We start from the raw sequence: 72,089 nt of genomic DNA on the forward strand, positions 1-72,089 counted from the left end.
TGAAGTAGATCCAAATCGCAAGTGGACGATAACACTGGAAACAATGGTGATTGGCATTAAAAACATCTCATGGACTACATATATTTTGAATCAAGCTGATATTTGTGTTGTCTATTCATTGCCGTCGTTTTGACCTTATCAATAGGTTGGATGGAAAATAAATATTCTGATACTGCCCCGCCAAAATTTTAATAATGGGGATTTAATGGGGACTGTTTCCTACGGTATGGCCCACCTAAGATTTGGATCTATTTCAATTTTTAGATCATACCTTAAAATATGCTGTCAAAATTGATGGGCACTGGGGATGTAAGGGATATATGTTATAGTGGGCCCCATAGTTAGGGATCCACCCAAACCGTGCACATAAAACACATACGTCCTTGGTGACATTCTTCAAGTAATCCACGTCGAATTCTTGAGTCTTTCACACGTGTGCTATGTTGTGTTCGCACGTTTATATGAGTGTGGTTGAGGAGGCAGGGGCATGGGCTTGAAAAATAAGAATTTTGAATAGGAGGGCGTACACAGCAAACGACTGTAGCTCCTGTCGAAGATATTTCCCCTACCATGATTGCAGAATAAACTGCTACCACATGCTGTGTGGGGGCCACAGTGATGGAGGGCCAACATCCACCGTCCATTTGGTGTGCCCTGCAAGTTCACCAGTCATCATAAAATCAGATAATTGAAAACAAAGGTGGGTCACACCGCAGGAATAGTTGGGACGCCAATGGCTAAAACCTTCCTAATTGCTTGTGGGGCTCGACCTTATTAATTTATTTATATGTTCGATCCAACCCCATTCAGGGATACCGAATGGACACCGAAAACTAGAGGTGTACGTGAACCGAGGTAGCTCGGTTGGCTCACCAGACTCATCTTGAGAAAGCTCAATTCAACTTGGTTCGAAGCTGAGTACGAGCCGAGCTAAGCTGATGTTTTGAGCTTGAAAATGAGTTCGAGCCCAAATTGAGCTGGCCCAGCTCGAATCTACGCAGATCAAACCTAACTTGAATCGAACTTAGATCAAACAAGTTTAGTGACATGGTTACTTTGATATTGATGTTGCTGATCGAGTATTTGATAAAATGAGTTAAAGAAGTGTGGCCAGTGGCAAGGAAGGTATGTCTGCGAGATCAATATCCTTTTTCTTAATTTTTATGTTGTTTAAATGATGTTTGATAAGATACTTATAAAACAATTGTTGTTGTATCAAATACAGTAAGATTTTGAAAGTATAGCTCAATTATTTGTGAAAATGTTGCAATGGCAGACACAGTTCAATCTTAGCTTAAACTCGGCCCAAACTAACCCGATCTACTGAATACATTGAGCTGAGCTGGCCAATTAGACTCGAAGACCAAGCCGAATTGGGGTCAGCTGGTGGCCGAGCTGAGTTGAGCGACTTGGTTCGACTCGATGTACACCTCTACCCAAAACTAGAAACTTAGCCTGGCCACGTCACCTGATTTTATTTGTGGCCCACTTGAGTTTTGGATTGTCTTATAATTGGGATCCACGGAGAACATAAAAGGACAGCACATGATGGACGTACTAGATTTAATGCACATGTCAAGGTGGGTCCTACACACCAGGTGAATTCAGGTTGGCTCACCTGATTTTTGAATCTTCCATATTTTTAGATTCAACGAGGACATGATTGGACACATGATGGATGGATGGGATGACATTCATACAACAAGGTGGGCCCCACACATCACGCTGTACTATCACATTATTCTACGGAACGCTGCAAGGGAAGCAAAAGTAGGGTTATAGATCCTCTGCAATAGGGCGCACATCTTCAAACTGATGACAACGCGGCTTCTTATCAGGCGGCCATGGTACGACGACATCGATTTGGTGGGGCCCACTTTTAATGGACCATTCCCAAAGAATGTTCTACAGTGGAAGATCTTTTCTACCAACTGGGCCACCTGTTTTTTTACTTGAACGGGAACCGTTGATGCATTTCTATTTTTAACCAACTATTTAGAAGCCACGCATGAAAAGATAACGAATGCCATCTAGATAAATATTTTTATAGGAATAGCCCATCGACAGTGGGATCCAAATGATGAACGGTCTGGATCACTCAAGGATGGACCCCAGTAGTCCAAACTGAAAACCAGAGTAAACTATTGATATAATCGGGCCGAGGATGGTACGCTTGATTTCATCCTCCCGCCCTAAAGCCCTGGGACCCTTTTTCTCCTCTCTCCCCGCATATAAAACGAGAGCGAAGCTCTTCTCTCAAGCCCTCTTCCCTTCAACCCTAAAACGGTGTTCTTAGGGTTTTTGCTGTAGAAAGCTCCGTCTCCTCTCGAGGCAAGCATCTCTCTCTCTCTCTCTCTCCCCTTCGCTTTCTCTATCCATGCTTAGCTTTTCTGTAGCTTTTGATTGATTGCAGAAAACGGATTCATGTATATTTCTAAAAGTCGTCGTATTTTCTCGATTTTAGTGGTGAAAATGGGGGAAAATTATCTCATTTTAGTTCTTCGAATTAGGTGTGTGTGTGTGTCTTTTATTTATTTATTTATTTTATTTTAAATTTTTTGTTTTTTTGAGAAATGATCAGGTATTGCCCTTTGAACTGTTGAACTGCAAGCTTACCATGCTGCAACTCATTTCCTGCCAACATGCTAGATGTGTAAGACATCCAAGCCGTTGGAAAGGTTGGCCATATCACCACGATAAAGTGATGAGAAAATCAGGCCACTCCACTCATTGGGTGAGCCACGCCATTGAAGTCAATGGATGGCTGTGGTTCTGACCCCACATAAAGTTGGGGCCTGCATGTTACGTGGGTTGGCGTGGTTTTCTCGCCAGGTGATCTTATTGATTTGGCTGGCCTATTTGACGGCTTGGATGTGCTGAACATGTGATACTAAACCCTGTTCAAATTCCAAGGTGGGCTGGACCAAGGCCTGTCCACTATCAAAATACTGAGCTCAATCCTGTGGGCTTGGCCGTTTGTGATCTGGACCGTTCGTCTGTGGGCCCTGCAAGACTGTTGATAAGTGCTGCTGAGAAGAGGGCCCTACTGGTCAGTCCTGGCTATCCCATTTCCAACAAGGAGATGGATGGTTGGGCATATAGCTAACAGTTGATTTCCAATGAAAAGAACTTCAACTGATCTATAGCTGGTATAATTCAGGTGATAGGTTCTTTTCTGCCCTTGTGCCATCCAATGTTGCATGATTTTCATCCACCAGATGAAAGATTATGATCATTGAAATGTGGGGACCACCTGAACTGTGATACTGGGCCGAGTTAGATGCATTTGGCTATGGCCTAGCATTGTATGATGCACCTCATTATAGTTTGCAACGGTACTACTTTTTGTGTGAGACTGGTCAGCTACAGCTGGCTGTATACTAAATTAGCATGCAGCCTTGCTTTTATTAGCTGCTTGTTTGTGTGTAGGACATCTGACCTTTAGAATATTTTGCCCCACAATGAAGACCATGCCGCAAAATCAGGCTAATTCATTCATTTGGCGGGCCATACCTCTGCTGAGGCAGACCGTCATTTGTCTATTTATTTGGTTTGTGGCCCTCCAGTTGAGTGAACTAGCCTGTCTTTTGTGCTTGGTGATCATCATGGTCTGGCCCACCATTTTGCATGTTTTGGTTGTCCTGCAAAAGGTAACACACTGGAAAGAAAGATGGGATTGCATGATAAGTTAAGGCTACCGATGATTAGTTCTCTTTTTGTGAATGATAAGTTTCAATTGAGTTGTAGAAGCTTTTGCCACAAATTCTTTACTTTGTAATTTTCAGTAGTCTTGTTCTGTAGTGGAAAATTGTAATTGTAACTAATAACCGCTGAATCTGACATGTTTTATTATACACATTGTATATAGGTTTTTCTGCAGGCATTTGTTTTTAAAGTTCTATATTTATCATATATCAATTTGGCATTCACTTAAATCGACATGGGCAAATCCAGCAAGAAGTCCAACACTCCGGTATTTTTTTCCTTTCATTTCTCTTTTTTTATTTCCATTTCTAAAATTTTGTCTTCAGCAATTTTGTTATTATATGCTTTCTTATTGCAATACAGGTTGCTGCAACTCCCATGGCAATTTCACCAGTGAAATCTGTGAAGAAGGGTTCGTACTTTTTGTGCTCATTTTAAATATTTTCTGTTGATTTTTATTTTTGAGAATTAGTTAGAACATTAGATCTGGTGATTTTCAGGAAAGAGGCATCCAGAGCTTATTGAGAAACAATCTGCTGCCAAAAAGCTGAAGAGAGAAGTAGAGGAAGCAGTCGAGAAGCAGAAGAATGACAAGAAGTCAAAAGCTTCTTTCGAGGTGGCACCAAAGAAGCCTGAAACCAGTAGTTCCAAGGATGTATCTTTGTCCAAGTCGGAAGAAGAGGTTTGCTTGATTGAAGCAGATTGTGTTTTATTTATGCCAATGTAGATGTTCTATGCTTGGGGGCTGTTTGGTGAGGGAAAGAAAATGTTCAGTAGTATTTTTCTCGTACTGTTGGGTTTGCCCTGCAAATACAACAACATAGCAACAGCTTGAGATATTGTGGTCTGTGGCGCAAAATCAGAGTTGGAAAAGGATAAGCTGATTGCTGATTCTTATTAGTTCTCAGCTGGGTTTCAACTTGCTGAGCTGGAAATGTGGATGTAGCATACCTCAGTTTGCATGATCCTAACAGCCAATGCACTGTTTAAAAGCAAATGGTTGGTGGTCCAATTTCAATGGTCAAATTAGATGGCTATGATCTTTCTATCAGTGATTTGCAGACTATGCTCCTTCTGTAATCAGACCCAAGAGCAGCATATGTTTGCCTTGTATACTGTGGTTGGGTTGCCACAGAGTAATACTGTGTGGCAAACGGACATTGTGGTCTATGTCAATGGTTGACCAATGAATGAATGGACATCTAACGTGTGTGCATGCTAATGGGTCCCTTGTTGCTTCCTATAGGACATGACATCTAAGAGGGCGAGCAGAGGGGCTCCCACATCCGAGACGAGTGCGGCCCCAACTGTATTAGTGAGTGCGGATCAGCTTCTGCAGATGTTGCAGGCGCTGACTGCTATTCTACAGGGGCAGGATAGACGACCCACTGATACGCCAGCCCAGACCGAGCAGGAGCGCGCGACCTCCCTTTTACTTGACTTTATGTGGTTCGATCCCCCTCGTTTCCACGGAGAACCTGATCCTATAGCGGCGGAGCGATGGAGATCGGAGGTGGAGAAGATCTTCGACACGATGAGGTGCACGACGCAGCAACGAGTCCGCTTGGCAGTATTTCTTCTGCAGGGTGACGCCGAGCATTGGTGGGCGTCGGTCACCCGAGTGGCAAGAGCCGAGTTTGAGTGGACATGGGAGGACTTCGTAGAACGGTTCGACCGGAAGTTCTTCCCCGAGCACGTTCGACATCAGCTCGAGTTAGAGTTCCAGACTCTGGTCCAGGGAAACATGACTGTGTCTCAGTACGAGGCTCGATTCATTGCGCTATCGAGGTTCGCGACATATTTTGTAGATGACGAGGGGCGGAAGGCCCATCGTTTCCAGAACGGCTTACGCCCTGGCCTCCGGAGTCGAGTCGTTGGGCACATGCTTTCGACGTTTGAGGAGGTTGTAGAGCGGGCCCAGATCTATGAGGCAGAGTGGAACGATGCTCAGCGGATCCGCGATCAGAGAGGAGAATGGAAGAGGAAGGCCCCCTCCGGTAGCTCCCAGCAGCAGCAACTTCGGCCACTGCAGAGGCGCACCACCCATCCCTTCTTTTGAGAAAAGCTATTTTATTTTAGGACACCTTTCAAAAAAAAAAAGGCTCTTGTGATTTGTTTCGCCAATGTGTATAGATGTATGCTAAGTGCAGTTGCGTGCTTTGTAGAAGCCAGCCCAAGAAATGTGCTGATTGGCCCCATGTGTACTGCTGTGTTGAATGGGAAAACGCCATTTCTTTCAATATTGCCACTTCTGACATACCTACTTATCTTCTTTTAATCTTCTTCTTCTTCTTCTTCTTCTTCTGGTCGGTCCTGGCCACTGGAAATTTGGCAATCTGCTGTTTTCTTAAGCAACCATTTGCAGGCTACAAGTTGTATTCGTCCACTTGGAAACTTGAGTTGCGTGGCCCATTGCCTTTGAGATCGACGGTTTTGTCATGTAACCTGTTGGCTTCATTTCTATTATTTCCATGCCTGATGACAATGTAGATCCTTGGGGTGGGGATCACATTGTTGCTATCAAGAACACAGTTCTTTAGGATCATCCGTCTCAGAACTTTGTGTGTGGCCCTGACTTGGGTGAGTCGAATTGTTCGTCCATGATCCTACTGAGCACATTCCGAGTCCTATAAGAACTTGTGATGTGGCAAACTGAAGGAAGCTACTTGCTTGAGGGCCAGTGTGCAAAACTGAATTGAACTGTGAAAACTAGTTCCTTCAAATTGCAGTAGTGTTCCTCTATTGTCCGAAATGTGGAAATGCAGTTCTAATTTGGATTCCACCCTCAAATTTAAGTTATTTTGGAAGCTATCTGCAATTTCATTCACTCATTTCCTTTTCACTGTACAAATACATTGCAGTTCTATTCAATTGTACGTCCAAACATGCCTTGATAATCCCTTATTTCTTTCTAAAAAAAGGAACCATTGTCCGTTCTAGAGTCCCTCTTATTATCAGTTAAGAACTCTTTTAGTTCTAGTTGTTTTTGTCTGCATCGTATTTGCATGATTCTTGCTTTTCAATCATGCCTTGGACAACCGACATTTGGAATTGTACAGTCCCTTCCACTGCTTCACTTCATGCTTCATGCTACTATAGTTTGCATTAAGGGCAGTTCAGTCAGTTCAGTACCTTTGTTCTGGTGTTGCCTAGTTACCTAGTTGTTGTGATTGATGAAATTCCTTTCGTAGCCATTGGATTTGTTATTGTTGGTCATCGGGGCTTTTATTCGGGTAGTCTTTGGTCTTTTCCATTATGGACGGCCCACGTGAAAATCTCACCAGGCCAATTGTTTTTGTTGACGATCATATGGGGTAGTGTGGGCCATTCATGATGGGGCTCAATGGTTTAGATCTTTGCCTTTGTCATGGCTGTGGAAATTGGTTAATATTGTAGGCTGTTTCATATTTCATATTGAAATTTGAAGTTGTGAATTTTTATTTATTTATTTATTTTTTGCAGGAAGGAAGACTACCTTGGATGATTGAGTAAGAGGAAGTCCAAGTCTCCTATTTTTGGCAAAGAAAATATAATTTTGTAGTATTTTGACAATTTTTTATTTGGCTTTTATTGGATATTGTCAGTTTTGACTTCTTTTTTTGGTTCTGCCTCTTGATTTTGCCTTATATTATATTATCTTTCATTAGCGAAATTGGGTTTGATGTGATTTTCACAAAGAGAAGCAACTGCCGATTTGGAAATATTTAAAATGCAGGGTAATGCGCATCTGACCTTTTTCTTTTTAATTTTATTTGACCAGTCTTTAGAAGTGGGTCCTACCCCTGCTGGCCCCACTTTCATATTATGTGTTCCCACGTGGTTGGTTGGGACAACTCAAAGCCCTCCAAACTCTGGAGATCTATCGCTGGCCAAAGTTGAGGTCTCTACCAGTGGAGTTGCAACACCTCACCATGCTTCAACAACTGAATATTTGTGAATGTCCTGTCTTAAAAGAACGCTGCCGAGGAGGAGAAGATCGCTACAAGATTGCCCACATCCCCAATATCACATTCTCTCTCTTCTAAGAGGAGTTGGAGAGAGAAATCAACGATGGCTTTTCATTTGCTTCTCTTTCCCCAAACTGTGTTGTTGCTGTGTGTGTAACTGCTCTATTTTTTTTTTATTTTTTATTTTTATTTTATAGGATTTAATTTTAATATATGTCATTTAATCTCAATCTGTAAAGCCTAGTTTGCTGGATTGTTGTCTTGCTCTGCCAGTAAACAAAAGCTGTTTATCAAATGTTTATTGATTTTCTTATTTGTTTCTTGTTTTGGAGGTCAGGTTCTTCGTCCCTCTCTCCTTATGTAATTTATTATTATTATTATTATTATTATTATTATTATTGTTATTATTATTAAAGCTTATGGTGCTACTGTCCACCTTCACACGCACGCACACACACACACAACAATAAATAAATGACGATGATGTGACCATGACTGTTTATTTGCCTTTTCTCAAAGATGAAAACACAAATGGGCATAGGCTCAGCCCAGCATAACAATCATCAAATATCCTCGACAAAGTCATGATGGATTGCTGGGCCTTTCTCGAAGCTTTTAAGTCTGGAAAAGACAGTAGGATCCACTGTTGATGGAGGACACCCCAAAAAATCTTTTGGCTTCAGGGATCATAGCCGTTGATTTTAATGCCTTTCTCCCCAGTAACATAAGTGCGTTGCAAGTATGAGGCATTTATGTTGTAAGTGGGTCCCACCTGATGTGTGGACCTGCCTATTAATTCTTTCTATGGAGTTATCCCAAAATATTTTTTCAATAATACTGTACATCCAAACTTATCCGTTAATGAATTAAGGGTTATCTTTCAATGATCTGAGCCGTTTGTTTGATGGGCCTCTCCTTAAATGGGATATAGGTAAAATATCTTAGATTACGCTCTTTCAATCTTTTGCCTCTATTCCTTTATAATGATTGGAAATAAAGTCTGGTTCATTCACTCATCAGACTGAGCGATCGGACATGATTTAGATTGGTGGTCCCCATAACACATTTAGGTATTGTCCAAAAAAGTAGGTTCCACTGTTGATGAAGGGATAAAACACATACATAATGGTGGACTCTACAGAGCCCATGTCATGATGTATTTACTAATCCTCAAAGGAGATCAAAGTTACATGGCCCCACAATGATGTATTTACTATATCTACACTGTTCATCCATTTTTCGAGATCATTTTAGAGCATTAGCCAAAAAATGAATTATATCCAAAAGCTCATATGTACCACACCAAAATAGAAACGAGGATAATGGTTTTTACCGTTAAAAAAATTGTAGGGCCCATCATAACGTTTATTTTCCATCCAATTTGTTCATAAGATCACAAATACGTGAATGAAGAGGAAAAACAAATTTCATATTGATCCTAAACTTCTGTGACCCCAAAAAAGGGTTTCAACGGTAGAATTTCAATCCCCCACTGCTTTTTGCAGTGTGGTCCACTTGATCTTTAGATCTACCTTATTGCTAGGCTCACGCCTTAATACAATCTCAAAAAATGAATGGACAGTTTGGATTTAACACATACCTCATGATGTGACCCACAGAACTTGCCTCAGGATGTGACCCACAGAACTTGCTGACGTCAATACACAGCTATATAGCTGGTGTGTGGTACACCGGCCAATCCGCTCCCAGTACGCGCACGTGTTACACAGGCCCGACCGAAACGGACGCGGATTGCGTCTTACCCCCGCCCGGACAGTAATCCGTCTGGGCAGGGCTCTGTGGGCCCAAGGTGATGTAAGTTTTTTTAAAAATGAGGTAGGTAAAGGTCTTAAGTGGACCACAAAGTGGGGATTGACCGTAGACCATTAAAATTTTTTTGGGAGCTGGAGAAGTTTCAGATCAATATGATATTTGTGTTTTCACTTCATCCATGTTGACATGACCTTATTAATAGGTTAGATGGTAAAAAAACATCACGGTGGCAGAAAGGTTTCAACCGTGGGTGTCATTATCACTGCAGCTTCCTTGGGTGTGGTCCACTGGAGCTGTGGACTTGTTTCTTTTTTAGGCTTATACATTAAAATGATCAGAGAAAAGCAATGAACGGCGTGGATAAAACACTTACATCATGGTGGCCCCACATAACCCTGTCCGAACAGAGTACCGTCCGGCGGGGGTAGGACGTAATCCGCGTCCGACCGAAACCGTTCCCCAGTGAAACGTATCGGCTACTCCCCTGCCACTGGCCAATGGCTGATGGTCGGTGCTCCGTGGGACCCACAATGATGTATGTGTTTCATCTATTCCGTCCATCTATTTACCTTCATCTGGGGTCTGAATGACTAATCAACAGATTAGATGTCAAAATAAACAGTACAGTGGGCCTTAGGAGGATTTTAATGGTGGATATCCAATTACTATTGTTTTCCTTTGGTGTTGTCCACCTGAGATTTATATCCCTCTTATTTTTAGGATCAAGCCCTAAAATCATCTGTAAAAATGGATGAACGGAATGGATAAAACAAATACATCATGGTAGGGCCCACAAGTCACAGATTATATACTGACAAGGTCAGTAGCCAAATAACTACTCAAGTGATGTCACCAAGCTCTGTGGACCCCACCATTATGCATGTATTGTATCCATACCGTCCATCATGTAGGTATTGTATCCATACCATCCATTTGGAGAGATAGTTTTATAGCATGAGAAAAATAATGAGATAGATCTAAACTTCAAGTGGACCCCATCATAGAAAACAGTGGGGACAGTGACATCCACTGTTCAAAACTTCTTGAGGGCCACAGAAGTTTCCAATCAAGCTTATATTTTTTTTTCACACCATCTATCTCTATGTTAACTTATGAATAGGTTGGATCTAAAAAAATACATCATGGTGGGCCCTATAAATGTTTCAACGGTGGGTGTGACTGATCCCACGGTTTTCTGTGGTGGGTCCAATTGAACTTTATATCTATCTCATTCTTTTTCTCATGCCATAAGACGATCTCTACAAATGGTTGGACGGTATGGATACAACACATGCATCATGGTGGGGTCCACAGAGCTTGGTGACATCACTTCAGTAGCGATTTGGCTACTGACCTTGTCAGTATCGAATCCGCGCCCACCTTGAAGCAGAGACAGAGAGAGGAAGTGAAATTTCCCCAACATTTGAGGAGAGAGAGGGGGACGGAGAAATTTCACATCCAAAGACCACCTGTGAGTGATTTACAGGTAAGTCAATTGCAACTAATGAATATTACTATAAACAAAGCAAAAACAATGAAGGCTTTGAGGAAAATGATTCTCCTCTGTTTTTCTGTATTTGAGACAACCCTGAAGGGTTGAATTTATAGAGTTCTACAACGACTATACAAGATAAAATGATAAATACAAAATCTTCTATTTATACATTGTCTATCTATAGAATCGGCTATACAAGGTAAGGCATGTGGCCTGTCTAACATCCCCCCTCAAACTAATGCGGATCATCGACAAGTAATAATTTGCTAACTAAAAATGAGTGGCACGCAGAAGTGAGGGACTTTGTGAGAATATCAGCAATCTGATCATGGGAAGCGACATGTGGTAGCGAAATGAGCCGAGACTAAAACTTCTCGCGGATGAAGTGACAGTCAACTTCAATATGCTTTGTCCGTTTATGAAAAACCGGATTAGAGGCAATCTGAATGACACTCAGATTATCTACATAGAGTGGAGTAGGATCTTGTAGATGAACGCCTAAGTCAGAAAAAAGTCCACGTAACCAGATAATCTCACTACAAGCTGCTGACATTGCTCTATACTCGGCCTTCGTGCTTGATTTGGAAATAATGGTCTGCTTCTTACACTTCCAAGAGATGAGAGAAGTGCTAAGAAAAATACAATAACCAGTGGTAGATCTGCGGGTGAGAGTACAACTGGCCTAGTCAGCATCTGAATAAGCACGAAGATCCAGAGAGGCCGTGGAGGAGAAGAACAGAGATCGATCCAGAGTTCCACGTAGGTACCGTAAGATGCGCAATACTGCAGTCATATGAAGAGTTCGAGGAGCAGAAACAAATTGGCTGACAACTTGGACCGCGTAGGCAATATCAGGACGAGTCATTGTTAAGTAAACCAGACTCCCAACCAAACGGCGGTATAATGTGGGATCTGCAAGGAGTTCACCATCGTCACGACCATATTGAACGTTAAGTTCCAAGGGAGTCTGAACTGTCTTCTGATCTGTTAAGGAGGTCAAGGCAAGAAGATACTTAGTATATTTATGCTGGCTGACCAGGATTCCACGTATAAAACGCGAAAATTCAAGTCCAAGAAAGTATGTTAGATGACCCAGGTCCTTCATCTTGAAGGATGACTTCAGAACGTCCTTTAATGCCGAGATGTCGATATCATCGCTACCAGTCAGAAGTAGGTCATCAACATAAACGAGAACAATGACGATTCCATGCTCAGAGGTGCGTAAGAATAAGGATGAATTATGACAACTTTGAGTAAAGCCAGTTCTTATAACAACATCATGAAAATGTTGGAACTATGCTCGAGGGGCCTGTTTGAGACCGTATAGAGTTTTCTTTAGGCGACAGACTTTATCGACAGGGATTAAAGATCCAGGAGGATGTTTCAAATTTACTATTTCTTGAAGGTCTCCATGAAGAAAAGTATTTTTCACGTCCATCTGAGTGAGTGGCTAGGAGTGAACTAATGATACTGCTAGAAGAATGCGAACAGTTTTCATCTTGGCCACAGGAGTGAATGTCTCATCATAATCAATTCTGTATTCCTATTTGTATCCTTGAGCGACAAACCAAGCTTTGTATCGATCTAATGATTCGTCAGACTTGAGTTTCACAGAATAAATCTATTTACTGCCAATCAATTGGTGGTTAGGAGGTCAAGTAACAATGTCCCAAGTATGGTTATCATCCATTGCCGTAAGTTCTTCTGCCATAGCCTTCTTTCAACAATCATGACTGGCTGCCTGATGGTATGAAGTAGGAATAGATATAGTATCCAAGGTAGTATTCATGATAGACATAGAGTATATCAAGCGATCAGACTGTCGATGTTCATGTGTGGAACGACATATCAAGATATGATCTGGATCGATTACAGGTACAGTAGCGACAAGCCGAGCTTTGTATCGATCCAACGATTCGTTAGACTTGAGCTTCACAGAATAAATCCATTTACTGCCAATTAATTGGTGGTCAGGAGGTCGAGTAACAATATCCCACGTATGGTTATCATCCAATGCTGCAAGTTCTTCTACCATAGCCTTCTTCCAACAATCATGACTGGTTGCCTGATGGTATGAAGTAGGAATAGATACAGTATCCAGGGTAGTATTCATGACAGACAGTATATCAAGCGATCAGGCCGTCGATGTTCACAAGTGGAACGACGTACCAAGATAGGATCTGGATCGGTTACAGGTACAGTAGGGAGAGTAGTAGGTGATGAATATGTACGTGGTCATAGTGAATAAACCTGCAATGGACAAGGAGGTGGACTTGACGCAACCGGAATGTCAGGAAAAATAGTAAGACCAGGAGAGGCTGGTGTGGGCGAAAGAGGACCAGATAAATAGAAGACAATATGCTCAAGAAAAACAACATGTCGTGATACCCGTACATGACGAGAGACCGGGTTATAGCAACGAAAATCCTTCTGAGTTTCTCCAAATCCCAAATACATACATTTTACTGATTTTGGAGAAAGTTTGTTACGTTCACGTGATGCCAGATGAACATAACATACACAATAAAAAATACGAAATGTGGAATATGTAGGAAAAGAACCGGTGAGAACAAAGTAGGGAGATTTACTGTTTAGAACTGTGGTTGGCAACCGATTAATCAAGTAGACTGAATGCATCATAGCTTCCGCCCAGAAGGAAAGAGGAACACTTATAGTTGTCATTAAGGTATTGGCAGTTTCAACAATATGACGATTTTTGCATTCAACCACCCCATTCTGTTGTGGAGTATCAGAACAAGTGGTTTGATGAGTAATTCCATGACCCTGAAGATATGTACGAAAATTTATGGAGAGATACTCTCCCCTTGAGTCAGAGCGGAGAGTTTGAATTTTTACTCAAAATTCAGTGTCTACCATAAAATGAAATATTTTGAATTTTTCAAACACCTGTGACTTAGAGTGCAAAAAGTAAACCCAGGTGTAACGAGTGAAATCATCAATGAATATAACATAATATCGTAGTCCAGAGAGAGACATAATTGGGGAAAGACCCCAGACATCCGTATGCACCAGTTCAAACATAGATGATGATTTTGTAGTACTTAGAGGAAAGGGAATACATTTACTTTTTGAAAGGCAATAGGAAGAACAAGAATAATCCAAATCACTTTTATTAAGATAAATATTCCCTAACATGCCAAAAGAAAAGAGCTGAATCAAATGATCAGAATGTGGATGACCCAGGCGAAAGTGCCAAAGTTTTCACATTTTATTTGCTGAACAAATATCCGAGGAAGAAGGAGAGAAGAAACAATGAGCTGGAGTAACGGATGGGTGAAAGTCCAACACGTACAAACATCCATACCGCCTACCCTTCCCAAGTACCTTCCTTATTGCCAGATCCTGCACAAAACAACAATTTGGAAGAAAGATGACCAAACAGTTATTGGATGTAAGTTGACCAACAGAAATTAAATTTGAGGAGAGTTTAGGGACATGAAAAATATCACGAAGAGTAAACTAGCGATGGTCAAAAGGAGAGAAAGTTAAGGAACCAACGGATTGAATTAGTAGTTTAGTTCCATCTGCATTAGAAATAGCCTGATTGCCAGTGTAGGGATGAATATTGCGAAGATGAGATATATCACCAGTCATATGATTTGAAGCACCAGAATCGAAGAACCATGGAGAAGATGAGGTGATACCTGACATACCGGCCGCAGAAAGGGCCTGCACGATCTGCTAGAGCATCGCAGAAGTTGAAGGTGAGGAAAAACCTTCAACAGAAGCAGTGGATACAATATCACTAACATAAGACTTGAAAAAAGTAGTCGCAGAAGTAGCAGAAAGAGCACGACCACGGCCACGACCTCGACTACCACGTCCATGGCCGAATGAGGATGTGTAGGCACATGAACGACAGTCCTGAATACCATGACCAGTCCTTCGACAATATGCGCATTAATCTTTGCACTGAGCGACGACATGTCCTACTTTGTTACAGCTGCGACAAGTTAAAGTAGTGGAACCACGGTTTGGTGCAGAAGTGGATACAGTAAGTGCCAGGTCAGATGGTCCTTGAGATGTCCCCTGAGAGAGGACCTGCAGTTGTTGTTCCTCGGCTAATAAATCATTAATAACCGAATTCATTGAAGGAGTTGGGATACGGTTCAGAAGAGCAACCTTGCAATACTCAAATTCCGGACACAATTTCATAAGAAACTGTCTAACTTATGAACTCTCGCGCATTGTGTGGAAGATTTTAAAGTTATTTGGGAATTCTGGATCCATCATAGTCATCTTTGTCCAAATTGTAACCATTATAGAGTAGAAAGTTTGAATACTTTTGTCACCCTGAGTAAGGTGAACCAGATCTTGTTCTAGACGGTATAACCGAGCCGCATTATTCTGTTGATATATTGTCTGGAGATGATCCTATATAGCCTTCGCAGTGCGATGTGGCGTGAGGCCAACAACTATTGATCGATCGACCGAATCAAGAATCCAGGTAATGATTCGTCAATTTTTCATTTCCCAATCAACTATTTTGTCGGCATCGGTGGAAGCGGGGATAGTAACAGATCCATCAATTAGTACTCACAAACCTCGACCCTTGAGAAAACTTTGAAAGTGGATGGCCCATAAATTATAGTTGGTGCCATCGAAACTACATCGTGGGGCCTCAGTACGGGAGTCTTTGTCCATAGTTAGGGAATGATATAAACCATGCCAAAGAAGAAGGTACCTTGCACCAGGAGGTAGGAAGGGCGTGCGCAGCAGACAGTAGGGTCGGACAGACAACAGGAGCGTGCACAGACAGCAGGGGCGTGCACGTGCGAAGCATACAGCAGGGTCGGACGCAGCAGAGAGCAGGGCTGGACAGGGCTGTTGACGCAGCAGACATTAGTAGGGCGTGCACAACAAGGATGTGCGCAACCTGGGGATGATCGGTAGACCTAAGTCTTAAGTGGGTCACACACGACTTAACCTCATGGGAAAGCCCCATGAGCTCCACCACATAGATCTCATTATAATTCCATTGATGCATGGGCCTGTAACACCCCGTACTTTTAGTACTCGGGTGTCACCACGTAAATCCAAATTAGTTTACATATATGCATTTACCCACATAATTTACCTTACATGTCACTATCCAATAACCCTCAATCTATCCATCTTAACCCTTAGATATTAGACTATGACAACTCACAACATCATAATATGATTTGAGATCAATCTGTCCATTTGATTATCACAAGTTGAACTAAATGAAAATCTTATTTGTATAATCTTGAGCGTGATGACATCTCATTATACACCTATTTAGTACAATCGAACCGTATGAAACCAATGTAGGGATCAAAATCACAAGATCCACCATTCATAGGTTTACAACGCCCCGTAGAAAGATCCATCTTATTCAACTCCCAAATTTCACCTAAAACATTCATTAGGACCCCTAAAGTTATTAATAATGAAATACTAGGCAATCTAATTGTTGGATTGGTTTATAATGGTCCTAACTCCTAATGACCTACATTGTGGCCCACAACATGAATTATATATATAGTGTGCAGACAATAGTAATAATAATACAAAAATGATATAAATACATATATACACATAACAAAATAAATGAAATAAAATAAAATAATTATTATTATATGGGTAGTAACAAGTCTTGAAGATGTGGACAACCCATAGGGCCACTTTAGCCGTTAACGATCGATTTGCGATCAATCTAACTACCAGGATAATTATAATCATCCGTTAAGGGTCAAGATATGGTTGGCATGGCCCACCTGGGTCTCACCATTGACCCGAAATGGGGCCAGGGTCCTTATGAAGGGTTCCTAATGTGAATGGACAGTATTGATTACAATACTGACATCTCAGTGGGCCCTTATAAGGTGCATGTGCACTAAGGATGCTGGTACACGAGCCACACTGGGACCAAGCCTTTTTGCAAACAAGAAATATCTCCCGCCTTTCTCTCCCTATTTGAAACCGACACTGTTCAAGCCCATAAGTGACCCGCCATGATCGTTTTCTAGACCATCCGGTCCATTCAGTTTCTCTGTGGGGCCCGGCTTAACCAAATAGTATAGCCGTTTGACCACTTGTAAACAGACGAAGAAGATTGAATGCCACCGTCCATCCTTGCCAAGAAACGGCCCGACCCGAGCTTGTGGAAGAAGGGAGGGAGAGAACCACCCTTCCTCTTTGGGAAGGACGAATCTTAACTGTCCATTGGGGAAACAATCTCAACTGTTCCCTCTCTCTCACTTCCTCTATAAGATGGGCCCTGTAGCCCTAGGAGTTTGCACAAAGAGAGAAGAGCAAAGAGAGAACGTAAGGGAAAGAAAAACAGAGAGCCGTTCTCTCCTCCACAGGTGACCATTTCTCCTTCCAAGTTTGCACGAAGAGAGAAGAGCAAAGAGAGAACGTAAGAGAAAGAAAAACAGAGAGCCGTTCTCTCCTCCACAGGTGATCATTTCTCCTTCTTCCTTCTTTCAGTTTCAGCTAGAATAAGGCCTCTGGGATATCTGTATCAGGCTGAAAGCTAGCCAACCAATGGCCATGCTTTTAGATGGAGAACAGACCATCAGAAACACTGTTGAAATGAAAGCTACCAAGCCTTTGTTTTGGGCTGGGACCGACCAAACAATGGTCGGGTCTCAGGCGAACATTAGGCCGAATGTTGGCCATAGATAGGCTGGAAACCAGCCAAGGGATGGCTGTGTTCACACCTAAAATGAAGTAGTTACGTGGGTCCCTATTTTGCACTGGAGCCGAGCCAGTCCATGGCTCTATTTCAGTAAGAAGTCCAACCCTGTTACAACACCCGTGTGGGGCCGGGATCGAACCAGCTAATGACCAAGTTCGGCACCGAAGTTTTGGCGGGTCGCTAGATGTATAGCTGACTGGAACCGGCCAAACAAATGGCCCTGTTTTCAAGCTAATGCCAGACCAATGACAGAGGTAATGTGGAGTTGAAATCGAGCCAGTCTATGGCCTGGGTTTGGTGTAAAATCGATGGCTGAGATAGGAGCCAGATTTGACCAACGTCGGGCCTGGACATGGTGGTTGGGATCGGTCCAAACTGGACCAAAGATGCCCCGGAACCCGGCCGCAAATAAGCTTGATGCAGCTAGGAACGTGCGTCGGTGGCCTTGCTGGAGACGCTGCATGGTGCTCCACGTAGGCCCCACTCTCTGTAACTGCATGCTGCTGAACACTTGCTTTAGGCGTTTACAGAGACAAGGAATTTAAACATAAAAATATGAATACAAATCTCCATAAAATCTGCCGCTGCCGATATCCTTCAACGTCTCTCCATTGATTGAGGCCATATTACCTCCACTGATTGAGGCCTTATCGTCAACCTCATCACCTCCACTAATTAAGGCATTATCACTTCCACTGATTGAGGCCTTATCACCTCCACTGATTGAGGCCTTATCACCAATCTCATCACCTCCACTGATTAAGGCCTTATCACCTCCACTGATTGAGGCCTTATCACCAACCTTATCACCTCCACTGATTGAGGCCTTATCACTTCCACTGATTAAGGCCTTATCACCTCCACTGATTGAGGCGACAGTTGCTGAGTTGTGACGTGTGCTAATATCCTCCCGCAAACTATGCCGGGGTTGGAGGCAAAGTTTGGTTCGGAAATAATAAAGGGCGACCTTTGACATTGGCTTAGTAAAGAGGTCTGCAACTTGGTTAGCAGTGGAGATATGTCGAGTGATAAGTAGACCAAGCGCAACGCGTTCACGCACAAAATGATAATCCAACTCGATATGTTTACTTCGTGCATGGAACACAGGATTAATTGTCATATGAAGAGCACTAAGGTTGTCGCAGTAGAGTATGGGAGGAGAAGCCATTGGAATGCGGAGATCTTTGAGAATGAAGGTCATCCATGTGAGTTCAGCTGCTGTGTTAGCCATGGCTCGGTACTCTGCTTCGGTGCTTGATCGAGAAATTGTATGTTGCTTCTTTGCACACCAAGAGATGAGATTTCCTCCAAGGTAGGTACAGTAGCCAGTAGTGGAACGTCTTGTAGTAGGACACCCTGCCCAATCTGCATCTGAAAAAGCAAACAGATTAAGTGTAGTGTTTGAAGAAAAATGTAGTCCTATGTCAATAGTTCCTTTGACATATCATAGGATACGTCGAACCATTTTCAAATGTGCCAAGGTAGGAGCATGCATGAATTGAGATACATAGTTAACACTAAATGAAAGATCAGGGCGTGTTAGTGTGAGGTACTGTAATGCTCCAACAAGTCCACGATAGTAACTAGGGTCTTCCATAAGAGTTTCAGTTGATGAGGTTTTTGTCTTAGCTTCGAGAGGTGTACTCATGGGCTTGCAATCTACCATGTTAGATCGTTCAAGTATGGTAAGAGCATAGTGTGACTGAGACAGATGAAGACCATTAGAAGTTGGGGAGATTTCTATGCCAAGAAAATGATGAATGGCTTTGATACCATAAAGAAAAAATACCCTTTCTTAATCAATTGATTGCAACGTGAACACTTACTTTAGGCGTTTACAGAGACAAGTAATTTAAACATGAAAACATGAATACAAATCTCCATAAAATCTGCTGCTGCCGATATCCTTCAACGTCTCTCCATTGATTGAGGCCATATCACCTCCACTGATTGAGGCCTTATCGCCAACCTCATCACCTCCACTGATTAAGGCCTTATCACCTCCACTGATTGAGGCCTTATCACCTCCACTGATTGAGACCTTATCACCAATCTCATCACCTCCACTGATTAAGGCCTTATCACCTCCACTGATTGAGGCCTTATCACCAACCTTATCACCTCCACTGATTAAGGCCTTATCACTTCCACTGATTAAGGCCCTATCACCTCCACTGATTGAGGCGATAGTTGCTGAGTTGTGACGTGTGCTAATATCCTCCCGCAAACTATGCCAAGGTTGGAGGCAAAGTTTGGTTCAGAAATAATGAAGGGCGACCTTTGACATTGGCTTAGTAAAGAGGTCTGGAACTTGGTTAACAATGGAGATATGTCGAGTGATAAGTATACTAAGCGTAACACGTTCACGCACAAAACGATAATCTAACTCGATGTGTTTACTTCGTGCATGGAACACAGGATTAATTGTCATATGAAGAGTACTAAAGTTGTCACAGTAAAGTATGGGAGGAGAAGCCATTGGAATGCGGAGATCTTTGAGAATGAAGGTCATCCATGTGAGTTCAGCTGCTGTGTTAGCCATGGCTCGGTACTCTGCTTCGGTGCTTGATCGAGAAATTGTATGTTGCTTCTTTGCACACCAAGAGATAAGATTTCCTCCAAGGTAGGTACAATAGCCAGTAGTGGAACGTCTTGTAGTAGGACACCCTGCCCAATCTGCATCTGAAAAAGCAAACAGATTAAGTGTAGTGTTTGAAGAAAAATGTAGTCCTATGTCAATAGTTCCTTTGACATATCGTAGGATACGTCGAACCATTTTCAAATGTGCCAAGGTAGGAGCATGCATGAATTGAGATACATAGTTAACACTAAATGAAAGATCAGGGCATGTTAGTGTGAGGTACTGTAATGCTCTAACAAGTCCGCGATAGTAACTAGGGTCTTCCATAAGAGTTTCAGTTGATGAGGTTTTTGTCTTAGCTTCGAGAGGTATACTCATGGGCTTGCAATCTACCATGTTAGATCGTTCAAGTATGGTAAGAGCATAGTATGACTGAGACAGATGAAGACCATTAGAAGCTGGGGAGATTTCTATGCCAAGAAAATGGCTCTGATACCATAAAGAAAAAATACCTTTTTTTAATTTCAATTTATTACAACGTGAACACTTGCTTTTAGGCGTTTACAGAGACAAGGAATTTAAACATGAAAACATGAATACAAATCTCCATAAAATCTGTTACTACCGATATCTTTCAACGTCTCTCCATTGATTGAGGCCATATCACCTCCACTGATTGAGGCCTTATCGCCAACCTCATCACCTCCACTGATTAAGGCCTTATCACCTCCACTGATTGAGGCCTTATCACCTCCACTGATTGAGGCCTTATCACCTCCACTGATTAAGGCCTAATCACTTCCACTAATTAAGGCCCTATCACCTCCACTGATTGAGGCGACAGTTGTTGAGTTGTGACGTGTGCTAATATCCTCCCGCAAACTATGCCGGGGTTTGAGGCAAAGTTTGATTCAGAAATAATGAAGGGCGACCTTTGACATTGGCTTAGTAAAGAGGTCTATAACTTGGTTAGCAGTGGAGATATGTCGAGTGATAAGTAGACCAAGCGCAATGCATTCACGCATAAAATGATAGTCCAACTCGATATGTTTACTTCGTGCATGGAACACAGGATTAATTGTCATATGAAGAGCACTAAGGTTGTCGCAGTAGAGTATGGGAGGAGAAGCCATTGGAATACGGAAATCTTTGAGAATGAAGGTCATCCATGTGAGTTCAGCTGCTGTGTTAGCCATGGCTCGATACTCTGCTTCGGTGCTTGATCGAGAAATTGTATATTGCTTCTTTGCACACCAAGAGATGAGATTTCCTCCAAGGTAGGTACAGTAGCCAGTAGTGGAACGTCTTGTAGTAGGCAACACTAAATGAAAGATCAGGGCGTGTTAGTGTGAGGTACTGTAATGCTCCAACAAGTCCGCAATAGTAACTAGGGTCTTCCATAAGAGTTTCAGTTGATGAGGTTTTTGTCTTAGCTTCGAGAGGTGTTCTCATGGGCTTGCAATCTACCATGTTAGATCGTTCAAGTATGGTAAGAGCATAGTGTGACTGAGACAAATGAAGACCATTAGAAGTTGGGGAGATTTATATGCCAAGAAAATGATGAATTGGTCTCTGATACCATAAAGAAAAAATACCTTTTTTAAATTTCAATTGATTGCAACGTGAACACTTGCTTTAGGCGTTTAAAGAGACAAGGATTTAAACATGAAAACATGAATACAAATCTCCATAAAATCTGCTGCTGCCGATATCCTTCAACGTCTCTCCATTAATTGAGGCCTACAAATCTTCATAACATTTATTGTCGTATCACTAACCTTATCACCTCCACTGATTGATACCTTATCATCAACCTTATCACCTCCATTAATTAAGGCTTTATCACCTCCATTGATTGAGGCCTTATTAGGAATTTAAACATGAAAACATGAATACAAATCTCCATAAAATCTGTTGCTGCCGTATCCTTCAACGTCTCTCCATTAATTGAGGCCATATCACCTCCATTGATTAAGGCATTATCGACAACCTCATCACTTCCACTGATTAAGGCCTTATCACCTCACTGATTGAGACCTTATCACCAATCTTATCACCTCCACTGATTGAGGCCTTATCACCAATCTCATCACCTCTACTGATTAAGGCTTTATCACCTCCACTGTGGGTCCCACCTGGGATTCAGATCTCGGTGGGGTACATCACATACATCAGTAGGCCCCAACTGTCATGCAGCTTTCTGAATACAGCTTCCACGACATGCAGGAGAAGACCCTGTTTCTCGTGGAGCGCTGATGGGCTGTCTACCAACCTGGGCCTTGCGCAAATTGCAGGTGGGCCCTACTAAACCGCAAATGGGCTTCACTATGCCAGGCCACCATGGGCCATTTAAGTTGGACCGTCCATCAAGGAGGTTGTATCCCGAAAAAGGCCCTGGGCCGGACATCCAGATCTGGGCAGCTCCTTTTGTCTCCTTCCTTCTTTATTTTATATAATTATATGGGTATATATATATATATATATACACACATACGTATAGGAATATATACCTGATAGAATATATAGATATGTGGTGGCCCCACATGGGACCCACCTGTGAAGTGCATAAGTGGTGTGTGTGCACCAAAACGTGGAAATAGAGGGTCCTGTATATGTACAGTTGAACGCTCCTCTGCCAATCAGTTCACGTAAACTAATTGTAAAATTTTGAGATCTCTCCATGGCTGATGAATCTGGAAAATCTGAATGGTCCACTTGGAGCAGAACCTCATAAAACCCCCTGGTTCCCATTTTTACCTTGAACCAAAACTTGGGTGGGCCATGATTAATGCAAACAGTTTCATCCCTTAAACTGCATTTATCTTTGCTATGGCCCACCTGAATGTTAGATCAGGATGAAAATTTACCCCCTAAGGTTTCTTGGGATTCCACATCTTATGGACTGTTCGGATTCGACACCCATGTCACATGTGTGAAGGTGCACACGTGCCTAGGTGCATAGGTGGGCATGCCTCATATATTCATGCATGATGAGTCCTGCACGTGTGGAACCCACATTTGTGCACACTGAATATAGACCGTCCAAGGTCGGGATGCAGTGCGCCTGGACACACATCCACACCATCCGCCCAGAGCTCGTGTGATACATGTATAATATACATATATATGTACATACGTACCGTAGGTTGCAAATATCATATACATGACATATACGGGGATACACTGTGTGATGTACATGAAATAGAAGTAGTGTGCTAGCTCACCCATATGATGGTAGGCCATGTATGTAGGCCCCACCATGATATAGATGCTTATCTGCACGTCTGTGCAATGGACCCCACCAACTAAATAACTGTATATTGTGTCCACTCGTTAGAACAAGTATTGACGGGCCTAAGCTCCTCTCAATGAGGACTAGACCATCACGATTTGGGCCTTTCGACTAACCATGGCGTCCTGGAATCATAAAACTTATCAACTAATGCAAGGGATCTCTCTAGGAATCTATTCAAGTAATGCAGAAACGCTAGCTTCTCGAGAAGGCTCACACCAAAGGACACCCTACAACGTATCTAGTGATGATTCTTTCACCTTAAGCTTTCCACCCTTAACTAGACCAGAAATAGTAACTTTATTAGAGTAAATGGCTAGCTAGACTAATGATAAACTGTGTGGAAATAAACTGTATTCACTTGATTTATCTGTTTAACATGATAATTCTCTTGCTTACTATTGTTTAAGATTCTTGATTTTCTCTGAACTGCTTAAGTGAATAATCTAGTCCTTTATGTCATGAAAATTCAGGTGTTGTATATTGATAGGAATACATGTGTCAATCCATATTTCCCTTTCATACTGCAATATATGTTGCTGTGACACACATACTGCTAAAATCTTTCCATGGGAAGTCCTAGTAAAGGAGAGTCCGTGCTTGGGGTGTAACTAGATTAGTTGTAATATAAGTAGGCCCTTGACATGGAGGTTTTGGTTGTGGTGCTTGACCACGGGGTTTACCATTCATGTGTGGTTTCACCTTAATAGACTTGGGATGGACTCCATAACCCTTCTAAATACCGATGTTTATTCGTTTTTGAATCATTCGTGCATATGTTTAAATCGTCACTTTTGGTAATTTCAACAATTCACCCCTAGTCGGCATTGATGGTATCCCCCTTATGTTGAATTGATTGACCACATGTTAGTAGGTGCTACACACACCCTAAGACGGTAGTCTCATGGGCCAAGGATGGTGGTAATGGGACACTATGCTCGAGCCGTTGGCCTACGCTGGGCCATGTGCTCCCCGTAGTGACAGTGAGCTTACTTAAATTGGCTGGTTGCAAATGGACTAATAATGGGCTGACAAGTCATGTATACATGGCATATTTCGATGACTTGGATCACTTTGCCCTGCGATTACACTGCGTGTTTCGCTTATGACCAGTCATTCGATTATAATATTGACTCGGTTTATCATGCCCTACGATTATGTTGCATGTTGCGCTGATAACCAGTCTTATCCTTGGGTGACGATCCCAATGTCCGTCTGGATGTTTTTCTCGGGACATTGTCCGTCCGGATGTTTTACCTAGGCCGACGATTGCATTCATACATTCATGTATTTAAAAAGACTGCATATACTGTGTTTTGGATTATCTGTATGCTTTTATGCTATTCCTTGTTTAGGGCGGCGGTGTGTAATCTTAGTGGGAATTCATACTGAGTTGGCCACTCATTCATCAAATATAAAACCGTACAGGTAGTACAGGTGGCTTAAGTGATATGCATGTTTAGACTTGATAAGGAGCAAGGTATGATCACCAGGAATGCTTGACTGTATGCTTGAAGGAGCTGTGTGATCTTGCGGCTTATATTTATATGCTTTCTATTATTCCTCATGTATTAGATCAGGTAATTCTTGTATTTGTAAATTTTGAAGACATTGGTTTGTATAAGTCATTATGGGCATATTTGAATGATAATAAAAAAAATTTATGTCAATTTGTCCACACTACGCTCATTTGCTTACTTTGATAAAAGAAAAATATTATATTTGACCATCCTTTAAGGTTAACACTCGGGTTTTTGGGGCACGGGTTATATACTCGGGCTTGGTGCGGACAGAGCTTGGGACGATCAGACGAGCTTTGTGAGGGCCGGATCTGACAGGGGAGTGCCGGATCTGACAGACGGTGGTGCCGGTGATGAAGAAGATGCTGGATTAGGATTGGTATGACTCTGATACCATGTAAACAAAGCAAAAACAATGAAGGCTTTGAGGAAAATGATTCTTCTTTGCTTTTCTGTATTTGAGACAACCCTGAAGGGTTGAATTTATAGAGTTTTACCATGCAAACAAATCAAAAACAATGAAGGCTTTAAGGAGACATTGTCTATTTATAGAATCGGCTATACAAGGCAAGGCATGTGGCCTGTCTAACAGTTACAAGCATCCAAACGAGCCCATTTTTCTTTTTCTAATTTTATGATTTTTTTAATCTTTTAATATTTGTTGGTTTTGGGAACGGTGAAGGGACGAGTCCTATTGGTATCAGCTATACGATTTGATCCAATACTGGGACGAGTCGCACCTAGAAACTGAATTAATGAACTTAGGTTCAATTGGGGTCAGTTCTTTGATGACCATGATCTTTGTTTTTGATTGGTTAGACGATCATGATCCTTGTTTGGCTATTATCTCGTATCTATTCTATTGATTTCATTTCCTAGATAATGCCGGATATACTTGATAAATTTTGAAACTTGGTATTTGTGGATGAGTCCATTTGATTGCATTCCCAAACACCATTGGATTGGAGATACACTATGATTTTAGGTAGACATCCAAAACAAAATTCATTTGGGTGGCTTCCTTTTTTTCCGGAATCTGGATGTAGAATGGGTGCATTTCTGCTCTTCAACAATTTTTCGAGATGGAGCAAAGGTCGAACGCCTCCAACTGTCTCAAAGATTGGAAATTTCCCAAATCATGCCAGTAAAGAACATACCATGTTAATACACATTTACGGGCATTTTTTAATCTATACCAACACAACCATAAATAAATTCATACATATATTGTGATGGATCTTGACAATGCTAGGTGATTACTCTATGGACAAGAAAAAAAGGATGGTCTAATACTCAAATATCTTTATTTATACTCTGAATTTGGAATGCTATAAGTGGCGAACAGAATGCCTAGATAGATATTCTCTATAGGTATGCTATAAGTAGCTAACAGAATGCAATGCCTCCTCCTAGGGACGGTTGGTCGAGCTGGAATGTCGGCTCTGTGAGGGGAAGCACATAGGCTTGTGTCTTTTGGTTCTATTGGCCGGGCATGGAGGGGTCGTTTGCATGCTTGTAAGTTCTGTAAGTGGGAAGTGACTTACTGGCAAGTCACTTATAGGTGGTGTTTGGGGGAGGAAATTCACTTGTGTGTAACTTATAGGAAAAATTGCTAGGAAACTTCATGGGACTGGGAGTGAGAAGTCACATATCTGTAAGTGATTTATAGCTGAAAGTCACAACTTAAAAACTTAAAGGCATCCAAATGACCCCTGAAGTTGGTCATCACTGTCTTCTTTGGTTGTCCTTTGAGAGTTGTTTAACTTATGAGTTTCGACTCTGTCAAACTTTTTGCAGGGTTTCATAATGCAGGATATACTTCCTGAGGAGCTCCAAACTGCTACAAAAACCTTAGAGCTGCCAATTTCCATGCCAGCTACCCAACATGATTCATATGGTATGTGTCTTAGTCACTGTAGTTGCTTTTATTGCTAGATTCTTTAGCTTGACATACTTCTAAAACCAAGTGGTTTGCTACTACGCACTTCATGTGCATGCCATCGTGCACGTGTATTACAAATTTGAGCCATGCATAAGGTAAATCCCACCACAGAGATGATTGATTTAGGGTAATAGTAATGTTGTCAAATCGCATATGCTCTTTTAGAGCCTTCAACTTGTACCAACTCACTCCTAACCTGTGCAATTCTTGATCTTTGTTGCACATGAACAAACCATCTCCTTCTAACCGGCACAGTTCTTGATCTCCATTGCACATAAACAAACCATGTTTACTTTCCCCCATCTTATCCCTAATCCGTTGCGGCACATCTCCATCATCATCATCATATCATCATGATTATTGTCATCATCTTCGGAGTCATCTCCTGCTTCAACATATACTTTATTTTCTTTTGTTTCTTTGTCATTTATTCCCACTAATTATTCATCCACATCCAATGGCTGATCATTTTCTTCTTGTATCTCCTTGATCTCGTCTTCTTCTTTAGCATATACGTTTGACTTAAACTTTCTCCAGGTGTTGATCCAAATGGGGCATCCTCTACTTTGGCTCATGTTAGGTCCTTGCCTGCAAATATGAGGTACTCTTATCTCTACAAGCCATTTACTGTCTGCTTCCAAATCATCTAGGCAAATGGGATCATAGAAATTAGGCATTTCTTGCCCAGCTAGGAATCATTCCTACAAGTTGCAACTTTTAATTGTATTGGATGAAGACCGGGTCATTTAGCTTATTTTGTTCAAGGCGATTCCTTTTTTGGTGTGAATTTGTATAAAGTTTGAATTGATAGTGAATTAGTGATGGGATATTTTAATATTTGATTTAATTACTCTAAATCCAATATTAGAATCTGTTCAAAATCTTACCATCTCGAACATGCCCCAGTTGCACTCGCAACCACTTGCAAAACATATGAGGCCAAGAATTTTCATGGACAAATTCTTCAATGTTGGATCCTGTTTGGGTCCACTCTATATATTCCCCACCAAATAATTGTTTAAATAACAGTTAAAGTAAGTGAGACTTTGTTTTATATATATATATATAAGAAAGCTAAGTTAGAGTAACTCTTTAAGACATTTATAGTTAGCAATTTCATAATTCTATGCTGGATTGAGCTCTATGCCCAGTCGTAGACCCATCAGCAACATCTGTGCGAAGGAGCAGAGTTCTTTTTGCTCCTCGTCATAGACCCATCAACAACATCTATGCATAGGAGCAGAGTTCTCCTTTAGCCTTTAACATGATTACAAGTGTAGACAACCCATAACCACCCCCCCACCGCCTCCCCCCCCCCAATGGTTGGTGTCAGGTGTAGAGGGTCTCATCATCCCATGGTGAGATCTAGAGAGCAATCTCCCATCCTCCTTTGACATGTACTTCCCCATGAGATACGATGGCTCTATTAGTGTACACCAAGGCTATCACGATCCTCTTGGTTTTAAACACTCCCAAGATGAAGAACCAAGAACCTAAACCTGTCCAAGGCCACGTCGTATGACCTCCCACTCTGATTTTACCTTCTAATCAAGGGTTTTCCCCATAGATGTAATTAAGGACCCATGCTAGACCACGGCCTGGAATGTTAACGACACCGAACATTAATGAAAGGTACTCAGCTTGACTTTCTGTGGGTTCATAACATGCCAGCATTTGCATTTGCAAATAGACAAGATTTTGAAATACTCGATAATTCGTTCAAGGACAGCAATGCCTCCTTGATGCAATCAAGGAACTCCAGAACCTTTACCAAAAATCATCCCTTTCTCGCGGCTCGCTAGCTAATCAGGTATCTGACGCCACTGCACTCCCAATGGTTAACGGAGGGAGGGAGTTCTGGCCTTGTAACTTGAAAAAGTGAGAGCCTTCTGCTTGACCTTGTAGTCTTAGATAGAATGAGAGACGAGTAAGAGATGTAAGAGAGAGTGAGAGTATTAGAGAGAGAGAGAGAGAGAGAGAGAGAGAGAGAGAGAGAGAGAGAGAGATTGAATATTAGAGATATATAACTCCTAACAGTTGGAACATTTTGCCATTGCATATTGAGTATGGGATGGCATTATCGCATAATCATGGATTCTGCAGTTGCTTACTTCTCTAAGCAATCGCATAGAGCCCAACGGTCTAAAAACCACATGTGCCACTATAGCACACACAATCCATTCTCCCAAAATGGCACATGCGATTGATCACATATAGCAGCACTGGTTGCTGGAAACTCTATTCCCTTGTAAAGTTTGCTTTATTTAGTATCATTTTTGTTCTGTAAAAGAAAAAACAAAAATCCATCTGGTGGCCAGGATTGTCCGATTGGGGAAGATATTGGAGCATGACCATCCAATAGAGGAGGCCCTCTGGACAACGCCTTAGGTTACCATATGGTGGATAGCACCTGTATTGAACCAGAAAAAAAAAAAATTTTTAAAAAATAAAAATCATTTCTTATGATTGAGCAGCATGCAAGTTTCAAAGCTCATGAATAATATCTCTGTACTATTGAGGTTGGCTATCGAGTGGTAGAACTCCTTGTCGCCCTTCAGTAGAATCAATTTATGATAGTCAAGATTTGGTGCTTTGAGAATCTGGTGAGTATTGTTGGGAACTATCCCTATTCTGATTGGGTGATTTCCCACTTCTTCTTGTTTTTTGTTTTTTTTTTCAAATTCAGTGTCTCCTAAGCTTTGACTCTCTTGAAGAAACTCATGAAGTTTATTCATTTGACTGGTTACAGATAATGGTGATGGAGATGATTTGTGGTGTGAAGATGGTTCCTTTTATATTGTTTCCGATGATGGCTCTGGTAAAACATCTGATCTGGACAGGGAGTGGGAGAGGAGGCACAACCAATTCCACACAGTATCCTAATGAATTACGCTAATCTGCATGTCTGAACCCCTGAGTTATTTGCATTCGTCCAGAAGAGGCTTGCTAATTCTACTGACACTTCTACTAGTTCGCACACATGGCATACATGAAAACCATGCTGTTAATCAGGTGGGCCAAAGCTTATAGATGCTCTAGCCCAAAAAATCATCCTATCCCATTCATCAGGTTGGCCACATGTTTATGGAAAATGGATGGTTTAGAAAATAGCAAAGAATATGATGCGGTAGAGGATTTAGCCAGGAAAGGATTTTCTCTAATCTGTTTCTGGGGTCTCCCTCTTTTGTAGTTCCCTTTCTTTCTTTCTTTTTTAATGACATAGTTTCGTACACTTTGAAAAAAGAATTTAAAAAAGGGAGGAAAAGGTGAGCAATCCGCATTCAATGTGTTTGTTTGGACTGCTTGATCATCCAATATTTCTAATTTATGGGTTAGGACACCTTGAACACGTTGCACGCGTTGCATGTGTGCCTACGGATTCGCGTGTGGTCAGATTAGCTAGCCTCTATCTTCAAAGTAAAATAATAATAATAATAACTTTGATATTTGGATTCTTGATGAGTTTTTGGATTGGTTATTGAGATGGTCTCACGACAGGTAAAGAAGCTTCTACAAAAGAGGGTTTCGTTGGCGGCTTTAAGCAGTCTGTGCTTATTGGGTACAAATGGGGCCATGTTAGAGGTGTCTCCAGGTTTTAAAAAAGAAAAAAAAAAAAAAGAAAGAAAGAAAAAATGGAGAAAATTTACCTCTTCTGTTGCCAATCTCTTGACATGTGACAATTTCAATTCTTCTGCTAATGTTTTTCATACTGGTAACATGAACTAATTTCATTTTGTCTTCAATGCCTGTTTGGTGTCGACAACCTTTATGAAGTGCATTAGCTCTGCTTCCAGATCATTTGAAAGAAAAGATGGAAGGAGAACTAGAAATGAGAGAGAGGCTTCAGAACTTGTATGAGTCCGTGCACTCCATTTCAACGAAAGATGCACTACAGTGGTTTCATGATGACATCTTGGGTAGCGGATCAGAGCAACCTCATAATCACTTGGAGGGAAATGCTGATGTAGCAACCATGCCGGATGATATTTCACGATGCAACCAGCTGGAAAGGTTTTCAAAGGAGCTTGAATCCCTTCTTCGCGAGTGTCCTTCCATTGAAGTGCATCCGGCTGTGGACCGAAAGACAGTTATATGACTTTTTTCTTACAAGTTGGAGATTTTTCTGCTTGTAAATATGGCTTCTTTTTTTTTTTTTTTTTTTCTTTTCTTTTCTTTGTGTGTGTGTGTGTAATGTCAGTTATTGTTAGGATCTATTCGTCCCAACCGCATATACAGAAGTTGTCATTGTATTTATAAGCTATGCTGCTTTCATTGGAATCTATCAAAACAAGCTTCCTTTTGTAGAAACTGAAGCAGTGGTTTCTCATTGACTATATGCAGTTTATGTACCAATCTTAATTTTTATTTGGTTTAGCTGTAATGCTAATCATGATCTGGATTGCATTGGTTCTCAATATTAAAAAATCGCCATTTCTTTAGTGTTTATATGGTCTTTGCCGCTTGATTCTCTGTTTTTGCCTCTATTTATTTATTTTTATTTTTAGTTGTTTCATTTTATAGGGGGAATTTATTGATGATATAAATGATTTCGCACCACATAAGGGGGATTGTTTCGTTTGTTGGCAGCGTATGACGACCATTTGCTTGCATGAAATCCAAATGCCTAAATGGGTGGTGAGCGACTAGCCCCAAAATCAGATTGATTGGGCAATCCTGAAATCTGATCAATGGACTTTCTTGTCGAATTTCAACTGACTACTTGTTTCCATTGTCCATTAGATGTACTCTTCAATTGGACCCAAAAAAATTTTAAAAAAATTCATCGGATGTCTCCCAATTGGCCAGCTACAATTGGTGCATATATGCCACGTGTACAATAATTGTATGCATGTGTATGCATCATCGCACTGCCAGAATATCAAGGTTTCTCTCATATATGACTGGTTTAGAATCAGTGGCTTCAACATAAGTTAACAAATTTTTGCATTTGATGGGGATATGGTAATTCTGTTGATTTAGGCATTTGGACAGGGAGAGTGTACTTGAGTAGGATTTTCTCTGAATGTCTTTGGAGTCCATGAGCCTGCTGAGACATTGGTTTTTGGCTATTCAGGCCTCCCTTTAATTGCACAGAATTCGGATTTGGAGCTGCGCCAAACATTATTATTGATGATCTATGACCTGGGACATTGGTATTATTTTTGAAGATTTACTCATGCAATTGACAGTTTCCTTGAATGATAAATGACAATTTCCGGTCTAGTTTCTGAAATCTGGGCTAATAAACTTGATTGGTCTATTTCTGAAATCTGGGTTAGTAAGCTTATCAAGTTTCATTTAGTCGATGGCAGTCAGATTTTCAACAGTCCACCTTTTCTATCTTCTTGAATCAGTTTCATACTTGCTGCCTTTTCTATCTTCTAGAATCAGTTTTCTACTTGCTGAGCAATATTAGAAAGGGATACGAAAATGGTTACGTAATGGTAATGGTGGTAACTGTTACACGTTATGGGGCTAAAATGGTTATATCAGCTGTTGCAGAGAAAAGCGCCCATAAAGGCCTTGTAATGTCCCTGTGACGGTCTGTAATGTCGCCAAAACAGTTTTTTTTTTTTTTTTAAAGGCCATAACGGCCTTTACGGGCCTTTATCATAATGGTAAGAACGGTGGCTGTTAGGGCCACCCTTACCGTCTTGGAATACCATGAATATCAGTGAAAACAGCCCCATGATATGGTTTTCTAACACAACCATTTATGTCCCATCTGCCTGTTATTGCCTAATTAGGTCCATCAACATTGAAATAAATAAAGATTTGTCACCCAAACAAAAATATTCTTGCTTGTTTATTTCAATTCCTACCAATGGAAAGCCTAAATAGCCATCTGCAGACATCACTTGGGGTAATGGACTCTGAAAAATTTTAAAAATGAAAAAACCAAACAAATATATCATCATAACTTAGCATTGTTTGAAGGTGAAATAGCGGAGCATTCCACCCCCATTGAAGAAATCAAACACCACACTTTTATTTTCATTACACAACCTCTAATAACACACCCTACTTATTTTAAGAGTCAAGCAGTGTTTGGGAAACAATTCATGCAATCACGCCCCAGACTCGGTGACCGGACTCACAAGGAACCTGATAGCCGGTTCTGGCCGCAACAACCTATATAGTACCCCATTCTCGGTTCCTGGTTCAGGTTCTGATCCTGGGATCCCATAAGGAGGATTTCCATAGCATAAATTTAATCCGATAGATCATACCCAAGATCATAATACAGTAATCTCAGAAAGTAACCATATGAACGCATTGCAAAATCTACTAAAAATTTAAACTTTTACAGGTACATAAGGCTCAAAAGGAAATACATAAGGTAAGAAAGGAAGAGAAAAGTCTACAACAGGTCCTCGCATGCTCCAATCCAATGCCCTACCGCTACTGTGCCGACTTAGGATCTCCTGCACGCATCAATCTCCCATGTCGTATGATTCTAGCGATTGATGAAAATTGGACAATACAATTAGAGGCGGGCATCGAGTCGAGTCGGACCAAATTGGGTCCAACATGACTCAATCCATCAAGTCGGAGAGAAAGAAGGAGCCTGGAGAGAAAGCAGGAGAGAAAGGAGGAGAGAAGGAAGGAGATGAGAGACATCAGGAGAGAGAGGGAGAAAAAGGAGGAGAGATAGGTGAGTCCGGTGCCTCCTTCGAGTAAAGAAAAATGGGTTTGGGTTCATTCGGTCCGGATTGACCATGATCTGAACTCAATCTAATGTACAATCAGATCTGAGTGGTCTTTCTCGATCTGCACCGATCCAGGCCTTCGGTTTAGTTCGGATCGGGTCGAATTCTGCCCAGCTCTAAATACAACCAATTATCCATACTAAAAAGGTCGAATCTCGCGGTCATGATCATTTTAATTAGAAGAATATGCTGGTATCATATACCGTGGGGCCACCATTCCAACGGAGTGGCCGAACAGTAGCTCCACCGAGCATAGTATAATTTCCACTGCAATAATGCAACTCAAGATTCAAATTAGTAAGGAGTACATATATAGGGACACAAGGCTCGTTTTACAACTTGAAAAATGGGGCTAAACATAATGTTTAAGTACAATCCAAGCCGTTAATCTTCTTTGCCCCACCGTTTTATAATTATATGACAAAACTCAGTCCTATATAAAATTTAGGGTGGCCCCAACATTGAAAATCATGCCTAAACATCTAAAATCATGTGTTAAGGTCCAAATGAGTTATTTTATGATCATATGTTTGTATTTTTCATTCATCCTTGTGGGGAATATCTTATGAATGGATTGGATGTCATATAAAAAATACAGATGGCCCCACACATAATTTTGGAAGGTTTTAATGGTGGTCGTCCCATCCCAATTGTTTCTAATGACGTGGAAACCTGTATTTTTGGGTCAGTCTGATTTTTACAATTTGGAACAAATATGAAGTGAAGAAACTGATGGACGGATTGGATTCCAATCAAACATCGTGGTAGACCCACACAAGACGTTGTAGCGTAAGCTACTTACCGCAAAAACTCGCAGAGAAAGCGTCCTCAAGTCGCAGAACTATTTTACGGTACTCCCAGAGATATTTTGGCAGTACGTTCGGACTTTCTATGTGGTATGGGTTTGTGCAAGTGGGGCCCACATTCCAGTCATTTAAACCGTCGATATGATGGGTCTCATCACGGATGGCTCATACAATACCAGGTGAAAGAAAACTAAAGGATGAAGTTTAAAACAAAAAAGAATCAACGGTTCACATTCAACCATGAAAAGCCGAAATATCTGGTGTCTAGGACCATTCTTTTCAGGAATTTCTTTTTCTTCAGTCGGCCATCCAAGGCAAGGCCCATCGCACGAAAGGCTTAGATTTTGAAACCATCGATCAACCTACAGAAACTGATAGCCCGAACGTATGTAAAAACATCCGGACCGAGCATTGTATGTAACATTTAAAAAATGAGTGTAAGGCCATAGAGAAGAGAGTCTCGATCTACTGCTGCAGAAAACGACAAGCAACCACTGGCGTCACACCATTTCCGTAAAGCGTGTGGACACATAACCTTTACACGTGTCACTCGAAACGATCATCCACATCGTCCAAATTGCGAAGCCCACTGTGGATGGCGTATATCTCCAAAATCATTCTAGTTAAGCAATCCTAACCATCCAAAATGGATGGTTAAAAGAAAAGAAGTCAATGGTCCAAGTTTAACTTGCGAAATCAGATGGACTCATCTCATCTGATCAATGTTGGATGTGGGCCATGGTGTATCTATAATTGGCTCAGAGATTTGGACGGTCTAGATTCCCTTATAAATGTGACACGTGTATGAATAGTCAGAGACCGTTGAATCATGATAAGTTTCACTACATAATCTCTCTCTCTCTCTCTCTCTCTCTCTCTCTCTCAAAGGGAAAAGAAAGGTTCGGCCATGTCTAGCAGCGGCTCTGATCATCCTATTCCTCACCAACGGTAAAAAATCACTCATTTTTCCTCTTTTCTTTTTTGTTTTATGTACTATATCTAACATGCGCCGGGGTGACATCTCCGCCTAACCGGATGATGGGCCCCTGTTTAGATGGCTGGGCTGTCTTTCCATATCACGGCTCTACACATCCAATGAGCGGTGCTTCACCAACCCCACGACTCAGTTCATGACATCTAGGCACCTACGGCGCATGTTAGAGACATGGATCGTTTTGTGCATCGCGTGTGAAGGAACGAATCTTTGCACACTACATACATGTTTTTAGTTCGGATAAGTGGGGTCCATGGTTCGGTAATCCAGGCCGTTCTTCTGTTGTGTCCCACTCCGGATGGACTGTGCTTCAAAAAGTTCCTTGATTGGGCAATCCAAACCTTTCCATTTTGCGGCTTACGGATGGACGGATAAGAAGAAAAACAAGCAGCAGTGTACACTCAACAGAAGAAGGGTGGGACTCTAAAGATGAATGGTCTGGATTATGGATCCATTGGCCCCAATTGTCATATAATTCATCATATAGGGTCCTGAGGATGTGGATGGGAACGGGATCTTCATGCGCCTAATTGTTGGTTATGTCATCTGGACCGTTGATAGGATGGGTCCACCATGGATTGCGGATGGCACTGAAATCATCCAAATCAGAAGATCTGGCTATCAGATATCTTACCTCTTTTCTGTACCGTTGCTATACTTCCTTTGTTAACCCTCTACTTGTAGAACATTGATTGAAGGTCTGAGATCTCTTGTCTAGGGAGGTTTTGTGGGCATCCCCCCATCCTCTATGTGACCCATCAGATCAACCGTTTAGATCATCAAATTCAAGCTGGTCTAACCCATGTGGGGCCCATTTTATTTAGTTGAATGTGTACCATTGTTGTATTTCTCTTGACACTATTTTCAGGCCACAATTTGAATGGTAAGGAACTGTCCAATCGATGGTGTTAGATCAACGGTCTGGATTGCTGAACCATGCAACCTGTTCAGATAAACTGAAAAAATTGAGTAATCTCAGCAAAAGGTTAATTGAGGATAATATCCTACCAAAATTAGACTTGTGTATGTTTATTGGCTAATTTGAATCCGATCATCGGCTAATTTGGACCTTTCATCAAGTGGGATTGATTTTAAACATGGTTTGAAGATTTTAATTCACTATCTTTTGCAATTTTAAATTCAACAATTTTTTGTCTTTTTCCAATGAATTTTCATTAAAACCACAAATTAACTAATCACTAATTTATAGACAATAGTGTTCCGCAATTTATACCATTTTGTTTCATTTGTATAGGCAAAAAATAAAAAATAAAAAAATACACTTTTTGATTTTGCATTTAACTTATATAAGCGTCATAATTAAAATTGATTTGGAATGAATAATTCACCGTTTTTTCAAACCACACATCATCAATGATTTTACAATTTAGTACAATTGTAAGCGAATGATTTACCAAATAACAAGTTGTGCTAACGACTTCTGTCCGAAAACACTGCTCGAGGTTAGTCAAACTTAGTGTGCTCCTAGTACAATTCATAAGTGTATATTTTGTATGTTTAATGACTTTGTTTTGCCCTAGATTACTAGGGAACATGTAGTGCCTCTCAATGCCTTGTTTGCTGTAAAAATTCTTGAATACTTTCGAGTTTTATTTTGTTTTAATTATTGGTTTTGAAATACTTGTCTTTTAATTTTCAACTGATGCTTTAAATTTCATAAAATAAATAAAAAATCACTATTCTTTTTGGAACATAAACTTATACATTCTTAAATGAATCATCAATAAAAGAAATAAAATACTTCAAACTTTTTAAGGATTTAATAGGAGTCTTTCAAATATCAGAATAAATTACATTTAAAACATCCATATTTTTTGTAGTAGAAGACGAAAAACGAGTTTTATGGGACATTCCAAATAGGAAATCGTCATAAAAATATAAATTAATAGACTTTAAATTAGAAAGAAAATTCTGATTAAGGAGTACATTTAATCATTGCTTGCTTATATGGCCCAATTGCCCATGATAGATTGTAACAGAGTCTACCACAACATTGGCAACAATAACATTGCTAATAACGGTATCTCCGATCAAAAGATATAAACCGCCCATTAACTCTATCTTCATTACCACCATCATCCCTTTAACCATCTTTTATTAACCATTTTCACTAGAAAATTTATGATCATCTCCATCGAACTTTTCCAATGACAAAAGACTCTTATGTATGTCTGATACATGTCGCACACCAGAAATTGTACATGTAATACAATTAAGTATAGTAATTCTAACATATTTAATCCTCACAATTTTACATGTGTTATCAAAACTATATTACCATCACATGGTTGATAGGTAAAAAAATCTCTATGTAGATTTATATGGAATGAAATACTCAAATCTAAGATTCATTAATGGCTCAGATTCCCTCATGGCATCACTGTTGACAACATTTCTCGTCCTCGGATGTATTATCTTTCTCAACTAGGTTTTCTTGGGAACCTTTTAAATTAGTTGATTGATCATGTAAATCAATTGGAATTTTCATGATTTATTTTTCTGAGTTTACCATTTTTATGCAAGTAACATTTCTTTTCGCAATTCCAATACTTTCCTGTTTTGTGCCTTTTCGGCTTGGAACTCGTCTGATGTATCTCATTGGTACATTTTTCAGTAGATATTCCTCTAACCATCATACCATCACCAACAAATTCCATATGTGTTTTTTTGTGGGACTCTTTGATAAACAATGTGGACACGGTTGACTCCATATTGAGATTTAGATCGTTGATGAGATTCATGTTCAAACAATCCTATGAATTTCACATTGAACAAACTGAAGTGTGATATTTTCTTTATCGTCAATTTTTACACTGATTGCTACCAATTTGCTAATTAGGGTATTAAACTCATTCAAGTGTTCTTGCAAAAATGACTTCTTTTATTTTTAAATAGTACAGTGGCCGTTGGAGAACATGTTTGACATAGATTTCCCTTCACGCAAGTTTTGCAATTAATCCCACAAACGTTTTGCGGTGGTTTAATCAAACACGTTGAACAAAATCGTATTATCTAGTGTAGGAAGAAGATTCGCCATAGTTATTATTATTATTATTATTTTTTAAATACCTCACTTTTCATCTTTACATCCTTTTTTTTTTTTTCCCTTTCCTTCTATCAAAGTTGTATATCCTTCTTTCACCAATACCATGTTCATCTTCAGTTTCCACAATGCATAATTGAATCCGTCAAACTTTAGTAGAACTCAATTTAGTCATCTGAAAAATAATTGTGATAAAAATGCCAACATCGATCTTATGCTAAAAGGATTCTCAACCTTTGCCTCTAATACTAATTGATGTGGCGAAACACTCGCATGCGATCGGCGTAAGCCAAGCCAAAACCACAAAAGAAAATGGTCAAAGAAATTAGGCAAGGGGCCAAGCAAAAAATAAGAGACAAGAGACATAAAAAATTATGTTATTTGACAATATGTCTACTCCATGAGGTATTAATATAAAGATTTTTTCCTTCACTAAAATAAGAGAAACAGAAATACAAGATTTACCTTTCTCTCATTACTTCTTATCAAGGAACACACTAGAAGCTGAATGAATGAAACGGAATACCTCTTTCTACCCATGGTTTCCTCTTTATAGACCAAGTACCATAAGAGAGATCATGTGTGAAAGTCTTAGAGGAACTAGGCTTCATCTCACATGTACGTACGCATGCATAAGGGAAGAGAGAGAGAGAGAGAGAGAGAGAGAGAGAGAGAGAGAGAGAGAGAGAGAGAGGGCCGTCTTCCTGTGAGAGACGTTACCTAATGATGATTTAGAAGATCAACAAGTTGATAATATCGTTAAAAATGAAACTGATGAATAGCATGCAGATGAGATAATGAGTGTTTAAAACTCAAAATGATTAAGGTCGATCGTAGAACGTTACAAAACCTTTTGGTTGGCTCAATGATTATGCTACAACTAACGATTACATGACCAAAGAGCATGGGCTTTGTTCATACTGAGAGACATGTGAATCTGTAGATACTAGCCAATGGAGAGTTTCCATAGAGGAGGAGATGGAAGCTTTGTATAAAAATAAGACTTGTGAATTTGTTTAATTATCCAAAGAGTAAAGGGCTATTAGTTGCAGATGACCTTACAAGTTGAAGAAATATACTAATACAAATGTTGAAAGATATAAAGCCCAAATAGTAATTAAAAGGTATGCTTAAAAATCAAGCATTGACTTTAACGAAAATTTCTCTCCAATTGTACGATTGAATGCTATTCTTATTGTGTACTTAACTTGGATGCTAAATAATTGGATGTAAAAAATAAATTTTTTTACATGAGAATCTTGATTAAAAAATTTATATAACTTGACCATTTTATTGAAGAATCTCATTTATCAACTGAACATATCATTTTACGATTTGAAGCAAGTGGTAAGGTGTTGGTATAAGTAGTTTGATTCCTTCATTATGAGTATAGAATTTTAGATATGTGGGGTGGATTATTGTGTATATATTTGTAACTATAATAATAGTGGCTTCATTGTAAGGCCCGTATTCTAGTACCGTACCTTTCCTTAGACTTTCGCGATCCTCCCCGTCGAATTCTGGCGACCCGCAACCTGTAGACAGCATTTGAGCACGACCTTAAGTCGCATTCCTTATATTTGAGTCGACTCGACTCGAAACTTGTATCCTTGCAACCGCACTGTCGCCGCGGTTTTAACACGGTGTCTTGCGCACCGATGCAATACCTAGGCTAGGAGCTGTGGGCCCACGTATATCTCGAGGAAACGCCGCGCATTGCGAATTCCGAGAGATTCCAGAGAATCTCTACCTACCTTTCACATTAACTAGTCAAGTACACAACCCATCACTAGCCATGCTTTTCTTTCTCCCCAAGACAAGCAACCTATCCCGATAGTCAACTCTCATGTCACTCAACCCATCACTCCATCTTATCTCTCTTACAAAAGCAACCCATCCCATCCCATTTCTCTCTCATTTTTCCACTATTTCCAAGCAACCAAGGGAGGAGAGAAACTGTCCAAGTTCTAAGGAGAGAAAATAGCCAAGTGTGTGTCCTACTTCCTACCACAAATCTCTCAATCCAACCTTTCGATCTTCATCTCTCACCTTTGAAGAGGAAACCTAGGAGCTAAGGAAGCCAAAGAACCAAGAAGAAGATCCAACGGTAGATGGATGACGTGGTTATAGGCCACATATAGCAAGGTGGGGTCCACGTCAGTGTAGCCCACCGGCTTTGGAATAAGCTGATATTTGTGTTTCCCTCTCCATTAGCACCTGCTGCTGGACGGTCATGCAGGTCCTATGACGGCAGTAAGGTGGTCCCATTAAGTGGGCGTCATGGATAAAATACATACATCAGAGGGGGCTTCACGTAGGTGGGCCACCTAGCTTGAGGTCAAGCTGATCTTCGTGTTTTCCCTTCAATAGGGCGTGCCTAAAACGAGCAGCCGGTGGCCCTGTTGCTGGACAGTGGGCGTCCCACTATCTGGACGGTCTGGATCATCATACAACATCATTGGTGGGCCATCAAACCAGGAGAGAGAGAGAGAGAGAGAGAGAGAGAGAGAGACGTGTGTGTGAGGTAGGAGCTCCGCCACTATGACCTCCTCTCCAAGCATTACAAGGCATACATCAAATGGGTCCCACCACATGTGGGCCCTCAACTCATAAAAATCAATGATGGAAATCCCTTTCCACCAACAAATGTAAGGTCTAGATGACCTTCTACAATGGAAATCAAAATAAACATCATGATGGGGTCCATGGAGAATGACCTCATCATGGAATTCATATATGCATTATGGTGGGCCATTTGCCACACTTAGGACCCAAAGTGGGATCCCTACCATCAATCGGTAGGCCCTACTCGTCCCATGAATAAAAGCAATATCTAAACCTAAGATCACCCATTGTTGGATCTTCTTCTTGGTTCTTTGGCTTCCTCTTCATGGGTGGGGGATGAAGATTGAAGGGTTAGATTGAGAGATCTGGGGTACGAAGTGGGCTACACACTTGGATATTTTCTCTCCTTAGAGCTTAAACGTTTTCTCTCATCTCATGGTTGCTTGGAAATGGTGGAGAAATGAGAGAGAAAGGAGATGGGATGGGTTGTTTGTTAAGAGAGATGGGATGGAGTGATGGGCGGAGTGACATGAGAGCTAACTATGGGGATGGGTTGCTTGTCTTGGGGAGAAAGAAAAGCATGGCTAGTGATGGGTTGTGTACTTGACTAGTTGATGTGACAGGTAGGTAGAGATTCTTTAGAATCTCTCGAAATTCGCAATGCGCGGCGTTTCCTCGAGATATATATGAGCCCACAACTCCTAGCTTAGGTACCGCATTGGTACGCAAGACGCGACGTTAGAACCGCGACGACGGTGCAGTCGCAAGGATACAAGTTTTGAATCGAGTTGACTCAAATCTATAGGATGCGACTTAAGGTTGTGCGTAAATATTGTCTACAGGTCGCGAGTCACCGGAATTCAACAGAGAGGATCACGGAAATCTAAGGAACGGTACAGTACTAGGATACGGGCCTTACATTTATTATTTTATTATTGTATATGAATGACAAACTAGTTGAAGATATTATTAGAGATACTATTACAACATTAGAAAATCATTTAGCTAGGCAATTTGATACAAAAGATTTAGATGTTATTAATCAGATTATTGGGATGACTGTACTTAAAGACAAGAAGAACATATGAAAGTCTGAATAACTCAAAAGGGTTATAATGAAAGAGTTCCGCGAAATTTTAACATGTAGTATTCTAACCTAATAAGTACTTCATTCCATATTAGTTGTAAGTTGTCTTTAGATCAATGTCATAACACAGAAGTGGAGAAGACAGATATGTCTCGAGTACCATATTTATCGATGGTAGGAAGCGTTATGTTTACTATGGTGTGCACCAGACTAGACATTGTACAAGTAGTGGAAGCAGTTAGTAAATACATGATGAACTCGGGGAGAGATCATTGGACTGTTCTAAAGTGGATCCTTTGTTACTTGAATGGTACTTCTGAGGTGGCTATTTATTGTAGTAGCTAAAATTTAGATTTGGTTGAATTTGTAAATATGGATTATGCAGGAGATTGTGATAAAAAGAAAATTTACTATAATTTATGTTTTCTTTTTAGCCGTCGGAGTGGTTAGATGGATGTTAAGATTGCAGTCAGTAGTGGCCTTATTTACTACGGAAGTAGAGTATATTTTAACTACACAAGCATGCAGAGAAGATATTTGGTTGAAGAGGTTGTTAGAATAATTAAAATTTAAATAGAAAGTTGTGGTGATTCACTTTGATAGTCAAAGCGTGTTATACTTGGCTAAAAATTCAGTATTTCATTATCTGACCAAGCACATTGATATTCAATATCACTTTATTCATGATGTAATGGAAGATGGTCAGATCTTATAATAGAAGATTTACATTGATTACAACATAGCAGACATGCTGACGAAGCCTATTGTAAATGAGAAGTTTGTTTGGTGCATGACTTCTCTTAGACTTGTTGTTGCCTAGTGTTTGATGACGCTAGGGCAATTGTTACTAGGAATTTTTTGCACTATTATAGAGACCAGTCTTTAAGTAGGAGAATGTTACATCATTAGGTGACATTTTTCACTGGAAAACATCAATCCCTCTCTTGTTAAGTTTTTTTTTATAAAGAGACCTCTCTCTCTCTCACTCATGTGTACATATGTATATGTGAATTGAAGCTTAGTTCCTTTAGGACTTTCACACATGCTCTCTTATAGTGCATGGTCCACAAAAAAAGAGATTGCGGGTAAAGAGAAGTATTATATTTCATTTATTCATCATGGATATTTCTTGGTGGTTAGTTATCGTTCAGTGGAAGAGAGGTAAATCTTGTATTATTGTTTTTCTTATTTTAGTGAAGAAGAAAGCTTTGTGTTATTATCTCATGTATTAGGTATATTATCGAATAATGCAAATCCTTATGCATATTGACTCTTATTTTTTAATTTGGCCATTTAGCTTTTTTTTACTGGGCCATTTTCTTTTGTGGTTTTGATTTGGCTTACATCGATCACTTGTGGGTATTTTTCAGTAACAATGAGGCCCATGGTAGATGGCCAAGGTTGAGAAATTGTATGAATTAGATAATTTTAGCCATTGATTAGATATGATAATGTCTTCGGTGATTTTTTTCCAGATTATTGCCAATCCATCGGATGGACAGTCTATTGTTTGGTCTAGATCAATGACTCAACATATTGATCAAATTCCTACCGTATTTCAATTTGTTTTATGGGCTATGGCCCACACATATGGTGGATCACAAAATCAATGCTCATAACCATAATAGAGAAATCCATGTTTGTATTTAAGATTCAAATGAGAATGAAGGGCCCGTTACCTCGGGTGGTGGAGGTGGAAATGCAGCCGCAGTAGGTTGCGAGACAGGTGGGACTGACTCAAGTTCGATAAGTGCATGATAAATAATGTCAAAGCCTAAGACTACAGAGGAAATAAAGTGAAGTACTCCGGATACAAACTACAAAAATCTGTTAGATACCAAGGACCAGCCGAATCAGCGTGAACAAGGGCAATATCTCATGCCAGCACCTAAAACAACAACTTTTTCCTCCGAGCAACGACAACAATCTTTAGTTATGAGTTCTCAAATTCTTCCATAATATTATATATATATATATATATATATATCTCTCTCTCTCTCTCTCTCTCTCTCTCTCTCTCTCATTCTTTTTAAATAATAAATACTCAAAGCTTGATCCCACTCTTATTGGTATAAGCTCATGATACTTAATGACTGAATGACTTAATTCATCATGGGGCTCCGTGCTCTATTCAGTTGGAACCTTTGATGGTATTCCTCTCTACCACGGGCACTCATGTCTGTGTTATATTGACATTTCCCACATGTCCCTCTAATGACTAGCATTCATATATATCAAACATGACTACAGTAACCATCATTCATATATAACAGTCATGGCTAAAGTTAGGGGTATTGTTTAATACTTTGGCAACATTTGATGGCTAGTGTGCAGTAATGCATAGTTGATGGTCAAAAGTCTGGTTGATTCAACTATCCTAAACTAAGAATACGTGAATTTGTATTTTAAACTCATATGTTGAGTTCTTATCATCTTGACCTTCCATTAGATGTCCACCGATCGGCCAGTTAGGAAATCAAATTAATGCAATTTTAGTTCTACAAGCTAACTTGTGACTAAAAATTTGAACAGTTTGTATGTGTAATTTCTTAGTGTTTGCTTATTAATCATCTTGCTCTACTAGAGAACGATGTGGATACTAATTTGTTTATAGCATAAGCACGATGCTAGTAAAACGAATAAAACAATGTGTGCTTCTTATTTTTAGAGTTTTAGATTTTCTTCTTCTTTTTTTTAAAATAGTTCGTAATTATGTAAGATTCTCTTAACAAAAAATTATTTAATTTAATTTTTTTTTAAAAATTAGGCTTTAGAAGAGTTTTGCTAGAATTAGGACTTTATTAGAATTAGAATTTTGTTATTTTTAGTAATTACGTGTTTAAGTTTTATTTTTATTTTTTTTCTTTTATTAATGGTGTAATTGGTACGCATACACATTAGACAATTATTGATTACTAAAAGTTCAATTGTTTTTTTCTCATGGATTCAAGAAATTACCTCATAAATTTAAGGTTTTAATCGCTTGTAATCTTTCTCATTTTCCCTCCACACTCTTCCCTATGCCAAACTTTCTAGATTGTATGCAGGTTGCTGAGTTTTGTATCTGGCCCATATGACTCGGATGAATGTGGAACCAGGTTGTCTTGGGGAGCGTTTGGTTACACAGACAATACGAAATTTCATGAATTCATAAAATTTCATGTTATCTGGTGCAACCAAACGAGCCCTCAGAGAAAATAATTTCATATTAGCTATTATTAGTTCTCGAAATATAATTTACAGGACCTTCTGCATCAAATACCGGAGTTTCAATCAAGTGATCCAGTAGCAATGTCGTTTCATAGTACATGTGGTCAATCCAATCAGTTGATCTGGACTGTCCATTATGTTAAGTATACACTCCATCCAACACCCATTAAAAATCACTACAGATGGATGATCTTGTCCATGAAAAGTTGGCCATTTCTTATTGACCGTCCGTTTTCCACCAGAGATTTTGACTGTTGAATTGGATAGATCCAATGGACGGTCCTAATTGATACACTGGACTAAGATCTCTGGACCATTTTTTTTCCAATCAGTGGGCCCGGGTAATTTTTATTATAGATTAATATTCTTTTATATTTTAATCAGTCTGATTATTTTTAGGTTGGAAGGGAAGGTAGCACTTGTAACAGGCGGCGCTACTGGAATCGGCGAGAGTATTGTGAGACTCTTCCGACGGCATGGAGCAAAGATCTGCATCGCTGATGTGAAAGATGATCTTGGCCGTCAATTATGTGAGGCTCTTGATGGAGATCCCAACGTCTGCTTCTTCCACTGCAATGTGACCGTTGAGGATGATGTCATCCACGCCGTTGATTTTACGGTTGAGAAGTACGGCCACCTTGATATAATGGTCAACAATGCTGGTATGGCGGGCCCACCAGCACCTGACATCCGTGACGCAGACATAGATGAATTCCAGAGAGTATTCGACCTGAATGTGAAGGGCGTATTCATTGGAATGAAGCATGCGGCACGTGTGATGATCCCACGTGGGAAAGGCTCGATTGTGTCCCTCGGCAGTGTGGCGAGCACTACGGGAGGATTGGGCCCACACGCTTACACGGGCTCCAAGCATGCGGTGGTGGGGCTCACCAAAAGCGTTGCGGCGGAGGTGGGAAAGCATGGCATACGTGTGAACTGCGTGTCGCCGTACGCAGTCGCCACGAGTCTGGCATTGCCGCATCTTCCCGCCGGGGAAACGAAGGAGGATGTTTTGGAAGGGTTTTATGCTTTTATAGGGAAGAATGCGAACTTGCAGGGGGTACGGCTGACGGCGGATGATGTGGCGGACGCTGTGATGTTCCTGGCGAGCGATGAGGCGAAGTACGTGAGTGGGGTCAATCTCATGGTGGATGGAGGTTTCACATGTGTGAATCATTCTCTACAGGTGTTCAGATGATAAATGGGCCAGGGCTTGAAATTATCTGGGCTGGTCCAGCTTTGATTTCTTGGGCATGGGTGGGCCATTTGCTACAATGTTGTAAATGGTAAGTTTGTTACTTTGAATAAAACGTGTTGCATGTTCTAATTAGTAGAAATGAGAATGTGTAGTGCACATCTCATAACATCACTACCATTGGTAGTGCGTTGGGATTCCCGTATGACATTGATGGATGGTGGGAGATGTTTGGTATCAAAATGTTAATTATAAGTAGAGGTGGACATCGAGTTGAGTCGGACCAAGTTTGGGTTTATTTGGCTCGATCCGGTTTTGAAATAGACATGACCTAAACTCGATTCGACTCAGTACCGAGTCCAGCATGCCTGACCCGGAGTCCGGGTTTGGCGTGGACTAATCTGGACTAAGTCCGACTTGGTCACAAGTACTGAGTTGGGTCAGGTGCAGCAGGTATTCATAGGTTGAAATTAAAACTCAAAACCTAGATTCACTTGTTAGAATTGCAACCTCTTCATCAGCTACACTACATCTCATATCTAAAACGTCTTATCTGAATTTTCTTAACATATATGTAGGAGTCGAGTTTTGGATCGAGTCAAGTCAATACCCAGTTGGATTTTGGGTTGAGTCAAGTCAAGTTACTGGGTGACTTGAACTTAACTCGGTTTGAGTTCGGAGTGGACAAAGTCAACTCGATTAGGATCAATTCACCTACTCGATTCATCTAAACGAGTTGGACAAGTCAAGTTTGCTAAGTCAAATCATCCCATGCTTAGCTCTAATTACAAGAATCATGTGATCATGGGTCATTTAGGGTGAGTTATCATGGGTCCTTTAGGGTGAGTTTGGATGGGTAAAATTGCCATTTGATTGTGATTCTACGAAAGAAAATGTATTTTCTCTAAGGTTACGTTTGTACCGAATATCATCATGAAAAGGGCCGGCACGCTTAGCCGGCAAGCCTAGCCATGGTTCAAGTCCGACTGGGCATTATAGGTTCCTGTGTTGTATCCTACGAATATGCCATTCCAATCCCATCCATTGCAACATAAATCATTGGTTTCTCGACATCAATGAGATCTTAACCAATAAGGTCCAAATTGGAATGCCAAAAATGAGGTATTTTAGACTACCTGCTAACATGCCACGCTTACAATAGAATAAGACATGTTGTCTGACGTTTAAAATCCATTTGTACCAGGGTCTGTCGATGACCTTGACAAACTACTCGTTCCTATCAACAACCACTCGATCTTATTGAGAAAATTTTGATTTTTGGCCTTTGCGCGTTGGATAGTTTCTAGATCCAAATCGATATAACCAAATGTGGCTTCGATTCTATTGACAGATTTCGATAACATTCAATATGATCGAAGCTTCTATTGACAGACATACACAGTTTTACACAACTGCAGGATTTGTTTCCTAATCCAATTTTAACTCTGTAAAAGGGATTGTAATTGAAATTTAAGGTAGTGGAAAACGTGTCTAGAGCTTTGGGGACCAAAGGGAGAAGAAAAGCTAAGGTTTTTTTTTGGGGGTTGAGATCAGTAAGATCTTTTCATCTCTTATAAATTTTGTTATTTATAGTAGATTTTGCTATTGCTTTGTACTATGATTTTATTTTATTTTTCATAAGGATTTTTTCACCTAAATTAAAGTGTTTTTTTATTGGATTCGTTTGTGCGATTGTAATTACCTTCTTTGATTCTTTTTGTATGCCTTCGTGAGTCCCAATAAGACCACTCAATCAATGGATAAAATATTAAGTGGTCTGCAATCTACCATTTTTACTTCGATCAATTTTAAAACTATAATTCATGACCTACAAATATACACTTCAAGACGAGCTTGCAATGGCTCAGATTGACTGAGATATGATAATTTTAATAGATGTTTAGGAGAGTCAATCAAAATAACTATTTAGTAAAGGCCCGTAAGTGGTGGCCCCCACCCGATGTATAGCTCCAATCATCATCAAAATGTGCCACGTGTATGGTACATGCATAACAATTCAGTGCACCGGCAGATTGAAACCGTTCATTTGATCGGTTAAACGTACAATGGTCCACATCCAACCTTCAAATGGACACTAGATGATAAAAGATTAAACGTTCAATGGTTCACAACCAACGAGTGCAAAGTTGCCAGCATGTCATGCCAATGTAACATCCAACCCGTCCAATAGGTTAGGCCCACCATGAACAACACCTAGATCAAAATCAGATCAATCTCTCCAGGCGAAATGTTCTTCGAATCAGATGAGCGGCTCTGATTAAAGTGCATTAGTGTTCTTCATGTTCACTTTCCTCCAAACTTCGAAAGAACTGGGTCTAGTATTGAAGCGATCTGGACCATTCATCCGGTGGTACTCAAAAATATCGGATGGCTAAAAAAAAATGAGGTATTTTGAAATACCTCTCAAATGCATGCTTAACTCATCATCCTCTCACCCCAGCTCGAACCTACGAACGCTTGATAAAGGCGTTTAACCTTTTCCATGCGATCGAGTCGAAATGCGGTATTCATTTTCTCTGTAAAATTATACTTAAATAAAATTCACTCACGGTGACAATATCTCATTACTACTCGTGTCATGCGTGTAGCAGATTATAACCGCTCGTTTGAGATAGATACAATATTGAGTGGGCCACTAAAAAGCCTTCCTTTTTGGACGATCCAAAACATATCCCGGACGATGAATATGAAGAGACCAAAATTTCAAAAATCAGCGATGGTTCAGATTTAGTGAGAAAAGATCGTTTTATTAGAGATTTAGAACGGCCCAATCAAAGCAACCATTTACTGATGGCTAATAAGTGGTGGTCCCCATGGAATGTATGGTTTGGATCATCGTAGGATGTCATATGCTTATGGATCAAGAGGACCGTTAAAAACTTATGGTGGGCCATGTACGCTTAGCCGCAAGCCTAACCATGGTTCGGGTTTGGGCCTAGCATGCATGGCCCAACCATTTTTGGATTGGGCTAGAGCTTAATTCATTTTAGTCCAACTGGGCATTATAGGTTTATGTGCTGTATCCTACAAATATGTCATTCCAATCCCATCCATTGCAACATAAATCATTGGTTTCTTGAAATCAATGAGATCTTAACCATTAAGGTCCAAATTGGACGGCCAAAAATGAGGTATTTTAGAATACTTGTTAACATGCCATGCATATGGAGTAAGACCTATTGTCTGATGTCTTAAAATAGTTTGTAACTGGGGCTGTCGATAGCATCGACAAAGTACTCAATCCTATCAACAACTACTCGATCTCATCGAGACAATTTTGATTTTTAGCCTTTTCTTGTCGGACAATTTCTATGTCTAAATCGATATGATCGAAGGTGACTTTGATCCTATTATCAGGTTTCGATGACATTCGATATGATCGAAGCTTCCATCGACCGACTTACACAGTTTTACGAAACTAAAGGATTTGTTTCTTAATCTAGTTTTAACTTTTTAAAAAGATTTGTAATCGAAAATTAGGGTAGTGGAAAATGTGTATAGGGCTTTGGGGAGCAAAGGGAGAAGAAAAGCTAGGGTTTTTTTTGGGGCTATGATGGGTAAGCTCTTGCCATCTCTTATAAATTTTTTTTATTTATAGTAGATTTTCCTATTGCTTTGTGAAGTGATTATTATTATTATTATTATTATTATTATTATTACTTTTCCAAAAGGAATTTTTTACCCAAATTAGGTGTTGTCTATTGAATGGACGTTGATTGCGGTAATCCGTTCGGACAGGGCTCTGTGGGGTCCATTGTGATGTAAGTGTTTTATCCACGCTATTAATTGTTTTTCTAATATCATTTCAAGGTATGATCCTAAAAATGATGTAGGTCTACAGCTCCAATGGACCACACTGAAGGAAGCTGTAGTGATAATGACACCCACCGTTGAAACTTTTCTAAGGGCACTGTCATTATTTTTTACCATCCAACTTATTCATGAGGTCATATAGATGTGAGTGAAGTGAAAACACAAATATCAGCTTGATCTGAAACTTCTCCAGCTCCCAAGAACTTTTTAATGGTGGACGTTCAATCCCCACTTTAGATTCCACTTAAGACTTGTACCTGCCTCATTTTTAAGATCGTACATTAAAATTATCTAAGAAAAATGATGAACAACATGGATAAAACACCTACATCATGGTGGGCCCCATAGAGCCTTGCCTGAACGGGTTACCTAGTGGGGGTAGGACGCAATCCGCGTCCCTAATGAATTTGTTTGTATGATTGTGATTACCTTATTTGATTCCTCTTTGTGATTACCTTATCGAGTGGTCCACAATCTACAATTCCCACTTGGGACAATCATAAAACTATGATTCATGACCTACAAATATATGCTTCAGCACAAGAGCTTGCAATGGCTCAGATTGGCTGAGATAGGATCATTTTTAATAGATGTTTAGGAGAGTCCAATCAAAATAACTATTTAGTAGAGGCCCAGAAGTGGTGGCCCCCACCAGATGTATAGTTCGGATCATCATCAAAATGTGCCACGTGTATGGTACATGATCCCAAGGCATAACAATTCAGTGCACTGCCAGATTGAAACCATTCATTTGATCGGTTAAACGTCCGATGGTCCACATCCAACCTACAAATAGACACTAGATGATAAAAGGTCAAACGTTCAATGGTTCACATCCAACGAGTGCACAGTTGCCAACATGTCATGCCAATGTAGCATCCAACCCGTCCAATAGGTTAGGCCCACCATGAACAACACCTAGATCAAAATCAGATCAATCTCTCCAGGCGACGTGTGCTTTGAATCAGATGGGCGGCTCTGATTAAAGTGCATTAGCGTTCTTCGATGGCTAGTAAAAAATGAGGTATTTTAAAATACCTCTCTGCTGTGTTGCTCTCTCCTCTCTCTTACCACAGCTCGAACCTGCGAACGCTTGATAAAGGCGTTTAACCTTTTCCATACGATCGAATCGACGAGCGGTACACATTTCTTCCCATAAGTTTTAATTAAATACAAATCACTAACGGTGACAATATCTCATTACTGCCAGTGTCATGCGTGTAGCAGATTATGACCGGTCGTTTGAGATAGATACAATATTGAGTGGGCCACTAAAAATCCTTCCTTTTTGGACGATCCTAAACATTTCCCGGATAGTGAATATGAAGAGACCAAAATTAAAAAATCAGCGATGGTTCAGTTTAGTGAGAAAAGATCGTTTTATTAGAGATTTAGAATGGCCCAATCAAAGTAACCATTTACTGATGGCTAATAAGTGGTGGTCCCCATGGAATGTATGGTTTGGATCATCGTAGGAATGTCATATGCTTATGGATCAAGAGGACCGTTAAAAACTTATGGTGGGCCATGAAAGGTTTGGATCAAGGGGATTTTTTTTTTATAAATATATATTTTATTTTCCTTGGTGTAGGTTTTTTGAACTTTATCAGCAGGTTGGATGGCTGACCAATGTTACGGAAACATTACTACGGTGGACCATAGGAAGTTTTTAATGGTGGTCCTTCAATCACTTTCTTATAGTATGGTCCACCTCAGATTTGAATATGCTTTATTTTTATGTCCATGGCCTAAAGTGATCTGGCAAAATGGATGGACAGTGTGGATGTATTATACATCCATCAAGATGGGCCATGCAGTAAGGGTGTCATCATCTTTGGTGAGGCCAGGGCCGCACCTAATCCACTCTTGAGTGGTGCAGCATCGGAGCAAATCACTAGGTGGGGCCTATCTTGATTTAGCAATTTTACTCATTACCTTGGTCACAATGGATGAATAAATGGAATCTTAAAAAGAAACTATTTACACCTAGGGTAAATCCAGACTGTCCATATCGAACCTGGACCGTGCGTCGAAAGTCCGATAACTGCGAAACTATAGGGTTATGCCCGTCTTATTGGGCTTGACAACCATCGCAGGAATCGAGCCCAAATAATATCTAGAAATGGACAACTTGAGCCTTGAGCGAAGTGTGTGAGAAATGCGAATATATTTAGAAAATGAACCTAAACTTAAGTGAATTGGACCATTAGCTTGCGGTCGAAATTGAAGACTTCAGATCGTTAATTTCTGACCTAACTACACACATGGATCAGGGAAATTTCCCTGCACCTACCAGTATGCTTGTGGCCCGATCGAGGGACGACGACTGTTGATTTGATACAGGTCTTTCACGGCTAATCAGTTAGTCAGATCGTACCATAAATACAGTCCTGGCATATATCCATTGTCAGGGAACTTGTTGCATGACGTGGTTAAGAAATGGACCTTCCTAAGGGCCCTGTTTGTTAAAAACAGGCACCCTTTGGCTATAACCCAAGTATACCATGGCCGTGGGGCCATTTACGTCGCTTCTAAGCCTATATAAGGCCCTTAAACCACCCCACCCCTCTCTCATACGAATTCTCAAACCTTAGTTGAGAGGAGAGAGAAAAGAGGAGAAAAGAGTGAGGAGTAGAGTGAGAGTTCGGGAGATCGTTGCTGGGATTCACTCCCACTACTCCACGTACCGAATCGCCTCCCCACCATCGCTACACGAGCCATTCCAACTTCGATTTAGGTAAGAAATCCTAACCCTAATCTTATTTTAGGAATCCAAATAGAGGAATTGACGAAATAACTAACCTATTTCATGATTTAGGTAACCATTGTTCTGTAGACGGGAGAGTAGGATTCGAATCGAGTTCGAAACGAGCAATCCGACAAAAGGTACGGACTATAAACATTTAGGTTATGGGTTTTCAAGGCTTTCAATGTCAGCAATGATTTATGTCTGACTTGATTGCTGCCATATGATCGTAGTTACGATATATTCGATAAATTATACATGTTTGTAAACTATGTGAATATATAATGCATTCCATGTGTTTGTTGAAATGTTTGAATGAAGTTGAAATTATGATTTGTGCTTGCCATGACCATTAATCTAGGATACCTGTTTGTTGTATGTATGAAAACTCTTTTATGAAGGGATTTGCCATAATATATGCTATAACTAATTTAGTTCATGTATGTAGTAATCTGTAGTCTAAGTGCTTGATAAAATGTTTGAATGAGAAATTGTTTGATGAATCATTTTTAATAAGATAGGATTCTCAACTACCTTATCCATATCTATAGTTTCCTTCATGCAATATAAATTACTACTATGTGATTTATGGATGAAATGCATATATATAACAACATGTTCAATGTGTTTGATAAAATACTCAAATGAGAATTATATTTTAATTGTTTGTTAAATGCTGTTATGATTAACATATGTGACTACCTATTGTATTTGAGTATGATTGGGACTACTACGTAGTCCAGGTAATCGATAACAGTTCCTGATTGAGTGGCCGAACTAGTTTCGCCAAATTGGATATGTTCGATGAATCCGAACTGTACGGTGATTGCCGACAGTGGTTAGGTCACGTGGATGCCCACCCACTCCATGTCGATTAATTCAGTATACGCTCGTACCAATCGAACTTGTCAAATAACCCGATTAGCTTGTTGTGTGTTTACCATGTATGGACACTACGGTTTGAATCTAAAGTACCACTTACCAATGTAAAACCTGTTTCAACCATGGTACCACGATCCGCTAAGACTCATGAGTCGGACATGGTGGTATGGGACACCGTGGTCGAGCTGTAGGCTTACGCTGGGGTAACGAGCCTCCCCGTAGTGACCAGTGAGCAACCCAAACTCATGAGCCGAATATGGTGGTGTATGGGACACTGTATTCGAGCTGTTGGCCTACGTTCAGGTGACGAGCCTCCCGTAGTGACCTCGAGTATAATCAATTGAACTTGCCATTCACTGCTTTCAGTAGGGGTGATGCTCTACAACTGACCTATCGTATGTAATTAACTAGGACTAATGACCCTAGATAGATCCCCGTTTGGGTTAATGATATAAAGGGAGGTATCTTAGTTTTCTGAATTTGCTGTATGAATAAGCCTAATTAATTACTTGGCTAACACGACCATGCACCGCATTGCATGTGCTTTGGCGAGGAAGTGCATGTTTAGGGAGTTTGATATGCGCGATCGTGAAATGAAGTCGTTGTGGGAGTGCAAGCGAGGGCATGCATCATTACCGCATATCATCCCTGCATTAACCAGAGTAGTTAGGAAATGTTTGCTGTATTGTTTTGTCATTACTACTTGATTGAATTGATAACATGTTAACCTTTGCCTTATAGTACCACTGAGTTAATTACTTGATTGAATTGATAACACCAACCAGACTCTGTTGTAGATGCAAGTAATGACGGAGTCTATACATCTAAGATGGACTTCTTCAACGAGGAGGAGGAGTTCTCCTATGTGCAGCTATCAGGCGGGTCTATGTAGACAATGCGCTGATCGAAGGGATTTCCGGAATACTTGGACTAATTGAACATTTACATTTTGGTACTTTATATGTTTTGGAACAACACTTGTATACACACACACACACACACACACACATACATATACTCAGCTTGTAACAGATTTGTACTTCGGATGGTGAAACACTTTCATGTTATAATACAAATACTTAAGTCTTCCGCTTGCTTAATTTAATTGTACCTAGAGTATGATATATTATTTTAGTATAATCTCACTCATTTTTAATGTACTAATATGGACAACATTTAAACATCATTATCCATGTTGCATAAGTGATGCATCGGATCTCGGGAGTTGAGCCTTTGCTCGACCCTCGAAATTCAGGGCGTTATACCCAACCTTTTATTATCTAGTTAATTTTCCTTTGAATATGAATTGTCTCCTTGTTGACCTTTATTTCATTGATGAGATCTTCCAATCTTGAACACATCTTTGGGTTTCACCCATATAGTGAGGCACATTCCACCCACTGGGTAGGATATGGACTATTACTGCATTCATTTTCCTCACAATTCATTTGCAAGGCATGATCAAAATGATACCATTCCCCTTCAAAAGTCCATTTTCTTAGGGGTGGAAAAAACAGTTAAGTGGCCTAGATTACCTCATTGTGGCCACAGTAATTAGATTTGGGAATGCACATATATTGGGCGGCGAATTGATCCATGGAACATAATTTCTTGAATCTAATATTCCCTTGCTCTGAAAGTCTTTAACTGTGACTTGAAAAATGCAAATAGTGATGTACGTGGGTGTGGGTTTTTTCATTTGTTTTTGCCATTTCTTCCATGTGAAACTTATTGAATTGTCTCCTTATATGGACATATCTAAAACTTCTCATGGGTCATTTAGTAACATGGATTTGGATTCTAATTCAAAACTACAAATCCTAGATTTTTAAACGTAGATGTACGATGGATATAAATGCATCTCATACCAACTGGGCTGGATTTTAAAAAGCCCAGAACCGTGGAACCAATTTGGAATCAAACCGGTTTTCATGGTCCAGTTCCAGTTCCGAAAATCGTAGAACCGTTAGGAACGGTTTGGTTCCAATTTCACCCCAGAACCAGACCGAACCGACCCGTGTGCACCCCTAGTTCATATAGGGACACTAACATTGATGGACCCCACACGACAATCCCTACGAGGCTTCATCTCACATGTACGTACACACGCATAAGGGGGAGAGAGAGAGAGAGAGAGAGAGAGAGAGAGAGAGGTAGTCTCTCTACATGAGACTTAACAGTAAGAGAGACATCTTCCTGTGAGAGATGTTACCTAATGATGATTTAGAAGATCAACAAGTTGATAATATTGTTAGAGATGAAGCTAATGAATAGCATGTAGATGAGATAATGAGTGTTCAAAACTCAAAGTGATTAAGGTCTATCGAAGAATGTTACAGAACCTTTTTTTTTGCTCAATGATTATGTTACAACTAACGATTACATGACAAAAGAGCATGGGCTCAGTTTATACTAAGAGATGTGAATCTATAGATATTAGCCAATGGAGAGTTTCTGCAGATGAGTTTACAAGTTGAAGAAATATACTAACGACAATTTTGAAAGATACAAAGCCTAAATAGTTGTTAAAAGGGCATACTTAAAAATCAGGCATTGACTTTAATGGAATTTTCTCTCCAATTGTACGATCGAATAATATTCTTATTGTGTGCTTTAGGAGGTTGAACAGTTGCATGTAAAAACTAAATTATTTTTACATGAGAATCTTGATTAAAAAATTTATATAACTCAACCCTTTTATTAAAGAAATCAAGAAGAATCTCATTTATTAGTTGAATAGATCATTTTATGATTTAAAGCAATTGGCAAAGTGTTAGTACAAGTAGTTTGATTCATTCATTATGAGCATATAATTTTAGAAATTTTGGGTGGACTATTGTGCATATATTTGTAGCTATAGTAATAGTGGTTTCATTATTCTATTATTGTATATGATGACAAGCTTACACAAGTAGAAAACAGGGCAACACCGATGACTAAAAACTGTCGGGAATGACCTTCTTTTGCCGTCAGACTTCCCATCGGGAAAGGGGCGTCGGCGTTGCTCACCGACGGATTTAAACCATCTGTATCTGCGACAACTAAAACCATTAACGTTTCTGATGGCTAAGGGCGACGACCATTCTCTGACGGTTAAAACCGTCGGCGTTTGTTATTTTTTTTTTTAAAAAATTAACTAATGAAAATTAATTGCTTAATCATCGCACACATCCAAAATTAGATATACCAATTTCTTAGACTAGGATTGTAGATACTAACTCTTCAATACTATAACCTACATATAGACTGTTAAAAGGCACAACAAGAATCCACTTCAGTGGGAAAAGAGTACAATTCAAGATCAAGTTGAAGAATGGCAAATCAAAATACAATCAAGAGGAATAACAAACAAGAGAGCAGATGTTATCAAACACCTGGACAATTTTCCCCAGATAATCTCATCTTCTTTCCTTGTCAAGAATAGACTGTACAATCGATTGCAGACACCAAAACAAAGAATGGGTAATTCAGATTATGTAAGAAATCAGATGACTGAGCAGATATAATCCAAAACAAGGTCCCAGAGCAACAATAAGCATAAGATGTCAACATCATGAGACAAACTAGCATCTACCTGGTAAATCTTTCCCGTGGTGATATTGTTGTCGCGAGTCAACTTAATGTCTAGGAACCGTTCGTAGTTTCCCAGATCCAAGTCAACCTTCAAAACACAAGTAGTTGTCATTTTTAGTAACCAACAATAGTTCCAGGTAAATATTCCATCAAGATTTTCTTTTTTTCCCCGAGAGGTAAATATTCCATCAAATGAAAAGGACTTCTAAAGTAAGTGAATAGATCAGTGAACCAATGTCTTTTTATTCCAAGAGAAAGGGTACCCAATATCTCCAAAACAATCAGCTCGAAAATTGCAACCAAGAATCATAACCAAAAACTGGAAAATACAAATAAAGATCCATACAATGAAATGGCATGGAAATGAGGATAATTGTAAAAGGCGCATATGGAGAGAGTTATACCTCACCACCATCGTCTAAGACAAACACCTCCCCGTGCTCAAATGGAGACAGTTCCAGCATTGGTGTTCAGATATGGATCTGTGCATTTATAATATCACAGACAAGAAGCAGATCAATCTCACTTATATATATATATATATATATATGGAAAAGAGCCAATTGTATCATTGAAAAGAAACAAAGGCATAAAACATATTTTTCTTCATCCTAAAAGCTTCAAATTGAAATGAGGACAATCCATAGATTGACGAATAGTTTTCTTAACGTAGTAGCTTGGGTATAGAAAGGGTTTTCTTCGAATGTAGACTATTTGGTGGCTCAAAGGGTTTTCTTCTAATGTAGACCAGTTGGTGGCAATTCTAACCATCCATTTCTTCATACATGTGTGGCCCACTAGGTAAATTGAGCTGGATTTCAGGGCTTATCACCCTTACAACATCCCGGATCCCATGCACGTGCATCACAATATTAGTAGAAATCTATAAGAAGAAAAGCAAACTAATCAACTAAGACGAATATCAAGAACCCAAACTAACAATCCAATGCAAAATATCTCAATATCTACCCGAACAAATGATTATTCCTGCAAACATCCCAAAGCTCAATGTCAAGGCAAGATAACCTTAATATCAAGCTCAATGATGATTGTCTTGCCAAGCATCCATTATGTTTTGTATCATGGGATTGTTTGAATCTGCAAAGTGTGTCAAGCAATCATCCAAAGAGTCTAAACATTCAGTTGAAAGGATTTCAATCATCACATCGAGATCTGTGATGGTATGCCCAATAACTTCTTTATCTTCTTCGAGAGCAGAAATAGGCACTCTCTTATTTTTTTCTCAAGGTGGGAAGAAATCACCACCAGATATGTCTCATCTTGACCTAAATGGACATATTTCAAATCAGAGGGCAATGGTTTTAGGTCAAGCTTCGGTAGCTTGAGGTTAGACGGTAGAGGAACTTCATCAGTTTGGGGCAACTCTTTAAATTGTGGCCTCCATCAGTTAACTTCAAGTACTGGCACATTATCAAGCATGACACCCATCTCCCTAATCATGTCATCATCAAAATCATGGGAGTGGGTCAGGCACGTCTCTAGAGGGTCAAATGATAAGGTCAAAGGTGTTCTATCTTCCACGAAAGAGTCAATTATATTAATGTCATAGAAATCACCATCATCCTCTAACCGTCTGCCTGTGTTGAAAAAGATGTTTAACTCCAATGTCATATTCCCGAAAGACATGCTCATGACACCATTCCTGTAATTGATGATTGCATTTAAAGTGGCAAGGAATGGGCGACCAAGAATAACAGGAATCTGAGTGCTCATGTTACCAATGGGTTCAGTATCCAAGACGATAAAATCTACGGGGTAGTAAAATCTGTCAACTTGGACCAATACATCCTCAATTATCCCTCTCAGTATACGAACTGAGCGATCGACAAGTTATAGTATGGTTGGGGTGGGTTTTAATTCACCCAAACCTAGCTGTTTGTAAACCAAGTAGGAAATCAGATTTACGCTTGCTCCTAAATCAAGAAGTGCGTGCTCAATCGGTAATTCCCGATTATGCAAGGTATGGTTGGGCTACCGGGATCTTTGAATATCTGTGGCACATCTTGCTTTAAGATGACACTCACTTTCTCAGTAAAAAAGAATTTATTTTGAATATTTTGCCTTCTTTTGTTCGTACATAAGTCTTTTAGAAATTTGGCATATGAAGGTATTTGTTTTACAGCATCAAGTAGAGGAATATTGACCTTCACTTGTTTTAACACCTCTAGAATATCCTGAGAGTTAAAGAGAGGTTTTGGTGCAACTAACCATTAGGAAAATGGAGCAATCGACTTACCCTAAAGTTCCGGTTCCAATTCTTATGGAGCAGTACTAAGTCTATCATCTTTGTCCTCTTTCGGCACCTTAGGCTTTTCAACCATAATCGTGAAGCTAGGGGCACGGAAGCAGGAATACCCACAGAGGACCCAGGACTAGAGGTGCCCACTATAAGACAGACAGACAGGAACGGGGAGGCACCCATCCCTAGTAATAGCAAAGGGGAAACACCCCTGCCAACAACTTAACATCACAGGGGGCAAAAACAGCCCCTCCATTGGATCGAGAAAGGGAAGTGGCCTTCCCTTGACTGGACAAACATCAAGATCCCACCACAGCGTGGATCAGAGGAGCCCAAAGAGCTTTAACTCCTGCGCGAAGAGATTGGGTCAGTTACAGACTCTGAACCTGGTCCAGCAGACATCATGGTTATCGGGACGGATGAACACAAGTATAAACAAATCAAACCAGCAAGATCGAAAGAGGGAAAGAACTAAACTGGTCAGCCATCCCCCCTAATGATCGAATCGACCAGTAAACCATCCATGGATACCAGTCTTTAAAAAAATGCCAATGTAAATAGCAATTGGCATCCCGAATCAGGATAGGATCAATCATGGTTTGCAACACCGTCCTGTTCGGGATCCCTTGGCAACACAAAAAAATCAAAAAATCCCCAAAACACCAAAACACCAGATATTCCAAAAATCACCAAAAAATCAGATATTTTTCAAAATCACAAAAAATCAGAAACTTTTTGAAAATAGAAAACTTCACAAACAATAATGTGCCAAACATATCACACACAGCGCTAGAGTTCAAGGTCGATTTGTACGATTTCGATCTAGAGTTAGATTTCAAACTCATGAGTTTGGATAAAGCCCAGGATGAGGAAAATGATGATCTGACTCTCGAACTTGAGGATTCCCTCAAAAGGTTCGAAACAAAGGCCAACGTTGTGGCAGACGATTGCGAAGTTGTACACTTGGGATCGTCGTAACTCCCTAGAGAAGTGTGCATCGGTAAAACATTGTCTCCAGAATATAAGCAAAGGATGATGAAATTCTTAAAACCGAGGTTATTCAACTTTGCTTTCTCTTACGAAGACATGCCAGAGCTCAATGAAGAATTGGTGGTACAACACTTGCCAACAAAGCCGAAAATGAAACCTATCAAACAGAAGCACCGGAGAATGAAGCCAGAATGGGCCCTGACAGTTCATGTTGAAGTCATTAAGCAATACAATGCATGGTTCCTAGTAGTCTCTAACTACCGGGAATGACTCGCAAATATTGTACCAGTTCCAAAGAAGGACGGTAAAGTTAGAATGTGCATCGACTTTAGGGACCTCAACAACACAAGTCCTAAAAACAATTTTCATCTACCTCATATCGACACACTGGTGGATAATACTACTGGACACAAGATCTTCCCATTCATGGACAGTTTCTCCGGTTATAATCAAATCAAGATGGCCGTTGAAGACCGTGAGAAGACATCCTTCATCACGCCATGGGAACTTTCTGCTATTGGGTTATGCCCTTTGGGCTGAAAAATGCGGGAGCTACATATCAATGAGCCATGACTGTCTTGTCCCAGGACATGATAAACAAGGAAATGGAAGTCAATGTGGATGACATGATCGTCAAATCTCGCACGATCGAAGGGCATTTTGAAGACCTCCAGAGCTCTTCGACAGGATGGAAAAGTTCAAGCTCCGCCTCAACCAGTAAAAATGCATCTTCAGCCCAATCGGAGGCAAACTACTAGGCTTCATCGTCAGCGAAGATGGCATCCGGGTGGACAAGACCAAGACTAAAGCAATCATCAAGATGCCATCTCCCAGAACCGAAAAGGAGATTCGGGGTTCCCTCGGATGGATTCAATACATTAGCCGATTCATCCACAATTCATGCCTATCTGTGAGCCCATATTTAAGCTTCTAAGGAAGAATTCGCCAAAGGAATGGAACGACGACTGTCAAGCGACCTTCGACAAAATCAAGAAGTACCTGTTAAACCCTCTAGTGTTCATGCCACCTACACCAGGTAGGCCACTGCTATTGTACATTTCTATTGCAGTGGAAGCAATCAGATGCGTCCTGGCTAACATGACGCTTCAGGAAGAAAGGAATAAGCGATTTACTATATAAGCCGAAGGTTCACAGGCTATGAATCCAAATATTCTAACTTAGAGAAAATATGTCTCGCTTTGGTATGGATGACACAACGGCTACGACAATACATGATCGCTCACCCAATCCTTCTGCTCGCTCGCATGGACTCGTTAAAGTACTTGTTTGAAAAGCCAGCACTAATGAGAAGGATCGTAAGATAATAACTGCTGCTTTTTGAGTTCGACATCACCTATGTCACTTAGAAAGCAATTAAAGGGCAAGCACTGGCCGATCATTTAGCTGCACACTCTGTGCCTAATTATCAACTATTGAAGACCTTCTTCTCGGACGAGGACATCCTCCTTATCGAGGGAGAAGAAGAAAGAAAGGCAGGAGAGTGGACGCTCTTCTTCGACGGAGCATCGAACTCTAAGGGGAGCGGGGTAGGAGCAATACTCTATTCTCCCAACGACGTCCCAATCCCCATCTCCAGGCGATTGACATTCCACTGCACCAACAACGTGGCTAAATATGAAACGTGTATTGCCGGTATAAGAGAAGCCATCATCCTCAACGTGAAAGGTTGTGGGTCTTCGGAGACTCGCAACTCGTCATCAATCAGACGAATGGTGACTGAAAGACCAAAGATGAAAAGTTGATCCCATATCATGTTTATTTGGAGAATCTTACCAAGGAATTCGAAGAGATCACTTTCTCTTACATGCCTCGAGCCAAGAATCAGTTCGCAGACGCCCTGACTACCCTCGCCTTAATGCTGGAGATCCCGAGAGGAATTGCTGAATGGGAACTGTAACACTCTATACTTTTCAGTACTCGGGTGTTATTGTATAACCAAATTTAGAATAAATGTAAGCCTAGCTTTAGTAAACGATCACATGCATTTCAGTCTAAATCCAACTATTGAAAGTAATCCCTATCCACATATTAAACTATCAATTTGAATGATTCTCAAAATGGTCCATCACAACCTCAGAGACACATACTCTAGGACTTCAATCACTCGGATAGACCAATCGAACAGTTCATTTTAATACCAGGACTTGCATCATCCGATCCACCGTCCATCATGCCCATAACATCCCGTAGAGTGATCCGCCATTTGATGTCACTAACTAGACAATCTAAGTGGTAAATCAAGTATCAAATCCCCCTTAGATGGCTCATAAGACTACCAGGACCGTTGATCAGTGGTTTTGAATCAATCCGATCGTTGGATTATAGAGCGAACACTAAAGTTGACTATAAAGATACATGTTTGCTTAAAATAGCCTAATTGAATGGGTTGATCGAGACATTTGTGAACTGAGTGACTTAAGAATCATGTGGGGTCGTTCAGATTAACACCTTGAGCCAATCTGACCATTAAAGGGTTGGTAAATGTTATGAAAACCCTCAAAATCAAGTAATATGGCCCACTTAAGCTTTGGATCTGATTGATCTTTGGTCAGAGGCCCTTATTGGGACCTCTAAAGGGAATGGTCGGTGTGGATCTCACGTAAGCATCATGGTGGACCCACAAGTGTGAGTGCACAGGAGAAACGTACACTCGCTGTGCATGGGTCCGGGGAGCCTGGTCAGCACGAGTTGACCCGAGCTTGCTTTAAAAAGAGAAACTCTCTCTCTCTCTCTCTCTCTCTCTCTCTCTCTTTGGTATTCATCAGCGGATGGACATGCGTCCGTCTATTTTGATCGGTGGCCCATCATCTGGCATCGTTAGGATGATCTGAACCGTCCATTTGATAGAGGACCCACGTGCGACCAAAACCCGATAGGTTTCGCAAGATTCCACACGTGTACATGCTTACGAATTTTGCTACAAACGGGTCCTACAAACACAACGTTTCTAAAAAAGAAACTGTCCCAGTGCGACAGGTTGGCAATCCGCGTGAGAGGATGGATCCTCCGATCCCAGCCCTCCATTTAGGTAGCTCTCAGCCATCCAATGCTCGCCAGCTAGCCGACAACTCAACCAAAAGCCAGGATATTTTCGTTGAGAGAGAGGGTGAGTGGGAAGCCCTAGGCTTAATCCAGGTCATTTATCCTTCATCCAACGGTCTGGAGGGATTAGGGTAAGGTGTAAAAGAGAGGAGATTCAGCTAAAGCGCCCTCCCTTCTCGTTAATGCAGCTGTCCAAGAAAATCGAGCGGGAAGCTTCCAATCTCAAAACCACCATGAAAACCTCCCTAGAGCTTCATTTTGAGCATACTCCAAGCTCCTATAGGCCTATTTGCATCGTCCTTAGGCACTATTTTGAAGAAAAATGTGGACGTTCATGATCTGCCATTAATGACAGATCATCTTCCTCGACAAAGAAGCCTGCCAGTCGGTGCGTAAACGGTGCTCGTTGCACGAGCTATCAGGTTCGTCCTGGTGTGGGTCCTACTGTTGCTGGAGCTCCATCAAAAAGGAAGGAAAGAAAAGAAAGAAAGGAGAAAGGAAGATGAAGGTGCGGTTGTTACACCGCACCAACGCGACACAACTCGACCGAGCTTGAGTCAGGCCCGGACGTCCATGACTGGACGTTCCCAGCTAGAAGAAAGAATCCGGAAGAAGAAAGAAAGGGGAAGAAAGAAGAGAGAATGAGGGAGTGGATTCAGGCCCGACTCGCTGCCAGTTCGAGCATTGCTGACTCGGTTTTCTCCTTGAGCCAAGCCGAGTCGCTGGACCGAGTCAGGTTGCACCTGGTGTCTACTGCTGGATGTCCGTCATAGGAGAAAAAGAAGAAAGAAGAGCTAAAGAGAGTAGGGGTGGTGCAGCTGCAACCTGACTCAGTGGGTCATGGCTAGGTTGAGTCTTGCTGAGTCTAGAGGCTAGACGTGGGTGAGAAGGAAAGCGGGAGGTAGAAGAAGAAGAATAAGAAGAAAGAAGGGGACCAGAGAGAGGGTTGCTGGTGGAACCCTCTCACAGTTCCACACCTACTGAGTTCAGACGGAGTTCTGACTCACTGGTGAGTCATGAACTCGAGGTGGGACCAGTTTGGGCCGATTTGAGCCTTACTGGAGTTCCAGCAAAAAGGAGAAAAGAAGAAGAAAGGGAGGAAGAAAACAAGAGAGAGAGAGAGAGAGGGCGTTCGAGTTGCACTACGTCGAGTTGGGTCTAGTTAACTCGACTATGACTCGTTGTCTAACTCAGTAGAGGGTCTGGGTTGGTCCCTGGGGTTTGTGGGAGTCCAGCTTATTGCTAGGTCTGGTGAAAAAGGGGGGGGGGGGGGGGATGGATAGAAGATGAAAGGAGGGAATAAGAGAGAAGAAAGAAGAATGGAGGATGAAGGGGAGGCAGACGTGTGATACAGTTGTCGAGTCAACTCAGCTCGACCAGGGTTGAAGAAGTGGAGTTGGGTTGAATCTGGTCTATTTCAGTTCAGTTCAATTCTGATGACGCCAGGGAACCACATCCGGGTGACTTGCTAATTTTGGTTCAAGTTGGGATCGAATCTGGCTTTTGGTCAAACTGAGTCAACATAGGTGAGAATTTTCATTTCTTTTCATCAATCAGATTCGTCATTAATTACTTTTGTTATTAATAATATCGTTATTATTTTCTATATGTTGTAACGACTAATGTTATTGACTAGAAATTATAATTAATATTATATTATAATGTATTAATTAGTGTTGTTGTTATTATTATCATCAATTATAATTCTATTATTAATTATCATCATAATGATTATTATTACTATGTTAGCTAATATAAACTATAACACTAATGCTAATAGTTATCTTGTAATTGTTAAGCTTATATTGTAATTAATGGTACACCAACTAGAGTTCAAATCCTAGAATATAAGTTTAGGACTAAACTCAAGGATAAAACCCTAATTATACATCAAACCCTAAGAATAATTAATTCAAACCCTATGCTATGACCTTAAACCTAGGTAGTGCATAAAACTTGGATCTAATGGTATAAGTTCATAATTTGTGGTAGGATTTGACTTTAAGGGCACACGCATTCCATAGCAACACTAGTGGCGATTCAATTATGAGGTGATGATTTCTTCCCCTTGAGCTTTCCATTTTCTCATTAGTTTAAGTGATAGTTTTTATTTTAATTTTGATTGATAATTAATATCTTTATCTTATAATCACATGTGTTAATTGTTGGAATTGAATTGCTAGATTACATGCTTAATATTTATCCTACATACTTTCTTATGCTTGTGGATTACTTGTGGATTGTTTTTATAACTTAAACTGGTACATCAATAGGAAACCTCCACTTATAAATATACACCCATACTTGGGATATAACTCAATTGAATGTGATTGTAATGGGCCTTTGACTTAGTGGTTATTGAATGGTTGTTTAAATTAAATATTGATGTGGGCCTACCATTCAGGGGTTGTTGTGTCCAAGTGATTTTTAAGGGTGGTCTTTTATCGTACAGTTTGATATTGGCCCTATGTGGCTTAGTTTTGATATTTGCCCTATGTGGCTTAATTTTGATATTTGCCCAATATGGGTTCGATGTATTGTTTTGTGCAACTGTGCAATGGTAAGCCCCATATACTGAAATATAATTAGTTACTACTCGATGGGCTTCCATTAAACATCCTAAGGTGGTAGCCTCATGAGCCAGAGATGGTGGTATGTGACACTATGCCTGAGCTGTCGGCTTGCGCTGGGTGATGAACGCCCCGTAATGACCTTTGAGCTTTATTAAACTGGGTGATTATAAATGAAATAATAATTATTGGGCTAATCATGCATTCATAGAATTCGAACGATGACGGGTGGCTAATTCTGGATGTTGTAGCAGATGCCTAATATGATTTAGTTAGGGTATCGTTTCGCTAGCTCCTAGACCATCGACTATCAACCCACCTTCAGTGAGTTTGGCACTATGCATGTACTATGTACTTTCATTAGTGACTGGCCACATGCATGGGTTTTGCCCAAAAGCTAACTTGATTAGCATCCGCAGTTGATGTGCATTCATGCATCCATGCATTTAATAAGACTGTATCGTGTATTGTTTTATATGCCTTGTTATGTTTTTATAACTATGCTTACCTAATGCAGCGGTGTGTAAATCTTGAGGAAAATTCACACTGAGTCAGCCACTCATTCATTGAATATATAACCATACAGGTGGCACAGGTGGCCCAGTTGATATTCATGTTCATATTGATGAGGAGCAGGGTGCAATCGTCGAGGATGCATGATTGTATTATTAAGAGTTACTACGTGATTTTACAGCTCAAGACTTATTATAATTTACGTTGTTTCACATGCAATGTTATCTCATTTTGTAATAGTAAGTATTGGGACATTGGTTTGTATAAGTCATTATGGGCAGTTGCTCATAAAATTTTAATGTAAGTGCAAATTTTTCTTTATGTTGATTTGTCCATCTTTTGCTAAATTGCTCACTCTGAAAAAGAAAAAAATTGTACGTGTAATTTGGCTCTCTAAATGTTAACACTCGGGTTTTTAGAAAACAAGTCAAATACTCGGGTTCTAAAAACACGGGGCGTTATAGGAACTCATCGTCGAACTCCAAGAAGAACCCACATTCTGCTTGCAGATCGACGAAGTCGAAACCTCTCTGAGCGATCATCTGTGGTATGCAGACATTAAAGAATATCTTAAGCATCAAAAGTACCCGGAGGGAGCGGCGTCAAACGATCGCCACACTATCCAACGGTTAGCGACCCAATTCACGATCACCGGGGGAATCCTCTACAAGCGATCCTTCAATCAAGTCCTTCTCCGTTGTGTAGATGAAATAGAAGCAGCTCAAATCATGTTAGAAATCTACGAAGGACTATGCGGCCCACACATGAATGGACATATGATGGCAAAGAAAATCCTACAGCTCGGTTATTATTGGCTAACAACGGAGACGGACTGCTGCAAACACATCAGGCAGTGCTTCAAATATCAGGAATATGTGAACCAAATCCATGTGCCTGCTTCCGAACTATAAGACCTGACAACACCATGACCCTTCTCTATATGGGGACTTTACATGATCGGTAAAGTCAACCCCAAAGCTTCAAACGGGCACAAATATATCTTGGTGGTAGTAGATTACTTCACCAAATGGATAGATGTAACCTCCTACACCATTATCGCAACATCTCATGTGATAAAATTCATGAAGAACAATATCATCAGCGGGTACGGGATTCCTCAAGCCATCATTACAGACAACGGGACTCCGTTCGTCAATAAAAGGATTGGTGATTTCCTCGATAAGTTCAAGATCCAGCGTCACCAGTCAAGCCCTTATCATCCTCAAATGAATGGTGGGGTTGAAGCCGCAAACAAGACTATCATTCGCAAACTGGAGAAGATGGTCAAGATGTATCACAACTGGTCGAAAATGCTTCCATAAGCACTTTAGGCTTATCGAACGTTTATACGGTCTACTATAAGCATAACTCCTTACGAACCTGCGTACGGAATGGAAGCGGTATTACTAGTCGAAATCGAAATCCCATCACTTCTAATACTGCTGGAAAGTGAAGTCGAGGAAGGTGGGTGGTAACAAGCAAGATATGATCAACTGCATCTGGCAGATGAAAAGCACATGCGTGCGCTAAGTCGCTCCCAATGCCATCAAAGAGGGATCGCAAGGGCCTACAATAAGAGGGTCTGGAAGAGGAGCTTCAAAGTCGGCGACATGGTCATGAAGCGTATTTTACCACCGCACTTGCCGGACCCATGAGGAAAATTCAAACCTTCGTGGGATGAACCACTAATCATTCGGGAGGTATTCCCAAGAGGCGCCCTTCGGCTCACCAATCTGAGAGGAGAGGATCTTCCCGAGCCCATCAACGCCACAACGTGAAAATCTATCACGTGTAGTCACACCTAACTTTGTCAATGATTACAATCACCAAAACTGAGATCAACAAAAAAAAAGCACCCATTATTTCTCCCACAAGGAAAAAAAGGAAAAAAAAGAGAAAATAAAAAATAAAAAATAAAAAAGAAAAGAAAAGAAGAAGACGAAAACCTTCAAAGGAGACAAAAGGGAGAAGAAAATAAATTCATCCCACATCCCCAAATAATCCGACCAAAATAAAACAACTTACGATTGTAATCAAAGATGAGGGCAGGGAAGTAACTAGTCGGCCGACTATGAAGGAAACCTCTTCATCTCTCTCGGCACTTCAAAAAAAAAAAAACATGCCTAAGCAAGAAGGGTGACTTGAAAACCCAAAAAGGCGGCTCGAGTAAAAACAACGGGCATACAGCGAACTTAGTAAAAGCCCAAAAGGGCGCTAAGGGTAAAAAACAGGTACAAGCTGCCAAGGGGCAGGTAAGAACAAAAACCCGAGACGTAGTGAAAATTCGAAAGGATGCTACGGGCAAAAACGATAATATATATATATATATATATATATATATATATATATATATGTGTGTGTGTGTGTGTGTGTGTGTGTGTGCAGGGAAATTTTCCTGATCCATAAGTGAAGTACGGTTAGAAAGAAAGAACTCCGGATCAGTATTCTATCAGACTCTGCCCAAGTCGAAGGGGCACGATCCCGAACATGCACTCTTAAGGAACCAAGATCTCTAATACACAACTTAGACTACTGAATACAAGGTGGGTTGAGCTCAATATTCTGATCCCAATCATCAAAAGCACAAATCCGAACATGAGCAAAAACTAACAAATTTAGCACAAACAAAATCTTCATTCCTTTCAAACATCTTCTGTATACAAGTACATTATTTTTCTTTATTTATAAAAAGAAACAAAAAATACACATGTACGGGATAAGCAGCTAGCAAGTCAGGGATCACCATGTAAGCCTCCATCCTATCGCTCATACACCGACAACCTCTGCCTAAGTCTTTCCACCTTCATGAGCAGGTAAAAGACCTCGTCTCTCTTTAGATGGCGCGATGTATTCATACTCTCATCATATCGTCATCCCACCGCCAGACGACGGGTCATATCCTCACAAGTATGACAAAGGACGGTGAGATCGAAGATGAGATGACTATGAGTAGCAAGCAAGAATGACGGGTCAATAAAGGGTCTGTCCTCGAACGCCTCAAAGGAGTCATCGACCCCTAACGAGGACGAAGCAGCATCTCCGACAATGTCCCAATCATCCACGTCATCGGCCAAGTGCCAACTAGGGACCAGATGGTAAAGCGATTGCTCCGCCACCCATCGCTGGTATAGCACAGTCGCTAGAGGAGGAGCCCAGGAATCAAACTCCAAAGCCGCTGCATCTAAGCAGCCCTGCCACGAAGTCCAAACTCGCCGATAAAGAGCCGTCAAGTATGAAGGGAGAGGAGTGTCCCCAAACCCCAAGAAGAAAAAATTGGGAATGTCCTGCCAAAAGTCGAATTGTCGAAGGAACCGCATGGGATGATAAGAGCAGTACCCTTGGAAGCCCAACAACAACAAAAGAGTACGGGTTGCACTACAAATCAACGGCGTACGACAAAGCCATGGAGCTTCCCAGCTGACTTCTCATCTACGGAGCTGGGAGAACATACGGTGATAGAGTGTCTCTGTAGCCTCAGCACTGAGAGAAAGGTCGTCAAGCAACAAAGCAGCACGTCATCGCGACGGGAATCCGGCCATGAGAGAAGAGGGGTCATGTGCAAGTGCTCCCATAGCCATACCTAAGGAGGAGCATGACCTAAATATGAGGAACAGGAAGGCAAAAGAGTGAAAAAGAAAAAGGAGGGGGGGACAGAGGAGAAGATACCTGAAGAAACGAGCAGCAGCCCCTGAGAATGCGAGTTTGCCCGAGCAAACACTTGGACAAACCCAAAAACAGCTCTGCCAGCACTGTAGAAACGATGCTTCGACGAGCCAGGACGCGGCAAAAGACGTCAAACAAAACTCTTAAGGACGACCACTGCCACCCAGAAAAGATCAGCTCCACCAGAACACAAAAGATCAGTGCGTTCAAGCACTGAAGCTGACGGTCGAATCCCGAGCCCCCTCGAGCAGTCGAGCATCGATCATACAGCAGCTTAAGCGAGAACTCATCATCTCTACTCTCCGCAGTATGAAAGGCGGCCAAAAAGTCGAACCATGGCCCTAAGTCAAAAGGGCGAACTGGCTGGGATGAAGGGATGTACAACTCCTGAGTAAGAGTGAGTCTGGACAAACGAGCGAACTCCTCCAAAGATGGACCCAGCTCCAAATCATTGAAGGAGAATAGGTTCAACGCTAGAACCCAATCATAAGACGCCGCACTCAATAGTCGCCAATCTAGGTGAACTCGATGAAAGTGGAAGACCTCTCTGAAGCCCAGAGAGTTTAACTCAAAGACCTCGGAGGCTGTCAAACTCTCGATCCAAGTGCGTAACATCTCTGAACATGTACTGCGCGGCCACAGGTGACAAGTACGAATGGGCACGTCCTCAATAATCTGGAGGCCCAAGTCGACTGGTGAATTATAAAAAATCGGCATGCCTCGTCCAGCAGATTAACCTCGTGATGCCGAAAGAAACCGGACTCTCCCATTGCCTTGGGAAGCATGTCCTGGAAAGCGATAACAAATGGGCCAGAACTGCCAATGATTGCCACATCAGGGGCTATCTGGAAAGTACATGCCCCAGGAGCCACGACACTTGAGCCGCTCCAATAGCTGACAGGACCGGCACCTTGATCCTAGACAGTAGCTGCACATCCCATCACCGCCCCAAAATTCGCGCCGAATATCTGACCCAAGCCGTCAATAAAGGGCCCGTCACCTGTCAGATCCAAATCACCCATCAAACTCTGTCCATTAAAATGGGCCCACCATCCATCCTAGCCCCATCCATCCCATTTGAACCGTCCAAAATGACCAAACCACCGTCCCACCATCTAAACCCATGCCATCAACCATGGCGAGATCCGGTCCATCCATCATCATCATAACACCATCCATACCATCCAATGACACATCCATGCCCATCCCGCCAAAAGATAGCCCATCCAATAGCCCACTAAGCATGGAGCCATCCAATCCATCAAAATCCAAGCCACTTAAACCTTCTTCCAACATCATACTTTCACCCATCCCACCATTAATGGTTGTAGGAGCAATGCCATAAATGGCGTTGACTTCTTCAAGAGGGCCCACCAACCCACCATTATTATCCATCAAGCCATCATCAACACCCATAAATG

The 72,089-nt window shown here is 40.7% G+C and overlaps 3 protein-coding genes across 9 annotated transcripts; all 3 read left to right on the forward strand.

Moving 5' to 3' along the window:
• The first annotated feature begins 3,857 nt into the window (after positions 1-3,857).
• On the forward strand, positions 3,858-5,945 carry LOC131250789 (uncharacterized). The gene is made up of 4 exons (XM_058251102.1): positions 3,858-3,973; positions 4,069-4,117; positions 4,206-4,387; positions 4,952-5,945. The coding sequence occupies exons 1-4, from the start codon at positions 3,941-3,943 to the stop codon at positions 5,762-5,764; spliced, it is 1,077 nt and encodes a 358-aa protein (XP_058107085.1). The 5' UTR covers positions 3,858-3,940; the 3' UTR covers positions 5,765-5,945.
• A 19,983-nt stretch (positions 5,946-25,928) lies between these two features.
• On the forward strand, positions 25,929-31,776 carry LOC131250790 (uncharacterized). Of its 6 annotated transcripts, none has more exons than XM_058251107.1 (5): positions 25,929-25,986; positions 26,799-26,898; positions 29,693-29,817; positions 30,427-30,535; positions 30,718-31,775. In XM_058251107.1, exons 2-5 carry the CDS (start codon positions 26,808-26,810, stop codon positions 30,723-30,725), a joined length of 333 nt encoding a protein of 110 aa, XP_058107090.1. In that variant the 5' UTR covers positions 25,929-25,986; positions 26,799-26,807; the 3' UTR covers positions 30,726-31,775. The 6 variants fall into 6 exon arrangements, 5 of the variants coding, with proteins under 5 accessions (XP_058107090.1, XP_058107087.1, XP_058107088.1 ...); XM_058251105.1 differs by lacking the exon at positions 25,929-25,986 and adding an exon at positions 26,424-26,655 and having other exon boundaries at positions 30,718-31,776; XM_058251104.1 differs by lacking the exon at positions 30,427-30,535 and having other exon boundaries at positions 30,718-31,772.
• A 3,473-nt stretch (positions 31,777-35,249) lies between these two features.
• LOC131250792 (zerumbone synthase) lies at positions 35,250-46,716 on the forward strand. Of its 2 annotated transcripts, none has more exons than XM_058251109.1 (2): positions 35,250-35,407; positions 45,779-46,716. In XM_058251109.1, exons 1-2 carry the CDS (start codon positions 35,367-35,369, stop codon positions 46,575-46,577), a joined length of 840 nt encoding a protein of 279 aa, XP_058107092.1. In that variant the 5' UTR covers positions 35,250-35,366; the 3' UTR covers positions 46,578-46,716. The 2 variants fall into 2 exon arrangements, with proteins under 2 accessions (XP_058107092.1, XP_058107091.1); XM_058251108.1 differs by lacking the exon at positions 35,250-35,407 and adding an exon at positions 36,337-36,438.
• The last annotated feature ends 25,373 nt before the right edge of the window (positions 46,717-72,089 follow it).

The sequence above is a fragment of the Magnolia sinica genome, chromosome 7, assembly GCF_029962835.1.
Source record: "Magnolia sinica isolate HGM2019 chromosome 7, MsV1, whole genome shotgun sequence".
Lineage (NCBI taxonomy): Eukaryota > Viridiplantae > Streptophyta > Magnoliopsida > Magnoliales > Magnoliaceae > Magnolia > Magnolia sinica.

What these genes read in the sequence shown, in the direction of transcription:
- LOC131250789 (XM_058251102.1), top strand. Translation starts at nt 3,941, where the DNA reads ATGGGCAAATCCAGCAAGAAGTCCAACACTCCG. An exon ending in GCAAGAAGTCCAACACTCCG is followed by an intron (nt 3,974 to 4,068) that starts GTATTTTTTTCC and finishes ATTGCAATACAG; the next exon opens with GTTGCTGCAACTCCCATGGC. An exon ending in AGTGAAATCTGTGAAGAAGG is followed by an intron (nt 4,118 to 4,205) that starts GTTCGTACTTTT and finishes GGTGATTTTCAG; the next exon opens with GAAAGAGGCATCCAGAGCTT.
- LOC131250790 (XM_058251103.1), top strand. Translation starts at nt 29,514, where the DNA reads ATGATAGTCAAGATTTGGTGCTTTGAGAATCTG. An exon ending in TTTGGTGCTTTGAGAATCTG is followed by an intron (nt 29,547 to 29,692) that starts GTGAGTATTGTT and finishes GACTGGTTACAG; the next exon opens with ATAATGGTGATGGAGATGAT. An exon ending in GGCACAACCAATTCCACACA is followed by an intron (nt 29,818 to 30,717) that starts GTATCCTAATGA and finishes ACCTTTATGAAG; the next exon opens with TGCATTAGCTCTGCTTCCAG.
- LOC131250792 (XM_058251108.1), top strand. Translation starts at nt 36,356, where the DNA reads ATGGTGTTAGATCAACGGTCTGGATTGCTGAACCATGCAACCTGTTCA. An exon ending in TTGAGTAATCTCAGCAAAAG is followed by an intron (nt 36,439 to 45,778) that starts GTTAATTGAGGA and finishes GATTATTTTTAG; the next exon opens with GTTGGAAGGGAAGGTAGCAC.